General features: G+C 33.4%; 4 protein-coding genes and 1 long non-coding RNA gene across 21 annotated transcripts; 4 read left to right on the forward strand and 1 right to left on the reverse strand.

Moving 5' to 3' along the window:
- Nucleotides 1–4,090: 4,090 nt before the first annotated feature.
- Nucleotides 4,091–6,164, forward strand: LOC120280254. Its single transcript, XR_005542281.1, has 3 exons — nucleotides 4,091–4,271; nucleotides 5,285–5,346; nucleotides 5,904–6,164. It is a non-coding gene; the product is annotated as an uncharacterized LOC120280254 (long non-coding RNA).
- A 276-nt stretch (nucleotides 6,165–6,440) lies between these two features.
- On the forward strand, nucleotides 6,441–7,136 carry LOC120273245 (secreted RxLR effector protein 161-like). Its single transcript, XM_039279875.1, has one exon. It carries the CDS (start codon nucleotides 6,441–6,443, stop codon nucleotides 7,134–7,136), a length of 696 nt encoding a protein of 231 aa, XP_039135809.1.
- A 5,776-nt stretch (nucleotides 7,137–12,912) lies between these two features.
- LOC120280299 (pentatricopeptide repeat-containing protein At4g21065-like) lies at nucleotides 12,913–22,934 on the forward strand. 15 transcript variants are annotated; one of them, XR_005542313.1, is made up of 8 exons: nucleotides 16,496–16,653; nucleotides 17,969–18,029; nucleotides 18,996–19,143; nucleotides 19,422–19,609; nucleotides 20,057–21,684; nucleotides 22,157–22,219; nucleotides 22,321–22,493; nucleotides 22,586–22,934. XR_005542313.1 is itself a non-coding variant. In XM_039287131.1 (5 exons), exons 3-5 carry the CDS (start codon nucleotides 19,093–19,095, stop codon nucleotides 21,582–21,584), a joined length of 1,767 nt encoding a protein of 588 aa, XP_039143065.1. In that variant the 5' UTR covers nucleotides 16,496–16,653; nucleotides 17,969–18,029; nucleotides 18,996–19,092; the 3' UTR covers nucleotides 21,585–21,853. The 15 variants fall into 15 exon arrangements, 5 of the variants coding, with proteins under 5 accessions (XP_039143032.1, XP_039143045.1, XP_039143054.1 ...); XR_005542311.1 differs by having other exon boundaries at nucleotides 22,173–22,219; nucleotides 22,586–22,933; XR_005542309.1 differs by lacking the exons at nucleotides 20,057–21,684; nucleotides 22,157–22,219; nucleotides 22,321–22,493; nucleotides 22,586–22,934 and adding exons at nucleotides 13,075–13,213; nucleotides 13,288–15,188 and having other exon boundaries at nucleotides 16,272–16,653; nucleotides 19,422–19,549.
- Nucleotides 22,935–29,437: 6,503 nt separating this feature from the next.
- Nucleotides 29,438–34,017, forward strand: LOC120269517 (AT-hook motif nuclear-localized protein 20-like). 3 transcript variants are annotated; one of them, XM_039276864.1, is made up of 3 exons: nucleotides 29,438–31,114; nucleotides 33,359–33,472; nucleotides 33,747–34,017. In XM_039276864.1, the coding sequence occupies exon 1, from the start codon at nucleotides 29,871–29,873 to the stop codon at nucleotides 30,726–30,728; it is 858 nt and encodes a 285-aa protein (XP_039132798.1). In that variant the 5' UTR covers nucleotides 29,438–29,870; the 3' UTR covers nucleotides 30,729–31,114; nucleotides 33,359–33,472; nucleotides 33,747–34,017. The 3 variants fall into 3 exon arrangements, with proteins under 3 accessions (XP_039132798.1, XP_039132790.1, XP_039132802.1); XM_039276856.1 differs by having other exon boundaries at nucleotides 33,359–34,017; XM_039276868.1 differs by lacking the exon at nucleotides 33,359–33,472.
- Nucleotides 34,018–60,740: 26,723 nt separating this feature from the next.
- Nucleotides 60,741–64,625, reverse strand: LOC120276030 (ethylene receptor 2-like). The gene is given in 4 exon segments (XM_039282779.1): nucleotides 60,741–61,273; nucleotides 61,275–61,487; nucleotides 61,980–63,832; nucleotides 64,271–64,625. Coding segments are annotated over 3 exon segments (2,268 nt in total). The 5' UTR covers nucleotides 63,714–63,832; nucleotides 64,271–64,625; the 3' UTR covers nucleotides 60,741–60,952.
- Nucleotides 64,626–72,089: the final 7,464 nt, after the last annotated feature.

Below are 72,089 nucleotides of genomic sequence, written 5' to 3' on the forward strand. Positions count from 1 at the left end.
GACTTTTCTCCTTTTGTCTTTGTCATTAGGTAGCTTGGTGTAACATTCGGAACTGTAATGACCAAATTGATGACATCTAAAGCACTCAATCTTAGATTTATCAAATCGTTGATTTCGTCCTCTTCCTTTACTTTGTAAATAACCATCATCAGTATTTCTGTTGCCACTTCTGTAGCCTCTATCTATTCTTCCTCTTTCTCTACTTCCACCTTGACCTCTACCTCGTAATATTGAGAAGTTGTTAGTTGTAGAGGCCTTCAAAGCTTGCTCCAGTAGTTAAAATTATGGTTCATCTTTTGTTCATGAACTAATAAAAAGCTTTGAAGTTCATCAATGGAGATTACATCTATGTCCTTTGATTCTTTAATTGAGCAAACTATATAGTCAAATTTTGCTGTCAAAGATTGCAATATCTTTTCAACAATAGCAACATTTATCCATATTCTCCCCATGAAAATGCATATTATTGGCTAACCCCATGGTTCTTGCAAAATATTTGTTAACAGATTCTCCATCCTTCATTTGTAGATTTTCAAACTCCCTTCTCAAGGCTTGAAGTTGTGCACGCTTCACTCTTGATGAGCCTTGATATTTTCTCTTCATTAACTCCCATATATCCTTGGAGGTTTCTTTGCAAAGAATCGTCTCTAAGATAGATCGATCAATGAATTGAAATAAGTAATTCTTAGCCTTCAAGTTTTTCAACTTTGATGCTTTAAGTTCCTTCCATTGTGCTTCTGTAAGTATCACTCCAACATCCAGGGTTGCGACTCCAAATTCAACAATATTCCAATATTGTTTAGATTTTAAAATTTTTCCATCAACATGCTCCAATGATCGTAGTGACCATCAAAACGTGGAATAGATGGTTGCACAAAAGTTGTCTACAGACATTGTGAACTCCTTCACTACAAAGAACTCTCGTTTTTGTTGAAGACCTGGCCTTTGATACCACTAATAACTTAAAAGAAGAGATGAGAAAACTGCACATTTTATTCACAACCACTGAAGCCTTTATAAAGGCAAAAATCTGAAAAGATAATCTCTACAAAAGATGAGATAACTATAATAACTTATTTTAATTTTAATCAACAAACAACTAATTTAAATATTTAAATCTAAAGATATCATAGTCAAATTAAAACAAACATCATTATCTCAACAAGAACACCCTAAACTAAAAGAAACTACTCCACCCATGGAGCTGAAACTTTTCCCATATCTTTACTCTTATGGATGGCATCTCGTGGAAGAATTATAATGGAGGGCATCTCACTGATGAAACTCCTCTGATGATGTTCCTTCTCTCAGGAACCAACTAGAACGAAGAACCTCTCTTTTCTGAGGAGAAGGTGTGGCCTTCACTTGCTTGCAAACATGGCAGCCTTAGATGAGTTGTCTCCTCTTAATAACATGGTTGCGAATTAATGACATGCTGACTTAATTCTCCACTGGCCACATCCTCAGAGAGGAGGTAGAAACACGCGAGTGACCTGCCTGTGAGACACAACTAAAGTTTGGTAACTGCTTTGATATAATTAAAACTCGGTGACCATTTTGAATAATAAGTCAAAGTTTAGTGACCTACCAAAAAAATTACCCCAAAATTTGATTTTTATCATGTATATGTAAAATCAAAATGTGTAATTACATCAAATCTGTTTAATTTTTGCCATTCTATCTGTGATTTATCCAATTAGTTCCATTATCTTTGTTTTAGTTAGGAAATAGTTCAAATTGATAACAATGGTAAAAAAAATGTATGAGGACATGATTGCAAATAATGCATAAAAACCATGAATCGGTGAAAATGCAATGATTCATTTGAATAATTTGCTTGAAATATAAAAAAATATAAAAAAAGTATGTTTATTTGCAAAAATTATGGAAACAGGTAAACTATGAAATATTCAAGGATGCACATTTAAAATTTCTAGAAAAATTAAAAAAATGGAAATTATTGGATTTATTTGCGAAAATCATGGAAAATGTGAAATGGAAAAAAGAAAAGTTGGGGGAATTGGTAAAAAAAATGAATATATATATATATATATATATATATATATATATAAAGTCTGCTCTGCAAAAGTTGATTTTAAAAAGTTTAAAATACAGAAAAAGAAAAAGGGGATTTATGCACAAGAGGGATATTCTCGTTAGGACTATGTATGGGTTAACTGATGGTTTTCCGACTTAGGAAGATAGCCCAAATAGTTGGGCCACTTAAATATGTAGGCCCCAGTGATTTTGAGGTAGGTTGGGTCACTCAGATTTTGGCCCAAGCCTAACCCAAATAGAATAAATAAGTAATTATATGTGGGTGGCTCTGTGTAGGATAAATTAACTATCATAACGTGAGTCAATTGATGTGATAACGTTATCCTTAGAATAGAAACGGTTAGAAATATATTTTTTTCTATTTTTTTACCTCGAATTCGAGGCTTGGGACAATTTTAATTAGGGTACATATGCGTATGATAATTTTTTTTTTTTCCAAATGGTTGGGTTTGTTTAAATATAAATAATGTAACATATGTCCTAATAAAACCCAAATCCTAAGTTAATTAAAATTTAAAATCATGGATATGTTTGGAATCAAAGTTTGAATGTCCTAATCTTAATCGATTTTGGATTCTCTCTTTAAAATAAATTATTTGGTTGTCTTGGACTAGAATGCAAAACCCGATTCAAATAAAAAAAAAATACAAATTACAAAGTTGCCCTTGAGATCATATCTCGAGGAAAAATATAAATTACAAAATTGCCCCTGAGATCATATCTTGGGGCAAAATGCAAATTACAAAAAAACGCCCCTAAGAACTTATATCGAGCCAAAATGTAAATTACAAGATTGCCCTTGAAAATGCACATCTCGAGGCAATCTCAAATCTTAAGGATAACCCAAATACAAATCACGAGGCGATCCTAAATTTCATATAGCTTGAGAACAAATCTTGAGGCAACCTGAGAAAGTGCAAATCCTGAAGTACCCCAAACACATATCCCGAAAGCAAATTGAATTTTTAAATTAAATTTCAAAAATTTAATTTTTTGAAATTCTAAAATTTAATTAAAAAATTTAAATTTGAATTTTTTAATTTGAATTTTAAATTTGGTCTTATCTTATCCTAACTGAGTCCACGGAAGGTTGTGATTAAGTCGACGGAAGGTTGTGATTTTACGGGGATAAGAACAGTGAAGTTTTAAAAAAGGGGGAAAGGAAGAAGAAAAAAAGAGAAAGAATATAGAGGAAAAAAAAAGAATTGATAAAAAAGTGTTTAGAGAGAAAGGGAAGAAAGAAGAAAGAGAAGATGTTGACATCTCTCTTCCCCCATATATATATATATATATATATATATATATATATATATATATATATATATCTAATATAAAAAAAATCGTTTGTTGTCACTGCCTTTGCTGCCTGGTCACCATCGGCCGCCATTACTACTCGTCAAGGATGCCGTCGTCACTATAACCGCTACTAATCGAAAAGAAGAAGAAGAAGATGGGAAACAAAAGAAGAAGAAAAAAAAAGGAAAAAAAGAAACAGAGAAAAGAAGATCAGAAAAAAAGGAACACGAAGGAGGGGGATGAACTGAAAAAAAGGTCTTTCTCTCCCCTACAAAATGTATATTAAAAAAATAAATAAAAAAAAAGAGAGAATCTCTTGTTGTCGCTGATATCGATGTCGCCGCTTTATGCCGTCCGTCGTCATGCTGCCTCTGTTGCCTGTTGCTCGCCGTCGTCATGTTGCACCCGCACCCGTCCCTACGCTGAGAACTAGGGTTTCACCCAAATCCTCCTGCGTCTCCGGCGATACCCATCCTCCTGCCTCTGTTGCCTCTGTTGCCTCAGATCGATGGCTCATCCACCTTCACTGTCGTGGCAGTCAGCCTTCTCACGGCTTGGTAGCTTTCAACCGGATTACCATGGGGAGGAGTGGTTTGATGATGAGTATAATTGTAACGTTCACCAAAACTTTTGACCATGTTTGACTAACATTGGATGCCAATTAAACCCTACCTCACACTTTTAGAATTTTGACCGGATTTTTATGGATCTTGTCGGCTGGGAGAGGAGCTTTTTCTGAGTTGCATTTCTTTGAGAGTCTTGCTTCCTTTAAAGGTCTTGCTTTGAAGGCCAGTGCATCCTCAAGGCTTCTTCTTCATCCTCCTAATTAGTTGATCACTTTTCCTTTAAGTTCTTGGCATTGACAGCAACTAAGGAGAGTGGAGCATCTAGTTTTGGGTTGTTCATCAAGATTTCAGGTTTTTATTTTGGTGTTCATTGATTGAATTGATGTTTGTCTCTTTTTTGAACTGTCAGTTCTAGCTATTGCTTTTAATTTGAGCCAAACTAAATTCTGAGAATCTTGGCTTTGCTATGCATCTTGAAACCAAAACTTGGGTTGTGTTTGAATCTTGCAAATATAATTTGTATGTTAATGTTTATGTTAATTCTTGTAGACTTGAACCTGTAAGCTTGTCTCTTAATTTTAATTGTTAGATATAAATGTATATATTTACATACATACGTATATTTATATTTTGTAAGCCTGATCTAAAGTGAATTAGTTATGCATGTTTGTAACCTTACTGATATGAACCTGCAGCCTTGTGTGATTCTTTTTATGATAGCAATTATTTTTGTAAGCATAATCATGTAAATCCTTTTTTGTTTACTTTTATATATGTATAAATGGAAGTAAGCATGAGATCTGGATTCATATTATGCATACATCCTTGTAGACTTGGAATCTTGCAAGCATGTTTTCATGAGCTAATTTATTTAGACTTATTTATATACGTATTTATGCAACATGCACTTGAAGATGTTCTAAAGCTTGGTTTAGTTTTCAGTTATTGAATTTTATTAATCATTTGATGCTTAGTAGAAGGTTGGCTGAGACCTTATTAATCAGACCTGATTTTAAATGCTTGTATTATTAGTGGTTATAGTTCTATTTATGCTTATTTATTGGTAGCAATTAAATGTTAAAAAATATGGTAGTTTATTTATATAAGTGTGTTGTTAAATTGTGAATGAGATGTCCGGATGATTTAATTGGCCTAGATGCTCTAAATTTTAATTATCATGTTGTATTTGTTAGGTGAATCCCCATTGTTTAAACTGGGTGTTTAGATGCTTAATCTTTTATTTTAGTTTGTGATTTAACTTAAGGCTGTGTTTGAATGATTGTAAATTCTTCCCCTGGGTCTTAGTTGTAAGTTAAGCCCGGCCCAAGAATTACTTCTGAGTGTAGTTTATTTTGTTGGGTTAGATTATTGTAGCAAGCCTTAGTTCGCGGGACTTGGTGAACCCAACTTTATAGCTCGGAGCCAGGTAAGCTCTCGCACCATACAATTCTATATTTCTGGCATTTGTTATTATTTAATTATTGCATTATTTAGTAATTTCATTCATTTATTTATTTACTTGTTATTTATTTTGTTTATTTATTTATTTTATTCTTGCATGATTTATTCGGTATTTCTTCATGTCTGTATTCTGTATTTCTATGGTTTTAGTACATCTCCATTCCTAGCTTGCCCAGCTAGGAGGAGTAAGTTCTAGCCATGTGCACATGTTTTCTGTAGTAGCGCTACCCCCCGACTACGGTCGAAGATCCTGCTACGGCTGTTGATATTCTAGTATGTTCTATTCCGACTTCACAGTCGATGATCCAGCCTCGTGCTGTTGATTTTTGTTATCAGTCCGGGAGATGTACATGACTGTTTCTGCGTGTTTTTCGTATTTCTGATTATTTTTGTGTTCTGTGCATTTTTTGCATTTCTGTGTGAACTATGATTAATTATTCTGCAACATATGCTTTATCTGTTATTTCTGCGATCCTACTAAGCTCTCGTGGCTCATGTACCCTGTGAATTATGTTCTCGCAGGAGAAGATCAAGTCTAGGATCGGGGTGTCTTGGAGTCGTATTTCCTGCTTTGGTAGTATCTTTGTAGTGCATTCTTTGTGTGAGCAAGACTTGTATCCGTATGTATATTTTGGTCTGTAGGCTGCTTGTATGACTATATTTCTGTAGGGCTACTTAAGCTCATGCATGTATTATTTCAGTTATGTCACCTTATTTGTAGTTCTGTATTACTGTTCATATTCTACTCGTTAGGGTTGACTCTGACCAGGTTAAATCTGAGGCCTTGCACCCAATGGGGTCCAGTCCCTTTGGGAAACTAAGAAATTTCTCTCTGAAAGTTTTGAGATGAAAGATCTTGGTGAAGCATCCTTTGTATTAGGGATCTAGATTCATCGTGATCGTTCACAAGGCTCCTTGAGTTTATCTCAGAAGAGCTATATTGAGAAAATACTTCAAAGGTTTGGCATGCAAAAGTGTAAGCCTCATGACACCCCTGTGTCGAAGGGAGATAAATTTAGTTTAAGACAGTGTCCTAAGGAAGGAATTGAATCCGAATACATGCAGAACTTTTCCTATGCGTCTGCAGTAGGAAGTCTTATGTATGCACAGGTCTGTACCCATCCTGACCTGGCATTTATAATGGGAATGCTTGGAAGATATCAATGTAATCCAGGTAGAGAACATTGGGTTGCAGCCAAAATGGTCTTTAGATATCTTCAGAAGACAAAGGATTACGCGCTCACATACAAGAGGTTGGATAGGCTTGAGATCATTGGGTATTCCGACTCCGACTTTGCTGGATGCTTGGATAGTCGTACGTCGACATCTGGTTACATCTTCACTATAGCTGGTGGTGCTGTTTCATGGAGAAGTGTCAAGCAATCCTTGGTTGCTTCGTCAACCATGGAGGCAGAATTCATCTCATGTTATGAGGCATCTAGTCATGCTATTTGGCTGCGCAATTTCGTTAAAGGATTACGAGTTGTCGAAAGCATAAAGAGACCTTTGGCGTTGTATTGTGATAATAGAGGAACAGTTTTGTTCTCAAACAGCAACAGAAGTTCTTCTAGGTCTAACCATATAGACATTAAGTTCTTAGCTGTTAAAGAAAGGGTTCAGAGTGGCTTTGTTAGTATTGAGCTTATAGAGACAAATTCCATGGTTGCAGATCCGCTTACAAAAGCATTGGCGCCTACAGTTTTTCATGAACATATTGCTAGCATGGGCGTCGTTAATATGAATGCTTCTGATTAGTTGGAGTTTATTTTTCATAGCTTGATATTTATGTTGATGTCATGACACTTTTTGATTAATTTTTAATAAAGTTTATCGTTTATTTTTGCTCTGAACTATGATCTCATAAAGACTTTAAAGTTGGACCAGTTGGAAATAGACAAGCGTAGATCACATTAGCTTGTAATTTCCATGCTACACATCCACACTTTATCTATGTCGTTAGTTAAGTCGGTATGTGTGAGCATGGTGGGTTTAGTTGCATTGTACTGGCGACGACTGCCCCTATGTTCCATGTATAGATGAGGCTGATGGACGAGATTGATTTAGATAATTTTTCAGTTGTAATTACATTTGGTTGTTGATAGTAATTTATACATAATTTTGAATTCCCAAAGGTGCATGATTGTATGGTCCAAGTGGGAGATTGTTGGGTTGTGGACCACACATTATGTAGGGATATAAGGACTTATGTGCATAAGTTGTGTAGATGTACACAACTAATGTTTATAATTGTGTATATCTTATTATATTCAAGTTTTGAATGGACCCAAATTGTGATATGATTCAAGTTTGAATTTGGTCCTAATTATCTAATTTTAAATGTGTGGATATACATATTAATCATATGTTGTGTAGAATTCCTGGGGGCAAAATTGTCAAATCTATGATGGGCAGATTTGTAATTAGCCTCATAAAGAATTTCTTATAAATAGGGTGTGGTCCCTGACTGAGCACGTAACGATCTGAGATCCAGAATTAGGTTTTCTGAATTAGGGTTCCCATCTCCCCTCTCTGCGTGTGATCAGTGAGAAGAACCACAAGACCCAATCACTTTCGTTATAATCAATGGATTCAAGTGAAGGTACGCTTCCGCCACTTTCTTTGTTCCTAAGAAATCTCCAAGCAAGAAGATCCAGGGTTATAAATTAGGGTTTATACCCATTAGATCAATCAAAGATTTCCAAAATCAAGGATCAAACGATTCAAACCTTATCAAAATTTGAATGGTCCCACTTAGCAATGAACTGATCCACACTGTTTGTGAAATTTGATGAGGAGTCTAGTATTGGTGGATGTGGGGCATCACATTCTTAGCTGCCATCATCCCTTTTCTTGCTCCTACAACTCAAGCCAAAGAGCAAGACCAAATATCCATCAACCTGTGGTGAAATTTGTGTTTCTAGTCTCTCTTTCGAGCTTGTTAATTAGCTCTTTTGGCAAAAGTATATAAATATATCTATCAATCTCTTTTAGCTTTCTTTGCAAAATTTTGAAGTACATGCAAAGCCACTAAAAAAGGTCATAAGTTTAGTACCTCACATTGTCCATAGAAGCTTCCATAAATATCATACCTACTGCAAAAACTGTATGACTGTGGCAGGAGAAGAGTAAAAACAAACTTCATCTCCACGTCAGACTCCAGAATATAATTTAGTCAAACCTCAAGAATTTTGCTGCTGTTTTTCAACAATGCCAACACTGCTTTACTTGTAAATTGTGCACATCTTTATGATGAACTCCATGTGCATGGTAATAATTTTTAGGCATCTCTTCCCCCGTTGCGCAGGTGTCTTGAACCAAGCTTGTATTTGTACCTTTCATGATAGTGATCAGCTTCCAGCCAGGTCTTGATCAACTAGTGACCAGCTGCAACAAAAATATAGAGTGAAACTGCCGCCACTTTCATCCTTAGTCCTATAAGGACAAGTATTCTTTGAACAAGAATGTATTTTGATTGAGTTTAGCTTGAGATAGTTGGGAGTTCTCTTGAAAATTCTTTGCACCAAAGAACATTTTCCTAAAATACACGTGCTTCTCTCTGGCTAACATTTTGGTGATGTTGCCACTGCAGGGCAGAGTTCCCTTTCTCAAAGCCTATTGAGAACCACTTCTTGATTGATGAGATGTTTGTTCAAGGCAATCCATATTTACAAAAGGCAACAGTAAGATAATCTCAGACTATGTTCTTGTACACCCAAATTCAGCAAAAGCTCACTTTCACATACAAATTTTTGGCCCATTTTGTTTTGTCCATTACCAGGATGCCTTCAGTTGCTTTCTTTTCACCCAATGTTGGAAAAATTTCAATGTCTTCATGATTTGGATCTGTAAAAGCCCACAGAACGAGTACTCAAGACATCAAAATTAGTCACAGAGCAAGAGAGACAGACAGAAAATGCAAAAGAAAAAAATAAAGCAATGAAGTGCCCTCTATAGGTCTCTTCATTTGTACTTGAGGGGGTTGATTGTTTGATCCATAGATTTGTTATCTATAAACATCCTAGAAGATTGACCATCTTTCTACGTGTATCTCAAGAATAAAAGTAAATATCTGAGGATAGTTTAGTAATTAAAAATGTACTTTTATATTTAAAAACCAAATTGAAATGAAAAATAAAAAAATAAAAAAAGTTAGAAAACTCAATCTTGATGTTTACATGAACTTCCTTGTGCTATCATATATGTTGAGATGTTTTGTGAGTTATATTTTGGGTAATTAATAATATTTTAGGAGTAATCTTATTTAATTTATCAGAGCTGTATATATAGTGATACATTTTTTTAAGTAATAAATATTATATTTTTCTCTCCGAAAAGTACTCATGGTACCATGACTAATGTGTCCATAAAAACATTGTTTTACAGACTTGTTTGCAATTATTTTTTTTAATATAATAATTTTATTATTTATTCATTAGAAAAAAGAAAAAAGAAAAATAACCCACAAGTCCTTAAAACTTCAAACAAATGCATTGACTGATAGGTCATTTTTTTCCACTACATGTTTTTAAGTAATAAATTTTTTAGTGTTTTTCATTGGAGTGTATAAATTTTTATATCATAATCTACACAGATAGAGCAAGAATTTTTTTTAGGGGCTAAATAAAATAGTTAGTAAGTTGTTTAAGTTTTAACTCAAGTTATATGGAACCCGTTAAAAAAAGTCAAAAGGAGATAATAAATTTTTACAAATATTTTTTTAAAAATATTATTTTATAACTATATATATATATATATATTAATTTATTTAAAAAAACTAGGGGACAAAACAATAGATTTTTACTAATACTTTTCAAAAAATCCAATATTTCTATACCATATATATCAATTTTTTTTAAAAATCAAGTATATACCTGTTTATATAGACTTTGAATAAAAAATAATAAAATAAATAATTAATTAATTAAAAAAATCAAATAAAAAGATATATGAGGGCCAAAATAAAAAAAATAAAAAAAAATAAAAAAATTGTCATGCCACAAACTGTCACGTGGGAAATACCAAAGAAAGAATATATATGAAGATTTTTTTTTCAAAAAAAATTCAAAAATTAAAGTTGAAAGAAAAAAGAGTTGATTTAAAATAAAAAAATGAAAAAGTTTTGAAATTAAAAATTAAAAATAATAATAATAATAAATGTTTAAAATTTGAATTACAATTTTGAAAATATAAATCTCCCATCAAGGAGTTGAGGATTCAATGAAACAAAAAGAGTGAGAAGAAAAAACAGAGGTTAAAAAAAAAGACTAAAGGAGGGGAGAAAAGAGAGGTCTTGGTTCTTTTCTTTCAAATTACAATGAAATATCGCTAGAAGGTCATCATAATTTGACAACAAGACATATGATCCTTCAACCATTGTTCAATAAGGTACACCACTCGTTTTTCATGCAAAAATACACAATAAAAAAGAATATATATATATATATATCAAGAGAAAGCCTTTATGCATGTATGATAAGCATATGCCTATTGAAAAAGTTCATGGCATGATTTATATGGGTCACACCTTCTCAGAATGTTTTTTAAAAACTAAATGCATACCATGCACATATGCTACCCATGATAGGAATCAATACTTGTCCGGGTTGTCCCAATGCATACCCATGTTTGGGCATGCATTGGTTGTTTTGATTAGGGGGTGGGGTGGTAGACGGAAGGAGGGCATAAAGGGCATAAAATATCCATTTTACCCACCCCAATATATATATATATATATTAAAATAAGTAATTTATAATAATTAGATAATAATTATATATTAAATAAATATTTATTTCAAATACATGTCATGAAATTAAATATTAAATTATAATATTTACAATGATTAATTCATGAAATACAATGATTAATTTAAATAAATAATGATAATAATTAACTGTAATAACTAATTAAATGAAAATAAATAATGATATTTAAATAATTAAAATAAATAATTTCAATTAAATAATATTTCATGATATTATGAAAAGAAAAAAAATTATTTAATTTAAATAATTAATTATAATAATTTGATTGAATGATATTTACATAATTATAATGCCTATATCTAATTTAAATATTAAAAATAAACACATATTATATAAATATATTTTTAGATTGAGGGTATAATGGTAATCTTTTCATATATTCTTTTCTAACTTTTTGCATTCCAAATAAATTTCCCCTCTAACTAAACAAAGTTTTATTCCTATCCCCCTCTCCAAAGTTTTTATTCCTATACCCCCTTCCTAAATTTTTCATTCTCATTTTCGTCCTCATTCCGCCATCCAAACACTACCAATAGACATGAGAAGCCACCATTTAGGGATGTCTAGAGTAGCTATTGGAGTTGCATCCAACAACTACAATTTATTTATAGCATGGTGTTAAAAAATATACAACATTGTCAAGCAATGGCAAATAAGGATCGTATACGATAACTCTCATATAGTATTGGTATATAATAATAGTCATTAAATAACAATTCAATAGTTGTTAAAAAACATTTCTAATAAATAGTACATTGTGTACTTACGTATTTTCAATATAATATATTTAATTATTGGCATAGCCCCTCATGACTCATGAGTCAAGTGACTTTTCTTTCACTTATAAGAAACTCTTATTTAATTTTGCAATTCTTTCCTATTCAGGGATTAGTGTGAAAATTCACCTATGTATTAATAATATATAATAGATATGATAACCCCAATTTAGGGATATCCCCAATAGCTATTGGAGTTGTATTATAGGACTATGATCTATTGATGCACGGTATCAAAAATACAATAGTGTCAAATAATGTCAAACAGTGATCATATACAATGATTCTCACACAGTATCTATAAAGATAATAACCGTTAAATAATAATTTAATAGTTGTTAACAAACATTAATAATAAACAATACATCTGCACACAACTATAGATGACATATTTTCAATATAATATACTCCCTTAAGTCTTTTTTACTTGTTCTATCTTAGAGGTTTTCTTTAGTCTCTTTTACTTGTCTATTTAGAAAATTTGTAAATCATTAAATATTATTTTTCAAATTTATCCTACTTCTACAACTTCCAAAAAAATTATATTCAACTATATATTTTTTAAAACATATCTTAAATAAAGATAATTTTGAAAAATTAATATAATTTTTTATAAATTTTTAATTATCAACTAATCAATTTACTCAAAATGGATTTTGGAGTGTAGTTCATTTCTAGGGAAGTGAGGAGAAGTGAGAGCAAGTGGTCTAATTTTCTCCATTTCTAGTATTCATTTGTTCTAAAATGGGTGTGGTATTATTTCTCCACTCCTGTCTGAAGTGGATTTTGAACGAAACTCATTTCAACAATTTTTCACTGAAGTAGAAAAGTGAGTCAATCTAAAAACTCACTTTCCCTTATTTGCCAAAATTTTTTATATTTAAATTCTTCAGTTTTATTTTTATTTTATGACAAATAAACACCAAAAAAACAAAAAAAAATACAAGAATTGATATTCCTTATCTACATTTCCCCACTTCAAATCACTTTCCCCAAAAACATGAACGCCTCACTTATGAGTCATGACAGTGGTGGTGCTCAGAGCCTCGGCAGCGATATCTCAACCTCTCCCTCTCTGTCCCAATGAGAGCTCGCACCAAAGCGAACACCTTGCGCGCATGCTCAGAGCCAATCTCCACCTCAACTCCCTCCTCACCTCCTACCTCAAGGCCAACCAGCCTCTCCGCGCGCTCAACCTCTACGCTCATGCTCGCCGCACCGCCGCCTTCGTCGATAACTTCGCCCTGCCTTCGGTCCTCAAGGCGTGCGCGCAACTATCCGCCGTGAAACAAGGTATGGAGGTCCATGGCTTCGCTTTCAAGTCGGGTTTCTATAAGGATATCTTCGTCTACAATGCTTTGATGCAGATGTATTCGGAATGTGGTAGTTTGGGTTGTGCGGAGATGGTGTTTGATGAAATGCCTGAGAGAGATGTTGTCTCGTGGAGCACTATGATCCGAAGCTACGCTCGCGGTAGGTGCTTTGGCGAAGCTGTGGATCTTGTTGAGGAAATGCTTTGGCTGGGAGTGAAGCCTAGTGAGATTGCGATGATAAATATTATCAACTTGTTCGCTGATGTGAGAGATGTTAGAGCTGGAAGAGCAATGCATGCTTGCTTGCTCAAAAATGCTTTTTGTGAGTTGCCAGGGATTAATGCTTCAACTGCGCTGATTGATATGTATGGCAAGTGTGGGTGTGTTAAGGTTGCACGGAAGGTTTTTGATCAAATGAGTGAGAGGAGCACTGCATCATGGTCTGCGATGATTGCTGGATATATTCGCTGTGAAAAATTAGGAGATGCAATGCAGCTTTTCAGGCAAATGTTGGATGAGAAGTTTTATCCAAACGAGATCACTATGCTGAGTTTGGTGCTGGAGTACGGGCTAAGAGGGGTGTTGAAGATGGGAAAATGGCTTCATTGCTATGTGCTTAGAAATGGATTCAAGATATCAAACAGTTTGGGCACAGCACTTGTGGATATGTATGGGAAATGTGGGGATACTAGAAGTGCGAGAGTGTTGTTTGATCAATTGAACAGCAGGGACACCATGTCCTGGATTGCTATCATATCAGGATACACACAGGCTGGTCTGCTTGACAAATCATTTGATATATTTCATCAAATGAAAGAAGCAAGAGCAGAGCTGAATGAGGTGATACTGGTTAATCTTGTATCCTTATGTGCAGAGAATGGAGCTCTAGATCGTGGTAAGCTGGTCCATGCTTACATTGAAAAGCTAGGAATAGGATCTGGTGTTGTGCTTGTGACAGCACTGGTGGACATGTATGCAAAATGTGGGGAAATTGATGAAGCTTACACCTTGTTCAGTGACACTACTAAGAGAGACGTGTGCATGTGGAATGCAATGCTGAGTGGGCTTGCAATGCATGGGCACGGAAATGAAGTGATTGAACTCTTTAGCCAGATGCAGGAAGAGGGAGTGAAACCTAATGATGTCACATTGATCGCTCTCCTTCATGCATGCAGCCATTCAGGTTTGGTGGAGAAGGGCAAAGAGTTTTTTGATAGAATGGAGAGAGAATTTAGACTAGTCCCGAAGGTTGAGCATTATGGATGCATGGTAGATCTACTCGGTCGGGCTGGGCAGCTTAATGAGGCATATGAAATGGTATTGAAAATGCCAGTTGCGCCAAATATTGTCGTATGGGGAGCACTTCTTGCTGCATGTAAGATTCACAAAAACCCAAAGTTGGTTGATGAAGTCTCAAGAGAGGTTCGTAAGCTGGATCCAAGTAGTAGTGGCTACAATGTACTGCTTTCAAACATCTATGCTATCCAGAACAGGTGGAATGATGTGGCAGAAGTGAGAAAGGCTATGAGGGATACCAGGGTAAAGAAAACCCCGGGGCTTAGTTCAGTTGAATTGAATGGATTGGTCCATGAATTTGTTATGGGAGATGATTCACATCCGCAAAGCAAGGATATTAAGGTGATGTTGGCGGAGATGCAAAAGATGCTGAAACAGGCAGGGCATAGGGTTGACACCTCGGTTGTGCTATTGAACATTGATGAGGAGGAGAAAGAAACATCACTTGCCTATCATAGTGAGAAATTGGCGTTGGCTTTTAGTCTTATAAACACAGCCCCAGGTACCCCAATAAGGATAGTGAAGAACCTTCGAGTTTGTGATGATTGCCATGCTGCTACCAAGATTCTCTCCAAGATATATGATAGAGTAATCATTATGAGGGATAGAAATCGTTTTCATCGTTTCAGTGAAGGAGCTTGTTCTTGCCAAGATTATTGGTAACAAATCATAATTTTTTTAAGAAAAAAATAATATATCTGCAACACATAGGAAGCCTTATTGTTTCAATTGGATTAATGGTTTCTGTGTATATTACACACTATTAACTATGAATCCATCAGTGGTTAATTACAAAGCCATCTGTCCATTAGAAAATTGTGTTCTGTCCTAATGGATTGTTTGATACTTGTCTTTCAATTTTGATAATGTGCATAATAACTGTTGGTTTTGCCAGCTATGCTTAGGGCTGTAAGCAGGATGAACTTGATTGAGCTGGGGCTCAGGTCTAGCTTGGTTCAAAAGTAGTTAGTTTGAGCTTGAGTTTGAATATGTTTTCTCAAGCATGACTTGATTTTAATTTCTAGGAATTGAGTTGGTTTGATTTAGTCCAAAATTAGAATCATATTTGGTTGGATGCTAACCAGCGGGATAGAGCTTCAAGCCACCAGGGTTGTGTAGTGAAGCTAACCAGAGGTGAGCACAGCCCTAGGGAGAGAGTTTTAGTGGAGGCGTGAAGCTCAACAAAGCTTGGAGGTGGGGAGCTTGAAGGTGGTCCTCAATGGAGACATGAAGGTGGAGCTTGACGAAGCTTGGAGATAGAGTGATAGAGCTAGAGCAATCCCATGACCAGTTGGACTGAAACTTCAAATGTATGGTTTTTAGATAATATGATATGGGCCATTGGATAGGAAGCCTTGTGTTTGTTATTTATATGGTAATATGTTCTATAAAATATTGAATGATATATTATTTATTATATTATATTTTTGAGTTATCAAGCCAAGCTCAATCCAACAGGTTCTTGCTTGAGCTTGCTTTGATTGCTTGAAATTTTGAGCCAATCATAAGCTTCTCACGAACAACTTGACCAATTGGCCATCCTAGCTTTATGCTGTTCAAACCTGATAGTATGCTTGAGCAAGTGCAGATAATATGCACTCAAATGGCATGAATAATGAAACCTTGAATAAGACTTTTTAGTAGAAGAATGACTATTTAATAACCTGTCTGTTGTTTATTCTATGCAATGCCATGGCCATAACCTCTAATATAAATGCATAATTGATTTTTTTTTTCTCCAGTTGTTCTGATGAGTACTTTGTCATTGGAATATGTGCAGTAAAGAGCAACTGGACGCAGCCTTATTCTTTGATCCTAATTGATTGTGGTGCAACTGTGAGTTTTTTCCAGTCCGTCTACTAACTCTATTTGAGCTGCAGGTGGAGTGTAGAATGTGCTACAGGGAAAAAAGGGGGAAGAAAATTTTCACCAGGGCTAACAAAGTCCTTCAGGATATTATCTCTATGATGGGGAAAGAAGTCAATGGCGAGATTGCTGACTGCAGAGAAAGCCTATATTCTTCGCGGTCATTATTTTCGTCTCTCTCAATATCAAGAATGCAGACTTTGCTTACTCAGAAATCCAAAGAAGTGTAGGTGAAATAAAAGCTTATGAGAATATCTGGTACTTCCATCGTTTTACCTTAATTTGTTGGAAAAACTATATTCATATTGTGGGAAATTAGGAGGTAGAATATTTGTAAAATAACTTTCAGATTGGAAAGTCTTTGCAATCAGTTTGTGGAAATGTTTAGTTGAACTACAGTTGTTGGTCATTCTTGTATGGCATACAGCAGCAATGTTAAGTCTAAGTTCTCTTACCCTAATTCCCATTGAGGATGAAATTCAGAACTCAATGGTGAGTTGAGGACATATGAAACCTTCGGTGCCTAACAGCTTTCTTGCATATGCCATAGAAGTGGCTGAAGTTCATAGGAGACCAACTAACCTTTGAAATTTGACAATTCTGTAGAATATGAATCATTTCAGGACCATCAGATCTTTGAAATTCAACAATTCTGTTGAACCATAGTGATGATGATGTGTGTATTGACTCTTTGGTTACTGCTTTTTCTTGTTCTGCAGTAATGATTTAGACCTACGGGACCGTGTCATTTCAATTATGCATCAGCTCTAAACCCTTTCGCTATTTGCCTCAAAATCCATCCTATTAAAATATATATCAGAAAAACAAGATTATGTTCAGCTCATAAGTTTCCGTTAAGAAAGGTGGTCCTTGCATGGGAGTTTAAGCTTACTTTACAAATTACCTTGAAATCAAAGTTTTATAATGGACTTTTGGGACTCGGAGTTTGACAATGAGATTGTGGGACATCTTTTATTGGCCAGATTTCATTGCCTTGTTATTGGAGTTATGACCAAATAGGTTACTTGGTATTGAAGAAATTAGATAATGTTGCCTCTGGTTCTTATTTTTCTTCTGCGATGTTATTTGGTAAATCCATTTCGTTCTTCACACCTTTGTTAATTGGGGAAATTTGAGTGATATTGATAAACCTTCAAGATCAGTTGTATTCTGTGAAGAGAAGTGGTTTCCTCACCGTCATACTTTGAAATTTTTAATATCCCCCCAAATGTTTGTTCATTTGGGATGTCCTCTGTATGAATATAAAATGAATAATTCTCATTTTACAATTTTACTTTCAGCATTTTGATTTCTAGGAAATATTTCCTGGAGTGATAAGATTTTTCTACTTCAATTCATGTTCTCTTTTGTATCATTAGCTCCATGATAGAGAAAGCTCACTCTTCAATTTAAGTCTTTTCTTTTGTTTTAACCAAATTGATTATAAATCTATTACTGAATCTACCTTAATCTAATCCTTAACTGTTATGAAATAAAAAAAATGACCTTTTTGTAGAACCAGGAAATTTGTATGCATTTACTGATGAATTACTTATTTTTGATGGTGAAGCAGGTCATGGACATATCAGAAGAATTCCATACTCTGCTGCAGAGAAAGTTGGAGTTAATCAAAGGTATAACACTAATTTTTATTAACTTTTCGAAATAAAAGAACAATTGTCTACCATCACTCTGAAGTTTTTTTTTTAATCAATGGTTACAAATATTCCAGGTTACAAGAAATTTTAACAAAATCATAGCATCTATTTTAAATAAAAATCACCGAAGTGCACCGATCTCCTTGTTTAGCACACAGTTGACCAGGCTGTGATTATATTTGATTGTTTAATATACTTATAATTTTTTAATTTCAGTTAGCTTATGTGTTTATTTGTATGTCTTTTTTAATAACTTCTCTAGTTTCATTTCTTACCGTTTCTTATTTTTTTATTTTATTTTATTTTATTTGTAGATTACTTCATATTTCTGTGTCTGTAAATCTGTTGGTTAACTCAGTTGCCTGGCATTGTAGTCCAATTAATATATTTTTAAAAATGTAATGGTAATTATGAAAATTTTCAAAGTTTCTATTTTTTTTTTCACTTATATATCCTCAAATTACATGTAATATTTAGTTGTTTTATCAATGTTTATGTAACTCTGAATTAATTATATTTAATTTTTTGGTGCATTATACAGTATTTTTTTTAATCATTTTGTCGTTTGTGGTTTATCCCTAACTATTGTTTGATCAAGAAAAACATGCAGTGACAATGTCACATTTAGCGTCCAAGTAAACAATTTATTTATTTATTTGTTTCATGTCATTCAAGAGATGACAGCAATCACTGTTTGAGATTAGCTGATCTGAACTGAACCTTCTTCTCTTTGGCAGTAAGTAACCAATTCTCAATTAGAGCATGACATCTCATCTATAAGAGTAATGTAGTTATTCTTTTGATAGTATGTTCTCACACAGCATTTAGGGTTTTAAAGATGATTTTTTAAAGCTTTCCAAGGTTTTCTCAGAGCCAAGCATTCCCTTCTTTAAAGACAACCAACATCACCATTTCACCAACCCCATTCTCTTTTGACATCAGACCAAACCTGAGCAGTCAAAAAGATAGAAGAAGCCTCTTACTTCAGACAAAAAGAAGCAATGGGGACAAAGAAACCAAACATTAAGAAAGACAAAGCATGAATGGACAAAGTGTGGATGTAATGGGAGCTTTTACCAAGTTGGAGCAGGTTGTGTCCCTAACCATTGCACCTGCTCTCAATTTCTCTCTTTTCACTCTTGGAGATATAAAAAAAGTTACAACAAAGTTCATGAAAAGTTTTGCATTAAAATCATTCCCACATATTCATTTCATTGTGGCTTCTTTGCATCAAAATCATTCCACATAATTCATGGCAGACATGTTTTGATATTAAAAATAATAATAAAGAAATATGAATGCTTTGTGATTTTATTTAGTATCTTGACTTTTGTGAATCATTTCTCATTAACAATTCCATTGTTGCAGCAGCAATGTGAGCAGCAGAAGTGGAACAGCTCCTTAACCAAAAAAAATCAACAGATATTGAAGACCATCAATGGAGTTGTACAACCAGCCCACAAAAAGTCAAGCAGCGATCAGAAGGTCCACTCTTCCAGAAAAATCAAAAATTGGAAAAACAACAGAAAAGTAGAGAAAAAGATCCCACACCCAAGGTCAGCTCACTGCCAACCTATCCAAATTCCTCTCTGTCTCTCTCTTTGTGTCTCTGTCTCTGTCTCTCTCTCTCCATTTAAAGTCTCTTGTCCACAGCTGGAACTCCAAAGATACATTCATGGAGCTTTCCAACAAGGTTCAATCTTTCCTTTCACTTTTCTTCTCACAGAGCTTCTCATCCTTCCTGATAAATTGCAGATCTCTTCTTTTTGCAACTCCATTTCTTGAATCTCTCAACAAAGTTCCTGTTTTTCACTCCTAATCCCAACCAATCCACTAGAAAAATCTTTCATTTTTGATTTTCTCAGCAAAAAAATCTCAGATCTCTCCTCTTTCAGGCTTCATTCTTTGAATTTCTCAACAAAGTTTCAATCTTTCACTTCTAATTTTAACCAATTCGAGAGAAAAATCCAGTCTTTGATGGTTGCGGAGAGTTTGATGCACAGGATGCGGAGGAGGAGCTCGAGCTCGCCGGCGCTGGCGGCGGCCGAGAAGAAGAACCTTACCGTCGGCATCCTCTCCTTCGAGGTGGCGAGCGCCATGTCGCGCGCCGTGCTTCTCTACCGCTCCCTCTCCGACGCCGAGATCTCTCGTCTCCGCTCCGACACTCTCGCTTCCCACGCCATCCGCTCCCTTGTCTCCTCCGACGAGCACTACCTCCTGTCCCTCTCTCTCGCCGAGAAGCTCGACTCTCTCAACCGCATCGCAGCCGTCGCCGCCCGTCTCGGCCGCCGCTGCTCCCACCCCTCTCTCTCTGGCTTCGAGCACGTCTACTCCGACCTCCTCTGTGCCCGTCTCGACCCCGCCCGCCTCGGCTTCCTTACCAAAGACATTGACGGCGCTGTCCGCAAGATGGAGCGCCTCGTCGCCTCCACCACCGCTCTTTACGCCGAGCTCGAGGCCTTGAACGATCTCGAGCAATCCGCGAAGAAGCTCGCACTCCCCACTGACGAGTCTCGCCGTGCTCTCGACCAGAAGATCCAATGGCAGCGCCACGACGTGCGCCATCTCCGTGACTCCTCTCTCTGGAACCAGACCTTTGATAAAGTTGTCCTTCTCTTAGCTCGCTCAGTGTGCACCATCCACGCCAAGCTTCGCGTTGTGTTCGGCCTGGACAGCATTGAATTTAGTGAAAGCCGCCAACTTTGCCACCGGCCCGGAGTTTCAGGACCTATTCGTTCAGAGAACAGGGATTTCCAGTCTGAAAACCTTCGTCTTCATTGTGGAACCAGTCCCCGGAGACTTCTCCTTGAATGCCTTAGCTTGAGTAGCTCTGCTCCATTGAAGGATGAGTTCACTGAAGAGCATTTTGAAAGTGAGAGCTATTACTTCACTGGTTCTCTTGTTCCTTATAGTGGTGTTCCATTCAGTGGAGAGCAGAAATGTGGGAAGAATGGGAAGTCTTGGTTTGGTCCGAAGAGTAGTTTGACAATGCTTGCCCCGGGATCATCTGTTGGTGGTTCTGCTCTTGGTTTGCATTATGCTAATGTTATTATCATTATAGAGAAGTTGTTGCGGTATCCGCATCTTGTTGGGGAGGAAGCAAGGGATGATTTGTATCAGATGTTGCCTTCAAGCTTGAGGATGGCTTTGAAGAAGAGTTTGAAGTCGTATGTTAAGAATCTTGCGATATATGATGCTCATATGGCACATGATTGGAAGGAGGCAATGGAAAAGATTTTGAGCTGGTTGGCGCCGATGGCTCATAACATGATCAGGTGGCAGACGGAGAGGAACTTTGAGCAGCAGCAGATTGTTTTGAGGTCTAATGTTCTTCTTATTGAGACTTTGTATTTTGCGGATAGAATGAAAATGGAAGCAGCAATTTGCGAGCTTTTGATTGGACTGAATTATATTTGCCGATATGAGCAGCAGCAGAACGCTTTGTTGGATTGTACAAGTAGTTTGGACTTTGATGATTGTATGGATTGGAAGATGCAAATACTGAACTTACCTTCTATCGTTCTTATTTAAAGCAGCAGAGAGATGTGAAGTTTTGGTGTTGGATTTCTTTTTCCTCATCAAAGATTCCCCTCAGCGGGGCACAGAAGTTGATTGTGTTTTTGTTTTGAAGGTATGGAATCCTGACTCTTAGTGTATATATTGTACTTCCAATTCAGATGTTTATCATATCAATGGCAAAATTTGACAATTCATTCAATCGATAAACGTTGTTTGTTCTTGTGGAGATTTTGATATCGTCCATATCCATATGTGTTGACACTCATTTTTTTTTTCTTTCATTCTCATCAGAAAACATGATTCTAATTGGTAAATGTGATTATTTGTCTAATGTCTGATATGGATTGCTTGAATGAAGTTATAGTAACATGTTTCTTCCTGTTTTACTATATTTCATTGAAGAATAATGTTCGTTCTCCGATATTATGGTGTTTAATCTCACAACATGGTGTTTGAAGTGTAACATTTATTTGTTATTGGAAAGATACTCTGTTACTCTTATATTACATGCATGAAACAACACATTCCTTTATGCTGCGAGAAAAATACCATTGATATATTTTGATGGCACTAATCGTTATTAGGCTACATTATGCTCAGCTTATGTTCCTGCAGCCTTTTGAACAAAGTTTGCCGAAACTCTCAAGGTACGGCTTGCTACTGATGCAAATGCTTTAACTTATATGCATTCTCACCGTTTATACTGTCGCAATTTTGGTGTTTCTCATTTCTCATCGATGTTTCTTAGACCGTGTAAAGGACTTCTCCGCAAAAGCAAGGTTCAACCTGATGAAATTAATCTGACATCTCTGACATACAATGTTCGATCTGATACCGCTCTTTCATTGCTGATCAAAGGACTACATACAATACAACCGAATGCCATCAATTGTTCGATATCCCCCAACCGCATGAATTTAAGTTAATAATGTGAAGGAATACTACCCCGGAAAATTGAATTTCTTTTCGATTTTTCTTTTTTGGCATTTCTGACTGATTTTTCTTTCTGGCAGGGAACCTGCTGAAGCTGACTCAATTCTGTCTGAAGCCTTTAAGTAGAAGAATGAATGCACCATATTGAAAGATGGTGATGACTGATGAATCTTTATGAAAGATGAGATCTATCATGTGATAGCTTTTATATGCTGAGGATTTAATGGCACATTCATATCTCTACTTTGTCAAACTGTCCCTGCATTTCTTGATTGCATGCTGTTTAATTCATTTGGATCACAAAATGGTTTAATTTGGTAAATAGTCAACAGGATACTGAGCTGATTTTTCGGCATTGCCGATGAAATAAATTTTACTTATTTATTTTTTAACTTGAGGAAATGGTCCCTGGTTTGTGAAAATGTTAATTGTGCTGGTTCATTGTAAAGATAATGAATGTTCTTATATTTTATTGTATGTTTTATAGATTTTTTTTATATATATATTTTGACTAGAAAGGTTTTTTTTTTCCTTAATTGTCCAACAATTTTGCTGCTCATTATTATTCTTATTTAAATACGTTTTATAAATCAACTTGAAATGTAAATTTTTGAAAAAGAGTGAAGGATTTTTTTTTTTAAAATGATTAACATTAGATATAAATTAAACATATTATTTGGGTATGATTCAATTGTAAAAACTTAAGATTTATATTTATGGTTTGATTTAACTTAAAAAACTTGAGCTGATAAGATTAAAAAAAAAAAAACTAAGTATGTATATTTAAATTGATATCAATGTGGAACTAGTATTTTAATATTTGAGAATTCTGAAATGTTTGCTACAGCAAATCATTTAACAAAACAATTTGTTCATGCAAATTAATAATAAAATCATAAACAATTATGATCAAGGTTGCTAATTCTTTTTGATAAAGTTGCATTAAGAAAACACATAGCTCATAAGGAAAAGTATCTGATGATAAGATGAAAGACAGGAAGTAAAGGGAGACATATTTATTGGTCATACATGTATGATATAATTCCAAAATGAAATTTCTATTTATACTTCACCATTTCAGGAATAATTTTTTGAATTTGTATGTCTAATTAACATGTATGATATAGATGAGGTTTTTTTTAAGATGAGTAATTTTTCTGTTTCTTTAGAAAAATGAGATATTTTGGTGATCTTGCTTATTATTATGATTTTTAATAATAATAATAATAATAATAATTTTAAAAGCGCATGATTGATATGCATCACGAGATGAATAACAAAAATATAAAGCTGACTACCATGATAGTTTAAAGGGTTAACCCGGTCTAAATTGCAAGTTTTTTTTTAATTAGTAACTTGTGCTTGCTATACATGACAAATTAAAAGTTTTTTTTTTAAATATAGAGAAAAAATTAGCCTCTTGCATGATTAATGAAAAACATAAGTTTAGCCTCATCAAGACCTATAAAAATCAAAATGAGTACTTGTTGGATCAGTTAAGAATATATAGCCTCACTGTTGAGATTGTTAATACATATGGAATGCAATTTGATGGATGGTTTTCAAAAGCTTATGATTTATTTGGTGATCTTTTCAATCATGGGCTCATTGAAAGTAGATCACTGAACAGTGTATCCACAGCATGTGTTTTTGAATTGTTTAATTGCACACTTAGGCTTATATATATATGGAAATTTTAAAACTTTTTTATTTATTTAAAACAAATTTATTCATTATTCTTTATTGTGATGAAACTTTTAATCACCACTATATTTTATTAATATGAAAATAATTCTCATTTAAAAGAAATAGTCATTAAGTATTTAATTGTTCTCAATGTACCTTTGACCGGGATTGTGAATTTTTTTAATGAGTACGATAAAGGATAGATTAATATCAATTTATAGTTAACTTGATATGTCTATCAAATGCCCCTAAAATCAACAAATCAACAAACAAAGACTTTGATCGTATTACTAGTATTATTATTAATTTATTTAATTCTTAATTAATTGGCTTAAATAAGATAGGAGATGATAAATCTTTTTATATGTTAATAATTATTTTACTTAATTTCATTGGTATCCATCCAATAATTGAAGCATATAAGAGGATTTCATGACATACATCACCACTTACTTTTTTAATGAGTGAAACTGATATGTATGAAAGAAAAATTTAAATGGGTAGAATACGAATTAAAAAATTAATTATGGTGTTTTCATTTTGATTTTGGGCCCATAATTTTTAGGTTATAGCCTTAAAAATAAACTAATTGTTGTTAGTGAGTCTTAATCTCTTCCACTAATACTATAGTTTAAAAATTAATGATAGATTAATTTATAGTTATATAGTTATCTCAATCAAATCCAAAACTGTATAGAGCTCAATGCTGACTTGAATGAAGTGATGTTGTTTGGTATTCATTTAATTAATGTACTTGATTTTAGATAGCCATCAAGACTTGTATATTTTTTTTTAATTATTTTTCATTAAAAAATGTGGGAAATAAATATAATGTTTTGTTGACCATAGGAAAAAATTAAAACATGGATTTTGAAAGTTTAGAATATCAACTCATGCCAATTCAAAATATATAAGATAAAAACTATTTTTTATTTTTTATTTTTTTGAATAATGTGGACACACAATATTAATGGAGTGCATATACGTGAAATTAATATCTAAACGCACATATTCTCTTATCCTGCATGAGCTAAAATTCAACTCATCTTTTTTCAATCGAACACAAATACCCTAAATAAGAGATCCGATATTAATATATGATATCTCAAACTATCATTGGCTAATTTTTTACTAATCATTCACATGGCAATATTCTTAAAAAAAATTACATCATTTTTCTTTATTCTCAATAAAACTAAGAGAACAAATTTTCTTTTTCATCTTATTTTTCTCCCTTGATCTATTCATCTTCATTTCCAAACCTATATTTTATTTGAGAGACAAAATAAAGTAGTATAAAATTGATTGAACTAACAGCTAGTCAAGATGCACAACTTTTGGAGTCCTTTAATTGGTTTGGTTGTTGAATTATGTGAGCTTTGATTAATGCTCTGATAGGCTTAAATTCTGGTATAGATAATTCAATGTACATTGCATGGACTATGACCCACAAGTCTTGTATTATGCTCAATGGTATGAATTATTAGATGGTCCACAAGTGCTAGAGTCCAAGAATTAATACAAAATCCCACATGCATGTGCTATATTAAATCATGTACTTGGCTCTAAGTACATTGTTAGATTAATTGTGGTCTTTTGATTGAGTACCCAATATTATCCCTAATTAACTTGTAAGAACTACCAAAGTAATTTATTTTCACTAATTAGCTTATCTCTACTTACTTTTATGTAGAAAGGGGCAAACCCTTTTTATTTATTATTATTTTATCTATGTATGTTTATTTTAATATATTTTCAAAATTTTGGTTAATGAAGCCCTCTAATTTTTTTTTTCAAGTTTTTTTTCATTATTCATGGAAGAAGTGATGCGTGTGTTATCAATTTAAGCTATATTAATATAATTTATATAAATATATATATATATATATATATATATATATTTATATTTTTGATAATGACATGAAAGAACTTGTTAAGTTAGATAAACTATGTCATATTGAGTCATTTTTAGTTTCCATTTTGATTGAAAAACTGAATAAAACAATTTTGTAGGAGTATTACAGATATATGACATGTGACAGTCACAAATATAATGCTTAAAAAAACATATAAGGATTATATTGAATATTTTGAAAATATAATGATAAAAAAGTTAGTGAAAAAGTATCGATACCAAAATAGTAAAAAATATATGACTCCCATACGGTTAAGACACTTGACTCTCATGCAGAAGATCAAGGGTTTGATTCTCTCCCAATGTATGTATGATTAATATATAATAATAAAAAGTACATGTTTGGGTGGCTTGTCCACATTATAAAAAAAATCCCAAAATTATTTGGATTATTTTAATATAAATTTAAATATACATATGTAATCTGAGAAAAAAAATCTATGTTAAAATTTATCTCTCTCATATTTTTTAACAAGGGTGCATTACCATTTACCAAACTCCAAATCAACTACTGATATTTACTTATTTTATTATAATTATATTAAAAAAACATCTTTTTTTTATAAAAAGCAAACTTTTAGATTCAATGATATTATATGACAAAAGATACATGTTGGCAAAAGAGAAAGAAACATGCATATATATATATATATATAAAACATATTCTTTGGTGGTTTGCTTAATAAATTAAATAGTCTATAATGCACCAAATGGTGACAAGTGATGACATGGTTTTTCTCTGTTCTTACTTCATAATAGAATAATAATGGAAGTTGAATGCTTGTGTTATTTGAAAATAATTAGGATTAGACAAATGGAGGCTTCATTGGTAAACAAGTTTTGTTGGCTGACTTAAACATAATAAATATTCAGTTATAGATTATCTTCTAAAATATGGATTTCTTTATGCTATAAACTAATATTGATAGAGTTGGTAAAGTAATCTATAATTTGTTGAATTGAATAAGATGAGGATGCATACAAAAAAGGGGATGAGTTGTGGGTGGACTTGAATATATTTTGATAAATTCAAATGGATTTGTAAAGAATAATATTTATGAGTTATAATTTAGTACAATGTCATTAGGTGAAAACCTAAGAAGCAGGGTAAGACGAATCATTAAACTTTGACTTGTTCTTCTTGTTTTTAGTGAATGTTGGTCTTTGATATATATATATATACACACACACACATATTCAAAGGAAAAGAACCGTAAACAAGTTACTTTCCTCTTTATATATTTATATATACATATACATGAAAGGTTCTATAAATCATAATTTATTATAAAAAAAAATAATAATAACAAAAACATCTAACATACAAGAACAATAAATAAAAACAAAATAAAACCCTAAAACAATCCACCGGTAGAAGAATACAACCAAATAGGATAGAAGGATTTATATATTCGCCAAAAAAGACCAAGTAGCATTTGTGTTAGCAAAATAAGATAGATTGATATGAGAGTGGTCTCTAGATTAGCAATGTGGGGGTGATTTTTAGAGTTAATTAGTAGCCCATGATAGCACAAAGTTGATGTTACACTTAATTAATGTCGGCATGAACTTCTCTAGTCTTGTTTTTTGCCTTATAGCGCTGCAAACATTAAGTAAAACGTGAGCGATTAACGTTGACAATAATCGAATAACATGGTAATATAGTGCATGTGAAGATATGAGTGTTACGTTCTATATATAATTAGATAAACCAACAAATAGCCCTAATAATGCGGTTCTAGAGGCTACGGAGTCTACTTTCACATTATCTCTAAAAAGAGGGGCTCTAGAGGCTATAGAGTCTTCTGTCCCAATATCTCTTACAAAAAAAGAGTTGGACGGGCTTGTAATGGTCCCAAACTAGGGCTGCTAATGGGCAATTGAGAAGAATGTAGTTGATAGTTTCTTCGTTTACATTAAACATGTTGTTAATGAAAATTCTGTTGCACTCTCGTTTTGTTAGATTGTTCAAAATAAATGTAATATTGTCCCAGATTAATTAGTTAAAAATAATGATTTTCCATCGTCATTGTCTCTCTCATGAGGTCTTATTTAGAGGGCATTTAAGACCTTTGCAATAGTAGAACGATTTGAGGGTGATCAAGGTCCAGTAACCTCTTTTCATCGGAAAATCAATATTGCGAAAAAAATTAATTACAAAAGTTATGTACACAATGACACACACTTGACAGGGAAATTAATATTTACACAAAGATCAACAGTGATTTCAATTGAGATTTAATGTATAACAGTCTAAGGCATAAATACAGGCATGACTTCATCGTGTGCACTTTCCTCATGAGCAGTTGCAAAATGAAATGTGCATATAAACTCAAATAAGAAGTCAAATACACACATAACCTTCAAATCAATATGCACATGCAGCTGGATATAAAGTAATTGCCAAAGAAGTTATTTAGCTATATATATATACATATATATCAATTCACACAGCAGAAACACAAATACTGTACACAACCCATGGTCACATATTCATGCACTAGCAAATTACCAAATAATCGGAGGTAGATGTTATATATATATATATAGACACACAAAACAGAAACATACGCACAAGAGCTACACACACAACAACAACAACAACAACAACACACACACACACACACACACAAGTTGAAAATGGTGAGGTGCATAGGAGTAGGATGTAAGAAGGCATCCAATTAAGTGTATTGAAGACTTGCAGCTAGTCTAGACTATATATATATTGAGTATAGAGAAGAGAAGCAACAAGAGCGGTGTGGTTTCTTCTGTAGTTGAATGTGGGGGTGGGGTTGGATGTTGGGGCTTGAGAAAGGGATGTTCTCCCCACCTGCCCACGCGCACGCGACCCTACATATCAGCCTTCTTTTCAACTCTCTCTCTCTCTCTCTCTCTCTCTCTCTCACTTCTTATGCTCTCTCACCTTTCCAAATTATATAAGTATTCTTTCATACAAGGACTAGAGAAGGTTTTATTGTTCCTTTTTTTATTATTTCTTATGTTGAGTTGTATAATTCTTCACTTGCATCTAACTTGCTAGCTCTTGATTAGGTACTCTTTGTAGTTGATTTCTTGTTCAAGAATAAGATCAAGTAAGGTGAGCTTTCTCTCTTACCCCTCTTCTTCTTTCTTTTCTCCTCCTCCTTCTTAATTTTGTTCTCCTTTGTACTATTAGTTTTTGCTACCTCTAAGAGCAACCATATTAACCTTTTCCTTTCTCCTCCTCCTCCTCTTCTTCTCCTTTGATTTATTTAGTTCTTCTTTGTAGAGAAATATCAACGAAATTAACCTCCTTTCCTTCTTCTCCTTCCTTGATCTGTAGTACTTTTCTAGACAAATCAGTCTCCTTCCTCTTCTTCTTATTCTCTTCTCATCTCTAGCTACCTAGTTCTTCTTTCAAGAGAAAGATCACCAAGCTAGGTATATAACCTTCTTTCTCCTCCTCCTCCTCTCTTCTTCTTATTTGATCTCTAGTATATACTTCTTAATTTGAAGACATAGCACAACCAAACTAATTAACCTTCTTTCTCTTTCCTTTTCCTTTGATCTTTAGTACTTCCTCAATCAACCTCTTTTTCATCTTTACATCCAACCACAACTATCAAAACATCAATATATATATATATCTATATCTATATATAGTAAAGTAGAAGAGTGCAAAGATATGCAACTCCTCCTCTTCCTCTTCTTCTCCTTCTCACCATTCACACTCACATAACTCCTTCTAATTAAATCTCTCCACATCAAAGCAAACAAGAAGAAGAATGGCAAACAGATGGTGGGCAGGACCATTAGGTCTCACCGGAGGTTCACCATCATCAGCCTCCGGCGGCTCTTCCTCCAAGAAACTCGATCATGACCTCATGCCCTCCTCCAAAGACCCCATCCCCAACGATGACATCCTCGATGAAGAAGAACGCGACTCCGGCGAACCCCACGAAGGCGCCGTCGATATCGGCTCTCGCCGCCCTCGTGGCCGCCCTCCCGGCTCCAAGAACAAACCCAAACCCCCCATCATCGTCACCCGTGACAGCCCCAACGCTCTCCGCAGCCACGTCATGGAGGTCGCCAGCGGCGCCGACGTCGCCGACTCCATCGCCAACTTCGCCCGCCGCCGCCAACGCGGCGTTTGCGTCCTCAGCGGCGCCGGCTCCGTCGCCAACGTTACTCTCCGCCAACCCGCCGCTCCGGGCTCCGTCGCTGCTCTCCAAGGCCGTTTCGAGATCCTCTCCCTCACCGGTGCCTTCCTCCCCGGCCCTTCCCCTCCTGGCGTCACCGGTCTCACTGTCTACCTCGCCGGAGGCCCTGGTCAAGTCATCGGCGGCAGCGTAGTCGGCTCTCTCATCGCTGCAGGTCCAGTTATGGTTGTTGCTGCCACCTTCTCCAATGCAACCTATGAAAGACTACCTTTAGAAGATGATGAAGACGATGATGCTCCGGCAAGCAGTGCAGGCCAAGGACACATCCCCGGTGGCTCTCCTACTGCTCTCGGTGGCCCTTCCGGCATTCCTGGCCCTTCTTCCATGCCTATCTTCAACCTGCCTCCGAATCTCATCCCAAATGGCATGCAATTGGCTCATGATGGTTTCCCTTGGCCTCATGCAAGACCACCACCTTTCTAGTTTCCAAGTTATGATCAAGATAAGAAGCCATTTATCTAGCTCTTAATTAGTTTATATATCTATATATCTATATTATATCAATGGTGCAATGTGTTTGCTTTCCTAACATACATGAAGATTAGTTAGGATCGAGTTTTTATATATATATATATATACAATAATTGCTTTGGAAGACAGCATTGGGAGTTGGGTGTTTGATTAATGCTGTCAAAATGCTTTGTTTTCAGACCTTTTTATTATGTTTTAATAATGTTATGTGTGATTGTTGTTATTATATATGTATCTCTTTGTTATAAGACACAAAATTTAATGCAGAGTTGGAGACTGAAGGGTGTGGAAATGATCAAGCTCTTATTGATTGATTGATTGATTGATTGAGCGATCAGGTATGTAAAGTTCTTCTGGTTTTTCAGATGCTCATGATGATCAAAGTCAGTGTGTGAAGTATGATTAAGTTTGTTTTTATTGGTAATGATGCAACTTTGTTACAAAATGTTAGTTTGTCATATTTTTGAAGATCTTAGTACTGAATATTAATTGATGCTAATGAGAGGATTCATCATGGTGTTAAGATTACAGGATTGATGTTATACTTTCATTAACTTAATATTCAGAAAGAAACTAGCTAACTTGATCATAATCTGAAATAAGAAAGATTTCTAGCCGGGGTATATATCTTATGTTCTTATATATAATGAGTACTATATACCAAGGATAAATCTAGTTTAATATACTTATACATTAGATTATTTTTCAGAGAAAACCTTATGAGTGGCCTTTAATGGAAACAAATGCAAGTCAGATCTAAGGAGGCATGCATAAAAAAAGAAAAATTAGTATCTTGTCATCAACTTAGACAAATTTGTATATAGTTTTGCTTTCATTAGATGGTGCTTATTTTATTTATGTTGGTATGCTTGATTAGGCTTTAGAATTAATAATCTTGTTTCATCCAAGAATAATGTTTTATGTTACTAAATCAACATGTTCTTGGGATATGTAATGCATTATATTGTTCAGCACTTATGCGTTTGTGTTTCTTAGGAGATCATGAAAGAATGAAAGAAATGTTTCTTTGAGCATTTCTACTTCATGTCATGGTATTCACATCCTCATATTGTTCAAATATTACATGATTTTTTTAAGCTATGCTTGGTGCATGTCATTAATTAATTACCTTGATGTTTATTGTTTTTGTAATTTCAAATTGTTGTTTCATATGTATATGGTTCGCATTTCACTTTTACAATGATTTAGGTTTTCATTCAACATAAGATCTTGACAATTAAATATTTTATTTATTTCTCAGATTCAAAATATTTTGTTAGTTTCAAAATAATTTATGAGTTTTTTTTTCCTTAAATTATATCAGTTTAACAAATTATGTCACTATTCACTTTTGACTTAAATTTTACTGTTAAAAGTAGATACAATTATCATAGGTCTCTGATTGAATATCAAGTGATAGTTGATGTGACTTTTAGAGATAAAAATGAACGAAAAGAGAATTGCAAAGATAATATTAGACATTTAAAAAAATAATAGTAAATGTTTAAGTACAGTACAAGAATCATCTATGTTTTTTTTTCTTGCTATCATTTTTGTCTTTTTTTTTTCTCTTGGTGTTGTGAACTAGTTCAATACCCTTGCTTTCTCATGCTTTGAGAAACACACACACACACACACACACACAGTTTATGTATATAAGTGCTTTGTAAGTTAAAATATATGCAACAAATTAAATGAGGCATATATGCTTTACCTTGTCCCTATATATGCCTTATATATACTTAGACTAAGTGCTTTTCTAGTTTATACATCATTCAGAGAGGGTTTCACAGTAAATGGTCAAATTGAATGGTTATGGTGTCCACTTGATAAAGCATGCACACCTTCATTCTCTCCTTTTCTAAAGTTCTGAGACGTTTTTGTTAACCATCCTTTGTGCTAATTAAGAATTAAAGAGGACAAAATCGCTAAGATCAAAACAATGGATAGGGACATGGTCTAATGATGCCTAGATGCCCTCACTATTCATTCACAACATAAAATAATTAAAACCTAATGCCAGTGCAGGCTCAAGTTTCAATTTGTGATTTGACTTATTAATTGATTCTTTAAGTACTTTGGTTTGGTTAGAGTGTTTCAAAGTTCAAACTCCAACTTTGATCATCTTGTTACATATATATAAGAGCTAGAGATTTCTTCATTAAGGATAACCCTCTTGGACAAATGATGATCATGTATTGTTAATTTCAACTTTTGTTATTTAGGAACAAGATCAAAGACTCATGTCTATATGCTTTCCTAAAACACAACAAAGTTATACAATTAATCCACTTTTACCAAACTATTAATTGGAGAGGTGCCTGATTAACATGACTAATTATCTATTATATGCAAAAGAATCCAAAGATATAGACCCATCCTCAAATCAACTCCATGTGAAGTGCTTGTCTAGATTAATTTTTTAATTAACAAAGGTAGCAACTTGCATCAACATTCCACTTGTAAAGCCTAAGTTCTATGAACTAACCTATTAGTGATATTATTGTTGCATCCACTAAGATAATCAATATAGCTCTAATGATTCTCTCTTTTGTGTCATCACATGATATAACTCTAATTAGCTCAAGCTCATCAACATTTGCTGCCATACTTTGCACCTCCAAGCCAATCAAATTAGAGGCTAAACAAGAACCATTTCCAATAAAAAAATGGTAACATTTGAACAAGTGGAACAGGTATATAGGACCACTACTTTGTTGATTAGTTTAGTGTATTTGATGCTATTTGATTGGTTTTGATATTAATTTATTAATTTAATCACATGTTAGCAAGGAATCCAAGACCCATTTGATAAAGTTATGGTATAGTTCTTCGCATATCCAATAGTAATTAGACACTCTCTATTCAAGACATGAAGTTAAGCTTAATTAATTATATCATTTGTTTAAGTTAATCACAAAGATTAGTGATGAGGGCTTCTTAATTGTTACTCACTTTTCAATAAAACAGGGTATAAAAGAAATAAAGAAAGAATGGCATCCTTCTTGGAATGGCTGCATGCATGCATGCATACCAAGATTACAAAATGCGCGGGAAAACGAAAAGGATCTGCAGAGGTAAACGTGTCACCTCTGCATTTCACTGTCTCCTATGATTGCGCTAGTCTTGGCATTATGTTGTCTGCCACGTCAGCAGACAATTTTAAGATTCAATCTAGGTAGCTTATTATGTATTTTTCATTGTTACAATATTACTTGAAATTTGGAAAAAAAAAATTATCAATGGGTTGTTCTAGTGTTGGAATATGTGACTATCATATTTCTTCTAAATTTGATTTTATATTAATTTTATATGGCCATTTGAATTGGTTGGGGGAGATCACTTTGGTGTAAAAACACACACAAAAAAAAGAATGATTTTGGTGGAATGCTTCCCACATCGAAGGAATGACCAAAATTATTATTCACTTTAATTATAATATTGGGGAACAATCTTTTAGATTAATAAAATTATCCCTTTTTATTTAAAATAAGAATCATTAATTATAATAAGTAATGTAAATTATTTAATTTAAATATAATAATTATGATAAATAATGATATTCAAAATATTTTATAAATAAAAAATTTATTTATCATTAAACATAACTAAAATGCCATTTACATGCCGTTAAAGCCATAATAGTAAATTTACTTTATTTCCTAACATTTTTCTTTTTTCCTAACATTTTTTTTCTAATAAAATATTGTTTCAACCAAACATTATTTTGATTTTAAGTACCATTCTTTCATTCATATTCACAATCTCATTATGTAAACTAAACCTATTCCCAACCTCAATATGAGCTAACCTTCATTTTATTCATTTTCTCTTCAACTTAATTTTTTTTAATAAAGTGTGGACAAGACACTTGTCAGGGGTGAGTGCAAAAACACTGAGTTAATATTTTAACACAAATATTTTCATTTTATGTGAACTAATATTCAAACCCATCTCTTTGCAGGATATAAATACCCTACGCAGGAGATCTGGTGCTATTAGATCAAAAGATGGTGAGCTCTAATTTAATATATATATATATATATACACATTAAATCATTTTATGCAGTTTTAATTTTGATGGATTTTATCATATTTAGTATTTAAAGATTGATTAGGAATGAATCAATTTAGCTATTTTTGTAGGCATAGTTATTGATAATTAGTGAGAATGAGATAATGGCTTCTGTTCATGAATTGGCGTATTTGCTTCTTTTAAAAAAGGCTGCAGGCGCATGGGTGTTAGGGAGTCATGTCTGTTCTCTAATGGCCATACAAATTGTCTGCTAAAAGATGAAAGAAGGCTAATTAGGTACATGTATTGGGATATCATCAATCAAGGGTCATAACTTGTCTTTTCTTTAACAAAAATATATAAATATATCGATAAAACTCGTATTTATCATGTGATGTTACTTTATGTATTTTTATAATGTTAATTAAATGTTTGCTTTATACGGTTATATTTTATGAAAGAGGTATTCTTTTTAATTCTACAAATACAAGCAGCACTCTTTAATATATATATACACAATATTAATTTTATTTAACAGTATTTTAACTTCTTTCCTTCTGCCATTTGCTTTCTTGTGATTGGTCTTTTTTTAATGATGTGGGTCCCACTCCATAAAATTAAAAATTCTTTTATTCTTCCATCAGTCTCACTGTATGTATGATATATTATATATAATATGTATAATATATTCATTATATATAATAACAATATATAATATAATATAAAACAACCTTTATGGGTTTAAATAATATATGGTGATATTCGTTATAAATTTGTTTATGCTATATTAATAGTATTCATTATCTATTTAGTATGTATATATCAATTTTATACTTTACAGTATTATGTTAAACTATGAATAGTAGATATACTATATATGTTATATAATAATATAATTGTTATATATATTATTTAATATATATAGTAAAACATTATCAATCAATTATGATATAATTTATTAATTATATTATAAAATATGTATTTAGTTATATTATTATAGTTTCCTTAGTATTTCTTAATTAGTATACAAATAAATTGGGGTTGTCAATTTATGTATAACTTTTTAAGCCATAATCTCAATAATATGGAAAAAAATATTTTCTGTAGACCTCAATAGACATTTATAAAAAACTAAAAAGATAAGTGAGAGAAATTGAAAATAAAAGATATTGAGTGAAAGAAAAGAGAAGAGTGTTAGGATAGGGTCCCTATATATATATATATAGTATTTGTTTATTTATTAATTTATTTTTTTTTAATTTTTAGAGTTTTTTAAAAATTATATATATATATATATATTGGGGTGTTTGTTTGTGAATAATAATATACCATTAGTTTTTGGTTTTTTTTTGTGGCTTTTTAAGGGGTTTTTTAAAAGTGGTATGCTATATATTTAGTATATATAATATAATATTATATATGGTATATAACTATTGTATTTGTAATATATACAATATATATTTAAAGTTTATTTACTATATATATATATATATATAATATTAGTGTTTGGTTATTTTTTTTAATTTTTTAATCAATTTTATTTTTTAAATTTTTTTTTAACCAATTTGTATCCCTATGCCGTAAGCACCAGCTTCCATCCTAGTGCAGTGTATGTATATACAGTATATATATAACCTTTTATATATTTAGTACTTTACTCTCTTAGACATTAAAGCGGTTCATATTTTAAATTTTTTTTAATATGTTACTAGAGTTATTGTTTTCCATTTTCTTGATATATGCCAAATTATTTGTAGATAGATTAGTTTTATTCAAATTATCACCGAAGTAATTATGACATGGTTGTTCAGTGCTTTGATTGAAGATCTTGTTCTTGATTAACAAATGACCTTTATTAGTGGTAGAATATTAATCCTTAATCCTATTATTGTTGAAAAACTTATTTTTGAGATGAAAGAGGCATCTTAACTTGGGGTTAGCATTAAAGTCAAACTAAATCAATGATTAAAGTTCATAATTTGATAGTCAAAAATTTGATTAAAGTTCTAAAAATGAAGTGATTTAGTTCACCGAGCCAAAGAATAGTTGACAACCACAAGAGAGAGTACACCCTCCTATGTGTCATCACTTTAAAAAATCTTTTCTATTAACTCATGAAGAAAATTAATTGCTATCTCACCAAAATTTTTAAAATAATGTGACGATCTATAGATAAATATATTTAATAATTAATTTTAAAAAGTAGAACTGTAATAAATATCATTAATTATAAAAATAAATATTGAGTTTTTATTAGCACTAATCAAAATTTAATCAACTTTGGGTTAATGTTTTTTATGTAATGAATTTAAAAATTATTTATTTTACCAAGGGACTTTTGGTTTAGTGATATTGATCCCACTGCAAAAAAAAAAAAAAGGTTTATGGGGACTTTTATATATTGTTCAGGGTCAAAATATACCGGATACGGTGATATCAAAAAAGAATCCTCAGTTGTGAGAGCGGATTTGCAGCCTAATCTCCTAGTCCACCAGTTGAGTGTATACAAACATGATGATCAACTTTTCGGTGGTGTGCATGTCTTTAATATATGACTTGTTTATTTTTGTAAAACAATTAAAATAAAAAACTTTTTGAAGTCTTGAACTAAGCACGTCCCATACATACATACATACATATAAGTGTGTTTTGGTTAATTTAATTACATTAATTAGCTTTATATATCAGGTAAGGAGTCGAATGAAGTTGGAAATATTAGAGAAAAAAAAAATTAAAATTCAACAAAGAGAAGAAGAACAAAAGTCGTTTTCTTCCGTGACTCATCTTAGAACTATAAATTAGGATGTAAGGGCTAGCTTTTTTGTATTTTTTCTTCATCGCATTCAAAACTTTGAAGTCTGAGTTATTCACTTTGTCCAAGTTAGAGCTTGTTATTATTAATTCATGATGTGGCTTATATTCATAAAGTATATATTTATATTGGCCTAACTCTAGTGAACTCTAAATTCTATGTGTCACACCTGAACTGCATATTGTTCATGAGCACATGACAACTACTGCATTATCCTGGAGTCCCGGAGTAGATGACACATATATCTACATCACTCTAAGACACTGCAATGCGTATTGATACCCTGCTTGAAGTTATTTCGAAAGTCTTTCAATACTTTATATAAAATCAAAATTTATAGGAAGGCACATAACGGGTAAGAAAGAGATAAATAATGAAGTTGTACAAAATACATATTCAAATATTAATGGATCCGCCTTAAGACATGCCTAAACATGGAGGGTGCAACACTTTGACACAAAATATAGGATGGGTCCCCACAAACTACAGTGTCTAACACAACGGTACTAAGAATAATGACTTGGAAAATATAGAGGAATGTGATGAGTAACATAGTTACACATGAAGAAGTTAAGAAAACATTGCCAAAATCAGTAAAAATAGAGAAGAGCAAAAGAGACGGTCTAAAATATGTATAATTTCAAAATCTCATATTCTGAATTAAACACGTATCATGTAGTTGTTAATTAAATTAACTCACACTCATGTTTAAGATATAGTAAAATAAACCCCATATGGATAAAGTATAGAAAATGAGACAAAAACAAAATATAATTAGATTCAACTCAAGGCTTGCATATTGAAATCAAGTTATTGGACTTGCCAAAAAACCATCCTGACATAGTTGTGGCTACAACATGTTTTGGAGTCCGCTGTTGCTACATTATGTATATCAAAAATAAAAATATGGTTAAGCCCACTTTGGCATTGGTCTGAGATCACATGTGCGGTAATGCAATGTGTCTAAGAATCCTTGAGAGGTGTCCTAACACTCTTTATTAGTCTCCCACACATTCTTATCAATAGATCGAATTGTAGAGACCACTACTGTCACGGCCCGACCCGCAAGCTAGGCACGCGACAACCGTTGCGACAATTCCAAAGAAGGATACACTTCATCTAACTCTTGAATTGCCGCAAGGCTTACAAGAGAGAAAAATGCTCATACTTGTTCACTATCATTAAAGAAAAATAATAGATCACACAAATAATTCCAGAAAGGCTCAATTAACAAATACAAAAGAGATGAAATGTATACCGGAAAGAAAACAACGATAACTCAACGGTAAAATGCAAGAATAGAAAATAATAGATAATAAATAACAAGTCAAACTCTATAACAGCCTAATGGATCCACTAAACATGCTAAACAAAACAATAAGGCCCAAACTGACCATTACTGGATGCAGATTGCCCTACACAACTCCTAACACACCACCACTATTCTAAGCTAGACTTGGGAAAAGAGGTGAGTGGGTGAGTAACAACGTTACTCAGTGAGTGACAAATGCACAACACATTAGAGTAATAAAGTCATATGAGAAATAGCAACATCAATGCTCAATATCCAAGTAATAGCGATAATAACAATAATAATAACAGTGATCACAATAACAAAAACAACAACAACAACAATAATAATAATAAGAAAAAGAAAATAAATAATAAGAATAATAAATTAAAGTAATTTGATAAAAAGGTAGACATCTCCATTTTCTATGCAACAATAAAACTTCCAAAATACTGATATGTGAAAATATAAGAATATTCCAAGATAACCCAACCAAGTTTAATTACAAAAAAAAATATTTTTAAAGCACACAAAACATTTTAACAAAAGCTGACCAGACCAACATTGACCATCAACTCTCTGCATGGTCCTGCCAAGGGTTTTATCAATTAATAAAAAGTCCTCCACTTGGCGTTAGTCTCCGGCGTTCCGGATTGTAAAACATGAAGCTGGCCAAAACATATCTAACTTGGTATGTGGCCACAACTAGGTCCCACAAAGGGTTTTCATACGTTTTTTAACAAAAGCTCTACCTTGGCGTTGGCCACTGAGATCCCCATGCGGTGACCCAGGTTTCTCACATATATGAACCTTGTCAATGGCTCTACGCATATCTTAACTATGTTCGTAGTTACCATCAACGTCAAATACAACAATGTAATTCTTTTCAATTTCCAATTCAAGGAATTTATCACACAAATGCCCAATTAAATAAATACACATCAAACCATATTATCTTGGAATGTAGATACGTACACATACTAACATACTTCCTTCAAAATAAATATACTTTGAAAAGTAATTTACACATAACTAGCAAAAATAAAAATAAACATATAGTTAATCATGAAACTTAGTATATACCCGAACATAATACGAGTTTCAAATTCCAAGCATTTATAAATAAAGTAATAATCCACATTTGACCTTTCAACAAACCAAAAATACCAGTGAAACCTGCAAAACCTTATTAGAAAGGATGATAGCATCATGACCATATTATATTGATAAAGAGCATACATGAATTCATGAATGAACTTTAAAAACCCCTGATATTACTATGCAAATACTATTATCCACTCAAAGACAAACGCTCCCAAATAGTCATTTCCACTCCTCCGCGAGCTTCTCGCCATACTCGAAGGTTGTTCCACCAAGCAATCAAGAATTTAATCATAAATTCTTCTATTGTAGCGAAATAGAAGAATTTATGATTAATATACTTGTGTTATGAATTGAAAGATCAACATAGTATAGATAAGCAGCAATTGAAGGGGATCATGAGTCCACCTAGAAATAGGGCACTTTAGAGTTGAGATTTCTCCTCTTGTGATCCTTCCAAGTGAGTTAGCATAGGATTCCATGTGTAATGCAATCGTAGGGAGTAGCTTCAAAAAGAGATTCCGATTTACTTCATGTGGGATTAGGGGCAGTTACTTCGAGAGAACCTTTTGTCTAAATCTTTGAATTTGTGTTTTCTCTAAAAGAAGTTCATACAGTGTATTGCCGTCATAGGGTAGTCTGTATCAACACCGTATGAGACCAATTACTATTCACCTTGAGAAAGAATGTATTATGTATTATGAACTCTCTTTAGGTTCAACTACTATAACATATTAGTCCATCCCGGCGTTTTTCTTTACCTTTGGCGGCATTTATAAATGCCACCAGATCGCTTCATGGCGCTTTCGAAAAACACCGGGGAAAGTGCCAATGAATTTGACATCGCTGACGGGGTGGCATTTTATGGACAAACGTTGGCATTTAGCGGCATTTTTGTTACAAAACGCCAGTAAATACAGCTGCGTTTAAAATAAAAAATGCCGCAATTATTGCTGGAGATTTTCAGAGAAACAACCTGATTTATCGGTGTTTAGAAGACAAACGCCACCCTATTGCCGACGTTCTAGTTTATTAATGCCGGTTAATGAGCTGCGTTTCCTATAATAATTTGGGCTTTGTTGGCGGCGTTTTCAAAGAAAAATGGCAGCAATGGGGTGGTGTTTTCTTCACAAAATGCCACCAATATAGCCGGTGTTTTCATCTAAAATGCAGAGGATAAATTAGGATAATCCTATCGAGAATGCCGGCGTTTTTTATAAAGAAATGTTGGTAAATTAAGGTAATCATGTAATCACATTATTTACATATTTTTCACCTAATCCCTGGAATAAACTTGAATATTACCTAAAATCCAAATTAAACCAGAAGGTTCTCCATTTGTTGATTAAAGGAAATATAAAAACAATATATAATGTATCATTCATGTATTTAGATGCCATACACATGTATATAAATCAATTTAGAGATCATGAATCTCAGTAACAATCATAAGTATTTAACCAAATATGATAGGTGAAATTGTGAGAAAATCTCATACAGACACCAAGACCATTTAAAGTTCACATACAAACACAACATAAAAAGGGAAAAAAATATCAAACTTCACCAATGTTGACCATCGAAACTCCAAAGAGTGCATCACTATTCTCCAAAAGCCTGATTCCGGAAGAATAATTTAGAGTATTAGATGGTATTCATAAACACACCATTATATATTTAATGTACAATTACCTAAACATGCACACCAAACCTACTGTCTTAGCCACAGATATCTGAGATCTAATGTATTGATTCTGCAATAATTACAATTATATGTTTAAAATATAGAAATAAAAATAATAATATATTTTACAAGTTTGAAATACCTGCGATTGAGAAGTTGATCCACCTATGCTAGGCAGGAGGATAGTAGCTCCAGGGAATTCCTGTTGCAAGAAAGTAAAAGAGCCTTGTAATTAGCATGTTCTCACCCAAGCTCATCTTCCATCTAATGGAACTTTTCATCCATCTGTTGGCAAAGATCTCTACACTAAGTTGAATAGCCACCACATGTTGTGAGACCACGACTACTTGAATGGTCGTAATAGTTTGTAGGTGTATGACCCAATCCAAGCCCTCTTACTCAGCCATGTCACTCTTTTCCAATCACTTGAGTCAAAATTTCTGTTTCAATCATTCCCTCATCCCCATCTATTGATTCATATTTAGCTAGCTTTACATTTGCCTTTTCCTACATTTAGGTAAAAATTTTTTTAACAAATGTTATTTGAAAAGAAAGTAATAAAAGGAAGAATAATGGTGAAAGACATATTACCATAATTTCTTTTGTCTCATTATTCAAATAAGATCCATCTTTTTTAGTATGGGTCGCTTTGAAAAACTCAAGATGCCCTATTTTCCTTCCACTTCTAAGCTCCTAAATCAAGAAAATATAGACTAGTAATATTTAACAGTAAAGCATACTCCTGGAAAAAAATCATATGCAACCAAATATTGAATCTTGTAAGACTTAACAATTTTTTATCATTTCTTTTTCTTTCTTATGAAACTTTTTAAACCAGAGGTGTGCATGTACTCTTGTTGCATTCTAGAGGCAACCCCAACATGTTTTGATTCTTGCATAATAACATGTACATTAAATGACATAAGTAAGATACCAAGATTATTACATGTAAAGGAAAAATTTTATTCCATCCTCCCCTTTTTCTCGAGTACTAAAAGTCAACTAACTCTTCCCATTTCCAGCTAATGCTCCCTTCTAGATGCTTCTCTTTATTTGCCTGTAGTCCATCCTCTCTTTTGAAATATCTTTTTCTTCAAATCATGTTTGTAGTCCCTCCATTTCTTTCCCAAAGACTTAAGCACATAGTCTTTTAGTATTTCAAGAAAAAAGCGCATCTATGTGACAATAAAAAATAATTTCAACCAAATATTATGACCTTAATAACTTTGTTTTGTAACTAACAAATCTAATTGCCATAAGCAAGATCTCCTCTGTAAATAAAGAGCACCTTATGCATTACACAAATTTAAGTATAAAGGCATACCTCAATGAAGTTTAATAGTTCATCCTTCAATGTTTTCGGCACTTTATGCCAACTCTCATATTGAAGACCAATCTTCTGGCAAAATCTAGCGAGCATACCTAAAAATGAAGAGAACAATTGTGCCTCAAGCCCAATTGGTTGACCCAACCGGTTTGCACTAACCAAATACTTTTTTTTATGGAGGCAGTGCCCACAACTCCTTCAAAGTTGTTCATCCTCTTCCTTTGTGCCGGCCCGCATTGTCAACTACAAAAATTAATGTGACAATTCGTCAAGACTAAATAGTTTCATCCATTATTCAAAAGGTTGGAGTCAGAAATCAATTGCATAAAATAGCTGTGTTTAAATTAACCACTCCAGTGGCCATTGTTGCATTTTCGAATATGTTACCATTCTCTTGGTTTTCATCATCCCTATTGCAATTTGAATCATTATCTAATGAATGAGTTGAGGTGTGAGGTTGAGCATTAGGCAGTGGAGTAGATTTGCTCCCAACTTCATTTGATGTATCAACATTGGTATTTGTTTCAGATTAGATTAATTGCATAGCCTTCAATTTTAATTTTGGCATCTTAATGTTGTCAACATGACATCATAATGATAGGTATATATCAAACAAGAAAAAAATATTTATGAAACAATTAAATTTATAGAAGAAATATCAATCAATCAATTAATTCATTATTTTCAAAGTGGCAACCTATACAATAGGTTATTAGCTTATTATTATAGTAACATAATAATAACTATCAATCTCAACCATTTGATCACACAGTTAAATTCTTTGATTCACATTCAAACTAGGGATTAGAGAGGAGCATGTCTGTCATTTTTGGAGTAGACTTCACTTTCATGCCATTCTTCTATTCACATCAAATTGTTTATTTATTGGAAGTTTCAATAGGAAAAGTAAATTGTTGATTGTTTCTATGTGTCTAGTAGGAGACATTTTTGAAATCCATGATTTTATTGGCCCAAAATTGACTTTGTATATTGCAAGCACTCTGTAATTCGTGCCCTAAGTGCACATGATTTTCCCTAGGGTTTCATATTAAATTGAGAATTCTACATGATGTGCCCTAGGGTTTCATGTTATTGAAAAAGCATATTTCATAACAATTCCAATTTGCAAACTCAATAGATATTAAGACCAATAAAAAAAAAAGAAACACCAATCGAATATTGTTACAAATTGACATAACCAAACGAAATTATATGACAAGAAGTTGGCAAATTGTAACTCATGATACCTATTGGAGATGTTGCGACCGGTCTTTATCGAGAGAGATGAACAATTGAATTTAACAAGGTGTGACAGTGAATAAATGAATTCAAGATGTGTACCTAGTCAGTGTTAGAAGAGGCATTATTTAGTTGAGTGGAGGGAGCACTTCAAATTTATGTAACTAATATTGTTATTATCAGCATCAAAATCCAGCGTAATTTCGATTTAACTTAATTAATGACTTAGAGGTCTGTGTTTACCAATAGAATCTTATGAACCAATAAATTAGGTGACAAAAGATAGTATAAACAAAGATGAACAGAAAAATTAACATATATTTTGCCAAAAGTTCAGTACAAACAAAGATGAACCAATAAATTGCATAGTTCAATTGGGTTACTACCATTCTGCCAAAAGTCTTCTAGGTACCAAAATGGAGTAATTTACTCAGTAAGATGCATGCACATTGATAAGTGCTTGAAAGTGCATAATTTTCATATCATTTACACTACATTTAGTATAATATTTTACATGTTTAGCACCTAATTAGTATAGAATTTCATTCATTTGTTCACCACGGCATTTTATTCTGCTTTAAGGCCAAAAAAGTGAATTCGGGGGCGTTTCGAGGTAAAATAGACTAAGTTACTGAATCAGAGCTTCACCACGGCTCACAACAGCCGTGGTGACAACTCACCATGGTTGTTGTCCACCCTTAACATTGTCGTTATCAAGCCGTGACAGTGTGGACTCATTGGGAGCATCACAAAAGCCACAACGGCTTCACCATGACTGTTGTAAATCTATCACGGTCGTGATCCACCCACACAACTCCTGAGAAGCCATACCAAGACACGACTTGAAGCCCACACAATAAATTACTCACCACAGGCATCATAATACCCATGGTGAGGCCATGGTGGACTGACACTATATAAACCCTAGGATTTTCTGATCTAGGGAGAGGTTCTTATGGCGAATAAGGTAGGGACGGCCGGAGTTCTGGAGATCCGAGGGACGGGAGACAACTTTCATCACTATTTCAGTGGGTTTTCCAAGGGATATATAACGTACATCATTAGAGGAGGAGGAGGAGGAGGGGGGCGTGAAGAGATTCGGCGTCGTCTTGTCAATTTTTGAATGCTCTCGACCTCAACCTTTGGAGATCTATTAAATGGAGTTAGCTTAGGAATTTTTTATAGATTATTCCTTGTTCTTATGGATTTATCTCTATTCATATATTTATTCTAGATCCATAGAACCCCAATTCAAAGGAAATTGTATGTCAAGCTATTTTGATGATTGGTTATGAACCTTGATTCATTATTCATTAAATCAATCTAGTATTTTGTGGTTCATTGTATATTTTTTGAATTATTATCCTGTTAATGTGGTGAGGAAGATATGCTACTATATTAGAACACACATGCCATGTTAGATCTATATATGCGTTAAGAGATTAGGCATAGTTAGGTTTCTAGATTAGGGATCGATTGCCCCTTAGGCTTAGGGTTTGTTTATCCTTTCTAGAGGAATTCTTGTACTTAAGGAAAACATAGGAGGATGGGCCGGATAGGAAGAGATTTTATCTTAAGTTCCTAGTGATTTAGACCTCGTTGCTAAGAGATTGGGACCAGTAGGCCTTTGAATTCCCCGATCCAATACTAGAATACGATTATCATACTCAATGCTTAGCATAAGTAACAATCAAGAAAACTGTCATACAACTACCCAACTCCTTCCAATTGTGCTTAATGATCCTCCATTTTAGTGTTTAGTAAATTATATAAGTAAAATAAAAAAATAACGTAAACATTTAGACTATTGATTAAGTGAAAAGGGAAGTAATAGGGGCCTCTCACCGTTCCTAAGAAAATACAACTCTCATGTTTACCCATGAGGTATTACTTGATGACCCATACACACACTCATTAATCGTCCATAACACATCCTCATTGACATCTTCACGAAACCATTGCTCATCATCATTAGAAGATAAAATCCTTTCATTATTACGAGGAAAACAATCAGTTTGAGGACCATTTTATGTCGCTTCATCACCCATGTCATGCACTTGCATAGCTTGATTACGTATCACAACATACTATCCAGCTTCTGCGAGATCTTTATAGTAGAATACTTGCTTCACTTGTGATGAAAATACATAAGGCTCATCAATGACATGAGCACCCGTGTGGATTAATCTAGAAAAATTCATCATGGTAAATCCATATTTATCTTTCTTGATACTTCGCCTATTACCAACATCAGCCAAATCACATCGAAACAACACAACTTTGAATTTTTGAAAATAGTCTAGCTCAATAATATCATTCAAAAAAATCCCTAAATAGTCAACTATTCCTTACATGGGGTTAGCATCACTTGCACTAGCATAACTCATTGTTGAAGAATTAACAAGGCATCCAGAATTTTGAGTTTTCTTTAATCTCTCGTGGGATTTGGTATTGAAGCAAAATCCATTATTGATATATCCTTTGTATCGCTTAACAATTCGGTTTGGTCCTTGTGAAAGAAACCTAACTTCTTCAGTCACAATTCTTCCATAAGAAACCTAGGAAAATTATGTCAATATATGTTTGGAAATAAAACTTTAGAAATTTATAGAGAATTCTGCTTCTAATTTTCAGCACTTACAATTTCCTCTAATAATTCATGAAAAGTCTTTGTAAATTGCATATCAACATCACGAACTTTTGAACGTCAACCACGCATTTGTTGTCTCAAGAAATTCTTATACTCACTATAATTAATTGCAATAAATATTATTAACTTATGGCATACAAAGTAAAAGAAGTGAAAATGCTTCACTTATGATTGCAGTGTGTCAATAGCTTCACTTAAGACATATCAATGTGCTTGTGCCAATGATTTAGCATCTAATTCTGCTATTTCAACTTTGCCTATTGGTTCTCCATGACTACGAAATAAGTAAGATATTACGATTACAGTGTGTTAGAAGCGCCATGCTAATTACCTATTGGTTCTCACGGTGTCAGTAGTCTATTGGTTCTTTTAATGTCCTTCAAAACTTGACAAAACACATCCTTCTCCTCTATGGTCATTGAATAAACAACATGTGGCAACCTTGTTCTCCCATTAGAAACATATTCAAGATGAAGACCATGATGAATTCCCATATCTACCAAATCAAGTTTGGCTTTCAAGTTATCCTTTGATTTGCCATCAACATTAAGAATTGTTCCAATAATAGTTTCACAAACATTATTCTTGATGTGCATCACATCTAGCTTATGCCGTAAAAGGCTATGCTCCCAATATGGTAAATCAAAAAAATATACTTCTCTTTTTCCACAATTTTGCCTCATGTGATTCATCTTCTTCCTTATCCATGTCACTATCTTCTTGAAAATTGGATTCTTACCTTTGTCTTTTCCTTGAGCCTATGTAAATCTTTAATTTTCTTCAGCTTTGTTTCATTCCTTTCCTATAAATTTATTGCACACCATTTAACATTAACAAGATGTCAAACCCACTAGTAGATAAAGGAGCCTCGTAATACTCTAAGGTACCATCAAATAGATGTTTTTGGAGCCTATATGGATGATCTTTTGCTAACCGCCGCCAATGTCCCATGTAACAAAACTTTTGTCCATTGGATAACCATCTTGATGAAGTTTGTGCAACACAACAAGGGCAAGTGTACTTCCCCTTCATGCTCCAACCAAATAAAATTGCATAACCAGGAAAATCATTTATTGTCCATATTAGAGCAACTCGCAAATTGAAATTATGTTTCTTTGATGTGTTATACGTCTAAACGCTAACCCACAGTTGTTTCAGCTCTTTGATTAGAGGCTATAAGTAGATGTCAATGTCATTTCCTAGACCATTACCTCCAGGGACGATCATGGATAAGAGAAAAGAAGATTGTCTCATCCCTTTCCATGGTGGCAAATTGTAAGGGATCAACACCACTGACCAAGTACTATAAGAAGTACTTAGTAACTTGAATGGGTTAAAACCATCATAGGAAAGTCCGAGCCTAATATTTAAGGATCAGAAGCGAAGTCTGGGTATCTTATGTTAAACGCTTTCCATGCCTCAGTGTCAGCGAGATGCTCCAAACACCCATCTTCTATACGACCATCAGCATGCCAAGTTACATCACCAAAAGTCCTTAAGAACATTAATATTCTTTGTAATCTTGGGATGATGGAAAAATCACGCAAAACCTTCGCTACTCTTTTGTGAACTATTTCATCATCATCATTGAAAGAGTGGTTAGATTCAGTGGACAACCAACGAGAACTGCCACACACAAGATAAGCTTGTTGATTTCATGTAATCATTAGGGCAAGCATGAATTATTTCATAACCAAGTCCTAAGTCTATGATAACCTTCTTAGAATCATGACTATTTGTAGGAATATTAGTGGCTGGGAAAGATTCTTTCAAAAATTCAATTAGATAATCGAGCGCTTTTCCAGTCATCCCACACATGCATTTCAGATGGAAGAGGCAAATGCAAAAATACAACCTGGAATGCTTTGATCCATCATAAAGTTTTTCATTCATATCTTCTAGTAACTTGTAGAACTTTGCAGCTTCCATAGAAGATTGTTCCTCGCCTACCCCATCATGGCCTTAGCCTTCATCCTTTAGAACATTGCCACTATTAGATTCAATGCCCCCATGAACATCATGATGAATGTTAAAAGTGTCACATAACAATTCTCCCATGGCACTGTGGCTACTAGGAAATGTTGATGTAGGATGAGTGGAGTTCAGAGGAACTGTGACTGTGTCATCCAAATTAGATGTTGAAGAAGGAACACGCTCCCCATGGAAGAACCAATAAGTGTAACCCCGTAGAATTCTAACACATATTAAATGTTCTTCCACTACTTTACACATATGTCAATGAACATTCACACACTTTACACAAGGACAAACAATCACATTGTCTTGACTTGAGTTATCAAATGAAAAATCAAGAAATGCCTCCACTCCTTCTACATACTCGTCAGACAATCTTGACTTATGCATCCAACTCTTATCCACCATTGTATAGTATAAATGAAGTTAATAAAATGCTTAAAAACTATAATGTGTTTTCCATTTCAGTTGGTCACAAATACATTGTAAAATTAAAGTTGGATTTAATAAAAATATATCTTAGGGCACTTCGTGGATGCACACCATTATCACTCTACTGAACCCAAAAAAATTCTATCAAAAATTGAATAACATATCTAGAATCTCAACATCAAACAACATTCTCAAAATCAACAGGTTATCACAAAGATACATACAAAAAATAAACAAATCATTCCAAGATTAGGACAGACAGAAACAACTTCATAAAGAAAAAAATAAAAAGATCAATTCCAAAATCAAGTCAGATGAATTTATTTCCTTTAGGATTTCAACAAAGCAACAACCAGTAAAACCAAACAAAAAATTTAACAAAGTTTCTTATTGACTAACACGCAGTGTTTCATTATTGGACCTGATCTTGATTGAATAAAGACTTAAACTTCCGTTTCAAATTTATAGGCAAAGTTAAGTACACACACACACACACACACACACCATTTCCCATTCTTACTGGCATCAAATTTTAAAAGATGAAATAAAGTATTGTTTAATAATAAATTAGTTTGATGAGTGTGCCAAACATCCAAAAGCACACGGATTGTGTACCTTGATTCGGAAGCCAGGTACAAAATGGTAGAACTTGCACAAATGGTCCCAATTTTTGTCTCTCGAAATGTAATTCAACTAGATATCTGCCACCATTAAACCTAATATGTAAATATGAACTTGTAAAGGAATCACCTTCAAAGATTATTCAAAATTTTACATAAATGCACAACTCACAAACATGCAACTCAGTAAGTACCAAACCAGAAAATAAACTATGAATTAAAATAATATGCTATAAATGACAATTAGCAAACGGCTTCATTAATTTGCATACCCGAAGATGATGTGAAGGTGTTCAAAATGTTAGGCTAAAGTGCTTGAGTTATATCTTACTAATGGATGAAATATTTGTGGTATTTATTGTCATGACAAGGTGAAACCCTCTCTAGGATGATATAAAATAAAAATTGGGAATGGCTTTGAGCTTCCTGCTCCAACTGAAATATTACCCTCTCACCATTCTTAACACGTCGATTTTCCGATCAAGAATCAAATAAATGGGTCTTCACAAACCATAAATAGTAACTCACCTAGACCAAATGGCACAAATATGCCCAAAGTTTCAAGTAATAGCCAACCATATAAGAAACAGATATATCTCATGCAACATTGAATCAATCGTCTTGAATTTCAATGGGAAAAAATCAATCATTGAAGAAGAATCAAAGCTCAATCCCACATTGAATTTAACAAAGAAACCCAACTAGCAAATGGGAGAAATGCAACAACCAACAAAAGATATAAAAAAAACAGGCAAATGAAATATATCAAACCCCAGTTGGATGTTTGATATGCAAGAAAGATAGAGTTAGTAGAAAGATTACTAGAGATCTGACAAAAGAATGGAGAATGAATGGAGAGAATGGGGAAAGTTGCCTGAAGCTTGCAACCAAAAGATAAACCTAAAAAAAAACCCAAACGATTAAATCCTAAAAAAACACTAAAATGAACAAATTGAAGAACTATCTCTAACCAGAAATCAGAGATTGAAGACCAAACAACCTCTATCTATAACCTTGGTAAAGAAAAGCCAACGAATCTTGGTAGCTGAGAAAGAGAGCGTGCGGAGTGATGGTGTAGGGCTCATGGGGCCGGATCATAATGTTGTAAGTTTTGAGCTCGGATATGCCGAGTAGGGAGGCAAGGATCGGGGACCAGCTCTAGCAAAACGGTGCGAGCGGGGATCTCACGACCATCCTTCAAAATCACCCCGGTGACGCGACCATGGATGACCTTGATGAGCGTTACCTCGCCAATAAGGACATCAGCGAAGGAGGCAGAGATTAGGGTTTGGGTGAAGAGATGAGGGTGGAGCTGTGCAGTGGTATCTGGGGTGTCGATGGTGCAGGGTAATCCATAGTTGGAGAAGTCGATCCAAGGACGATGACTTTAAAAAACCTTCACCGGCGTTTCCAAACCAAACGACACCAAATCAAGGGTTGTGTTTTTATAAAAATTATTACATAGCATTTTTTTGGCATTTTTAAGATAAACCCCGCTAATAACCCCAAATTCCCGGTGTTTACTAACTCAAACGTCGTGCAAACAAAAGCATTTACTGGCATTTCTCTTGGCGCTTTACAGAAAGCCCCACTGATATCCTAAAATTATCCACGCCAACCTTTCCAGTTACCGCACACATGGATATTCCCGGCGTTTATATATAAAATGCCACCAATGTCCAAGACTTCCCTCCCACAATGGCTTTCATGGCTTTTTACATTAAAAACACAGTAAACCCGGCAACGTTTATGGAAAACACCGCAAATATAATGCCGCTAAAACCCTATAATGTTGTAGTGATTGCAAGATATTGTGCAACCATTGTCTAGGACCTAACAAACCCTAGGGGAAGTGTTTGCCCGGACACCCTTCCTTTATGCCTTTTTCATTGTATATCTATTTGTGTTTCTGATTCTTAGTTTTACTTCATATTTACACTCCACTACTTTGATTAAGTTAATTATCAGGTTTAGAGTTAGTAATAGTATTCTCTAGTTTACTGTGGGTCAATAACCCTACTTCATAACACTCTATATCACTTGACCACCACGTACACTTGCATACAGTAGGTAACTACAATCCCTATCAATAATTCCATCTCAAGAATACATATGTGTGTGCACACGCGTGTGTGTAGATTTCTAATTATTTTCGTATTCATAAACCTCTTATCATTTCCTTCTTTTATCTCAAGCTTTTTCGAAGTAGATCAAACCAGGGGAAACAAGAGATAAACATGAGAAGAACAAGTAGATGAACTAATCATTAATTTTCTCAAAGCTACAGTAAAAAGTTACATTATCAATAATCTAAAATTATTCTTTAGCCTACGAGAAGATATAAAATTTTTTAACCCTAACTTCTAATCTCATCACTTTCGTCAATATCTATGAAGATATAAACAAAGCAACAATATGTCAAGCTTACCAATCATTTACCATACATATGCAAATATGAGTATATATACAAATACATACTTAACACATGCCAACCTTCAGCGGCCACATTCCATCAACCATATTTTCCTTCCATCTTTTAACCCATAAACTAACACTAAGATTACACGTTAAGGTATAAGCATTCACCCATACAGATATATATTTCATATAACCTCGCCTACATCTTTAGGCTTTAAATCAAGCATATTTATTGCCATATTATAAGCAATCTATCCAAATGCCCAAATTTGAAATTCACAATTGACACATGCTACTAACTAATATATAACAATAGTAATTTCCATAACAAACTTTCATTAATATCAAAATTTCCACCACATTCGCCTTCAATTTTTACATTTACTCTTCACAAGAATTCATCCGGCACATGCCATTCAATGTTCACAACCATTAGATTAACTCCAATTCTCATGCCAAGAGTGACATTACACGCAAGCCATTAACACTAATTTATCCAATATCATTAGTAATATCAACCTCCTAATTCTAAGTATATTGTAGACCCCGTTCTCTTAATTAATTTTAAATTACTTTTAGTTAAATATATTTATTTATTTATATTTTAAAGAAAAATCATTATCTTATCCCAACCTCTCGAATCTGATTTATGGTTCCGTAACGCCCGAGCGAAGATCCTCACGCGATATCTTGTTTTGGTTTTTAAATAAAAGAAGAGTAGAAAACCGGAGGAAACCCTATTTCCTCTCGTGTCGCGTGGTGACCTTGGCGGCAGGCTCTCGATATCTTCTCTGTTGAATTTTGTTGACGAAAATTTAAGGTAGATGCTTGAAATTTTTATTTTGGTTGTGAGATCTTGCTTAATTATCCTCATCCTTAATTTCCACTCCATTGACTACCATAAGGAATTTGATACGTATTCATCAGCCCCTTTTTGTTTATTCATTCATTTATTTATCTTATTTAGTTTATTGTCTACATCAGCATGTTTCCTAATTATGTATAGAGATTTTCTGATTACTTAGCCTTTTCTCATGAATACCAATGCTTTTTCATTCATTCAATTTCACCTGTCTTACATTGTTGACTTGGGACAAGAATGAATCTTCTCATGGAATCTGCTATCACTTGGCTTTTCCTTATATTTTCTAGGTATTTGTCTGACCAAAATTTGGTAGAATTTGATGAGCTAGCTTCGATCATTAAATAATCTTCATGGTTTCTGATAATTGTTTTGGATTGATTTTAAGCTTCTATATACCTTGGCCTTTAGGATGTAATTTTTAGATGACCATTTTAGTCATTTGCATTGTTAGGTATTTTCTTAAAGCCCTTTGGTATGGTCATGTACATCCTAGTATGCCTCTCTCACAAAATCTATGAGCTTATAATTTGGGGTTTTGTTGTTTATGCACATGCTTAATGTTTGTTAGGGTTTCCTTCAGGTGCTTGATTTTGGTAATCTGATTTAGAGTCTTGGAATTGGGAGACATCTAGGTAAGTAACCACATATAAATTATATTATGTATATACATCCTTTGACACTAGCTAAATTTGTGGATTTAATCATTTTAATTATTTATTTTGTAAAATTAGATTACTGTTACTCAATCTAACTTTATCCCCTTAAGTATTATTAATATTGGATTTATCATTTAATTATTTTAAAAAAATTTGAATTAAAGATGTTTTTAAATTAAAAGTTATTGAACTATTTAAATGTTGATATACTTAAATTCTGAATTTTTATATACTTTATTTAAATTCCGATCTATCTTATCAAGTTCTTTTTAAAACTTTCAATTTTCAGATATTTTATCAATTTCTGATTATTTGCATTCTGTATCTTATTTGAAATTTTTATATCATTAGTTTTCTGATTAATGATATTTTTGAATTATCGATTAAGGTTAAATAATTGATTATTTTGATATTATGAAAAATAGGATCACACGACTGTTGAAAATGTTGCTTGGTGAATTACTTTGTATTTTGCTCAATCTGAATTTTGATAGCTTGCTGTTTTGTGAACAGAAAGTATTTTGACATAGAAACTAGTCCCTAATTAACTATGCAATAACACTGCCACTGGGGGTTATACACTGACCGTGTCGACACGTATTTTGATCTAAAAACTATAGTTTCCCACCGCTTTCCGTCGGTGAAAAATAACGGCCTCTGATAATTTTGGCTTGGGTCACCAAGGGTAAAAATATGACTTCTCTGAAATTTTATCTCGGATCACCGATGGTAAACATATGAATTCTGTGATTTAGTTTTGGCAATAGTTGTTTGGGGGATCTATATGCTCAGTGTTTGACATTGGTGTTTGCTTGAAAGAAATTTCATTTATTATTTTGCTTTTTTATAAATTATGATTTTGAGTGAATGATCCCTATATTTTCAGTGGTGCTTACTGGGTTGTCAAACTCATAAAATATTGTTGATATTTTTTTTTCAGATGAGGAGTAGAGGTGAGTGGTGGATAGCTTAGCAAGGATCGTTGGGCCATCGCCAATTTAATTAGCATGTAATAAGTCCCAGTTGTGTGGGCATAGATTTTATTTGAATAAACTTCTATTGACTGTGCAAAACACTTAGTTTTGTTTCTTTTAGTGTTGAACTCTGTTCTTGTTTCTAGTTTTCACTTTTCTATTAGATTTTGTGATTTTGAGAATAGGTTTTGAGGCCTTGCATGCTTACTAGGTCTCGGCTTGGTTGGTGTGTGGCCGTTTGTCAGTGCATTGGGCTTAGCGAGCTGGGTTTGGGGCATGACATATATATATATACATGCAAGCTTAGTAATATACGTATCATTACCAATCCAAACTTAGGGCTTGTTTGGATGGAGGTATTTGGAAGTAAGGTAAGGGAAGGATTTTTAAAAACCCATACTTGGGTAGGAGGTTAGGGGAAGGTAAGGGTTGAGAGGGATTGATGGAGGTTTTAAAACCTCCATTTTTCTCTCATTCCTAAATCCTCCAAATTGGAGGGTTAGGGAGGTTTTGGGTGCCAATGTTTTTTTATTGACAAAAATGCACATACTCATTTATAAAAATTCCAAGATATTTGATTAATTAATAATATTATATTATTAATATCATTATTAATTAATATAATAATTAATGGAGAGATTTATGTAAACAATGAAGAGAATCATGTATAAGTTTCATGTTTGCAAATAAAGTTACAACTTTTGTCTTTCATCATAGGGATAATTTAGTAATATTAATATATAACCTTACCTCAAATTATCTTCAAACCAAACATAACAAGGTTTCAAAACCTCCATTTAACTTTGTCCCAAACAAAAAAGAGTTTAAAACTTCATTCACCTTCCATTACCATACTTTACTTTACTTAATGAAACTTTCTTATACCTCCATCCAAGCAACCCTTTAAAGTTTTACCTTTGAATATATGAAACACATAAATTCAATTGAGATTTCATTGGAAGAAACCAAATCAACCCATAAACTACTCAAATGAATTTTTTTTCTTTTGAGTTTTTGGGCTGTTGGCTTCAAATGAGGCTTGGTGTGAAAGTTGCGGGCTGTGGGCTTAGTTGGCTCAGCCCGGTCCAAGCCAGCTCAGTCCAAGTTGGTAGGTGGCTCACCTCACCTCCACCAACCATTATTATTATTATTATTATTATTGTTTAAATTATTTTTCATTATATATAGTGGAAATTGCCAAAAACCCTTTTAAGTTTGTAAAATTGCCAAAAACACCCGTTAGTTTTTTCAATCCCCAAAAATCCCCTCCTTTTTAAACTCTATGTTTTTCAAACCCCCAAACCCTCAGAACGGATGTGAACGGAGTGAGTTTCAAATTTTTTTGGACGAAAAATGCCCTTGCATGGGGAGTCGTGGGCTGCAGACCATCTCGGCGATTTGAGAGGAAGTGGGCGGTTTTCCGTGAGGGTAATCCCGAGAGACGAATTTATTGGAGCCTTTTTACTTGCTTTTTTTCTCAACTCACGCCTTCGCTTTTTCCATTTCCAGTCGTCTCCGAGTTGTCTCTCACTGCGAAGCCTCCGTAATTGGCATTTCATCGCCTTTTTCCCTTTCCACGGTATCTCGAAGGAGAAGTCCCCGCAGAACTAGTTGGCATTTCATCGCTTTGAAATCTAAGGTATTGAGTATGGTTTTATGTTAAGCTGCTCATTACAAAGAAAGATTTTTTTCGGTTTTTGTTTTGTGCTCCCTGCTTTTTGTTGGAAGATATTGAAGTCTCAGGGGGATTTCTCATTGGGGTTTTGTTAGTCTGCAGAGAGATTTCTACTGGGGTTTTGTTTTTGTTTTTGCATTTTCAGTATGTATACACTATCGAAATAGTTTTTTTCGATTGTTATGATTTAGTGTAATATTTATAATGTACATTTCCCTTTCGCTTTAATATGGTTGCGCTTTACAAAAGAGGTCGACGCTTTAAGAAATGAGATGTTACAGCTTTAAAAATTTGTTGTCTCTGCTTAAGTATTCTCGTCTCTGCTTTAAAAAAATGGGTCTCTGCTTAACATTTTATATCATCGCTTTAATAACCCAGAGTTTACCGCTTAAAACATTATATTTCCGCTTAAACTTTTGTCAATACCGCATGTTGAATGTGTTGTTATTGTCAGCAGCTTGTGATTACGGCGGTCAACCTAGTTAATGGGCGATGCTATTTGACACCGTTGATGGAGACCTTAGTCGAATTGAAAGATAACATGACCCCTCGACACTCGGGAGATTATTCGAAGGACACCGCTTATGCGGCTCATCGAGTCGGAAGCTATATACCAAGAGAGGGCCTTTCTTGATTCTCTTTTGCAAAAGGTAGCGATGGTCGCACCAATAAATTCGTGGATCGGGAAAGCTTGCTCGAGTTTCGCACCTCAAGATGTGGCCCTCGTTCTTAGTCTCGTATGCGATGGCGACGCAGTTGGTCTTCGTAAGAAGAAAACCGGTCGCCGTCAAGGGCGGTATCTATCAAAGACCTACGAGAGACACAGAGACTCCATCAAGAGCACTCTAGTGCAACTTGTTCGACGGAGGGAGAAGAAGATAATTTTGTCAAACTCCTGATGGTGTACCTCATGGGGACAGTCCCTCTTCCCAAATACATCATGCTCGGGTTCGAATCGGATCGCTGATTACGCCGATGATCTACCGACCCATGGGGCGATACATACGGGCGCAGTAACGCACAAGTGGCTTGTGGAGGATATTCCACAAGCGACCGTCCCGAGTGCAAGATAGATGCTACGGGAAGAAGACCAACATGTGGTACATTAAGGGTTGCTCTGGTCGCTTAACGCTCCTGGTTTTACGAAATGACCTGAACGGGGAAAAAAGTCCGCTTCTGGCAAGATCCCAAGGATGTCATGCTACGGTGAAAGTACTTACCGAAGCAAGCGACTTTGTAGAAAACGAGCTTGTCATCGCTCGATGGAAAAGAGGTAATAAATCATGGACAATGTTTAACATAAGTCTTTAATGTTTCAACATTTTATTTAGCGCTTTAACTTTAGTATTTACTGCTTAAAAACTTATTCATACTGGGTTTAAATATTTTTGTTCTCCGCTTAATTATATTCTATAACGTTTAAATATATAAACACTCTGCTTTAAATATAGTTTTTATAGTTTAAAATGAATGATTTCACTGAAATTGTTTGGTTTACATATGTTAGTTTCTCGAAATGGTTCCCGTGAATCGTCGAAGAAGAAATATTTGTTGGGGGCCAACCGAGCGGATGGATGCCATTGCTCCGAACCACTTGCTCGAGGCGGGATGAGAGGCAGCCTCTATCGCATGCTAGCTGGACGCCTGCTTCTCCTACTTCCAGCCCACATTGTTTAACTTGAGTATTGTTTAACTTTTTCTATTGTTTACAATGACATTCTTTTGTTTCCCACATTGTTTTTACTAGGTCTCTGTTTAAATTTCAGAAGTTCACAGTCAAATAAGCTTGTTTCGTTTTATTTATAAAAGATTTACAACATTTACAACATTTACAACGTCCGCTCGGACTTTGGACACTCACGACTCGACCCTCGTATAACGAAACAAGTGTCTATACATTCGAATGCTCACAGCGGTTGCATAACATGCGCATCAACTTGAACCTGCACAACGTACAACATTAAAAAAAGGTTAAACAACACACATTCATGAAAATGACTAATAATCAATGTGTCATGGTCGGACTTAAACGAAGATCCTGATAGTTAAACACAGAACGTAATAGTTGTACACTGAAGTCATTTTCTTAAACGGTAACAGAAAGTCTCAAGTGGTAAATGTCAACCCCGTCTTAAAGGATGTTTCTTGATCTCCCTCCTCTAGAGAATCCTCCGCAATCACGCAATACGTGAAAACTTTCTTTTATTACCCAAGTCGAAATGCTCCCTTAATTGCTTTCACGTCATCCACCGCTGGGGAATCCTCTGCATTCAGGCAATTATGAGAGCATTTCGCCTTGAGTGAGAAAAAGATAGTTTAACTAGTTCGGTGATTACGGCTAATTGATTCTCAAGATAAGGAAAAAGGCTCACGAAACATCCTTTCAGATAGAGTGGTTGTCTATGGGAAGAGGAGGAAGAGGAGGAGGAGGAGGATGATGATCGGACGACTGAGGAGTGGTTGTCCATGGGAAGGGTTCTTCCCCGTTATTTATGGTGTGAAGTCCATAGCGGTGACTCTTCATATCCGAGAAAAAAGTTAAACGCACAGTGGACCCACATTGACTGATGACAACGAACGGGTGTTCGGATATTTGAGGTCGCGTACAGAATTAATGCCATCATTAATTCTTACGACGGATACTCATAACCTGCTACTCCGCCACGTGGCAACCCGCCAACAATTCGGATCAAACGAAAAAGATCACCGCTTTTACGCAGAGACTTTTGAGAATTTACATCGTTAATATGATTAGTTATACATATAAAGATAATGTTAAACGGAGATGACAAGTATTAAACGGATACTGACAATTATTAAACATATTAGTAATATATTTAAACGGATAATAGCAAAATATTTAAACATTATTTAAAATATACAAATAGATAACAATAAACGAGAAGAACTTTACAACGAAATGAACTCGTTTTCAAACGGAGACGACTAATGGCACATGCTCGCACCGACAATAAAATTGACTACGACTTTCATTTGAAGATGAAGTGCGACTTGACCAATCCGATGGAAATCAACTTCATTTTACATTGGAGAAACCGATTTATATATTTCGGGTATGATAACCTTCACCCGGACTACCACAAATGAAATGCCATAATAAACACTGCGGAATGGTCAAACTGATAGAACGAAGAGATTCTCACCAGTATTCGAAACCAAGCAGAATCAAGTCGAACAAATCAAATGAGGAGAAATGAGGGATAACAACAAGATGTAATGCAACTCCTAGGCATTGTCTAAGCAAAAACCCTCGAAAAGGTTGAGCATGATGTGATTTTAGGCTATCCTTTCCCCACCATTTTCAAGCCAAAAATGAGATTTCACAACACTGGACCCTTTCAAGTGAAATCGGTGAGGGAGAAAGAGAAGTTAAACACTAACGGAAGGCATGTCCGAGGTGTGTAAAAGTAGGAGGGGGTTTTTGAGAAGTTTTGAATATTACGAGGGGTAAACAGTAATTTTCCCTTATATATATAATGAAATTTAGGTTTTTTTTATTTACAAAAAAAAAATCAAGAAAGCTCTTGTCTCAATCCGAGAAAACACTCCAAGGGGTCTATGGTCCAAAACCAACGATCTTTAGATTTTTTTTTTTTTAATAAAAAAGCATTCAAGTGGTCTACGACTCTTACATATGTATATATATACTTTTAAAATAAAAACTTTTTATTTTTTTAAATTATTTTTCTTTGTTCTGTAGTCCTCAAAAATGCACATGTGATTTTGTATGTGTATTATTATCCTCGTAAGCATGGACTATAATTTTAAAATTAATATTATATTTTATATTTTTTTGATATATTACAAGGTACTGGTCTTATTTTTGTCTTCTTTGGAAATTTTATTTTAATTAATTTATTATTTATTTTTGGGCATTAAGTTAATGAAATCATACTAACAACATCAACACTAAACAACAATAATAACAACTGCTACTATTCCATGTATTCATTTTAAATCTCCCAAAGTTATACAACACTGCGCTTGTGTTTTTCTTAATTCTCATCTATTGAGTGTGTTACAGACTAGAAAATTAATAAATTGTTTTGTTTACAAAATAACATAATAAAAATTCTGATACTTTCTAAACCCAACAAAAATCAATTTCCTACTTTAATACACTCAAATAATTTTTTAAAATAAAAAAATTTCATATTTCTCAAGCCCAAAAGTCCACTTAACAAACCAAAGAAGTTCATCAAACATGAAGTTGCCAGCTTGTTCATCCTGCAGAGAAAAGTTCATTCAATGTTGCCAAAACTATCAAAAATAAATTTTCTGATTTCTGTATACTAACTCTTTTTCAATGTCCAACAAGTTGTATGACAATGCCAGAAATGGATGAAATTTGAACCTTCAATCACTCTGTGATGATGATGATGACGATAATGACCACGACATTACACATGAGTTTCACTCTCTTTACCTGTTTTGCAAGACCCGTCGGAGTTCCTCGGCCATGGCTTGGACAATCACCGGTTTACGGATGAGACTGTTGATGCCAGAGCGCAAACAACGTTCCCAAACTTCTTCCTTTGAGCTTGTTGTCAGCGCGACAATTATAGGCCAAGATGTTGTCTTGAGCTCATTGATCTTAGCAGCCACTTCAAAGCCGTCCATTTTGGACATCTGAAGGTCCAGAATGACAAGCGGGAAAGGCGTACTGAAGGTGGCAAGGGAGTTTAGGCACTGGATCCCGGAGGAGACTGAAGTGACCCTGCAGCCGAGTTTTTCGAGGAGCTTTCCTTGTTACAGCTCTGTTGGTGTCATCGTCATCGGCTAATAGAACCTTGAGTCCTTTGAATCGAGGGGTGGAAGATGGATGCTGTTGCCGCTCGAAAGATCCTTCAAGCTCGGTGATTGAGTCAGACGGTTGAGGTTGGAATCTAAGAACTAGGGTCATGCATTCTGTATAACCATGAGAATTCGGTACTGCTGATATATTTCCCTGCATCATCTGCAAATTGAATATGGACTGATAAGAATGAAAACTCACAAGCCATGGTTCTTTGAACTTGAGACAATGATTGATATCTAGCAATGAATTGTCACATCTCTGCATTTGAGGGTTATAAAAGCATTAACATTTGTATCATAGAATGTGGTCCAAACGGAGAATAACATAGTAAACTAATATTAGATTCAACAAAAAATGATAAATCCCTCAACTAAACACCTTTTGATCAATTTGGTCCATAAACTTGAAAGTTGGTAAATTTGATCCATGGACTAAGAGATCTGTGGAAAAGGACAATAAAAAGTGACCACTTTTGAGAGTGATCCTTAAGAGGATGGGCCACTGCTACACGTAACTATGCAAAAGGAGCATAAAAAGTTTGAAACTTCTTTTCGAAGAAAATGAATGATCTGAAACATTAAGCAAACATTTATAAATTATATTTGTGGTAACACATAATGTTGAAAGGCTTAGGACATCTGGTTAGTATACCTGCACAAGTTTCCGACACATGCTGAAGCTGAGGCTTGTTTCAATCCCTCCGCTATCAGGTCTCCGTGCAAACTGAGGCGTCAAACCAGAGTCATCACTTTGTAATCTTCTAACTTCAATCTCAAACTTCACACAAGAAAAACTACCAGAAGTGTTTGATCCCCAGGACCTCCACATTTGATCCTCTTGATCATCCACACTCAGATTAAGTATTCGAAACATCAAAAGCCCCTCGTTGAAAACATTCAACAGATTACCAACCATATGTAATATCACAAGAAATATTCGCCTTTCATCACCAACAACTCGATCGGGCACTCTCTCTCCGACCTGAATCTCGAAACCAAAACCCCTGCTGTCACAAAGACACCTTGCCGCACTTGCAGCTTCCTTGATCATAGAATGCAAATGAAATGGTTTCATTTCTAGCATTAAGCGCTGACTATTGATTGTCGAGACTTCAGTGACATCATTGATCAATGATGACACAACTGTACTTGTTTTCACCATTGTATCAATTGCAAGTTTCTGTTCAGGGCCTAAATTTTCTTGTTGCATCATTGACAAGAGACCTAAGATAGAATGGATCGGCCTTCCCATTGCGTGACCCATAGCCCTCTGAAATGAGGTTCTTGCCTCACTGGCCATCACTGCCTTTTGCTTAGCCTGCAGTAAATCCCTGTTCTGCTCCGCTAATTTGTCTCTCATTGACTGGGATTCCTCCAAAACTGCAGCATGAGAAAGGGCCACAGCTACCTGATCCGCAATGACTTCAATGATCTCTAGTTCATTCGTGTTCCAAACCCTGGAATCATCCCCAGGGAGTACAAGAACCAGTATGGCATAACATGTTTGGACTAGTTGAGGTGTCCCGCCTTTGAAATTGGACACCTTCAACATTGGCATCCGAATCGCAGCTACCGCACCAGGAATGTCCCCTGCTCTGCTGCTCCCAGTCCCTAGCAATGAATCTGGCTTGAGCACCCTCGCATCCTTGGTTCCCACAATCTCCACCACATCTGGATCATCAATTGGTATCGGACAGAAAACATCAGAAGGAACCCTTTGCCTCAACTCATGAGTCAAATGCATCTCCTTCTTCTCCTCATCAGGCATCCACACCGCACAATTCTTCAGCCCCAATGTCTCTGAAAGCTCAACCAAAGTAGTGTACAAGATAGTATGTCTGTCAAGAGATTTCCGAATCTCTCGTGTGAGCATTCGCACATGCCAACTGGTTTCCTCCTGCCTCTTCATCATCCCAACTTCCCGATCAAGCTCACGAGCTTTAATTCTCAATAAATTCTCTCTCACCTTCACCCTCAAAAGCTGAGGGATCAATGTCAGCAAGGTTATCGATGTTGCAAAGGAGACAAGTGCGGTAAGAAACTTCGATACCGAGAGTGCCAACATAAGTAGAAAGGAATGCTGTTCGTAGGTGAAGACATTGAGGAAATGAGTGAGGCCACAGAGAACAATGAAAGCACCAAACTGGAAGAGAATCCATTTGAAAGGGAAGACCTGTGAGCAGGTCAGGAAGTAGAAGAGTTCAAGGGGGATGGAGAAGTAGGCAGCAGCGATCAAGAAGTCGCCAACTTTCTGGCATTGTAGAATGCGCTCAGTGCTCCAGAATCCTTCAAGATCACAGTTACAGCGAGAATATCCAGCCTCATAGGCAGATGCAGTGATCAATATGGACAAAACCAGAGATCCATAGCACAATGCTCTTAACATTTGTGCTAGAAAGCATCATTCAACTAGTCATGAACATCACATAGAAAAGCCTCAAACTTCAGCAAGATTTTGAGGACCTAAACCCTGATGTCTTAATCTCAAATCCCCTCACAGCCCCCCTAATCACAAATAAAAATCAGCAAAAACATCAAAGAAAATGATCCAAAATAGATGCAGACACATAACTAATATCTCCTACACATCAGATAAATCCATTAAAAGCATCTGCTCGATACATCAAAATCGAAATCAAAACCAAAATCAAAATCAAAAGGCAAACATTGATACCATTTCCAATGTCCACAAATGTGTGAAAAAGACACAATCTCCAATTCAAAAGAACAAATTTTGTTGACAAACTCAGCAAACCCAAACCCCAAAGATTCAAGATCTTCATGCCATCAAAACAACCACCACCGCAATAAAAACCCGAAGAATAAACAAAAACACCTAAACATCAGGCAAGTAAACCAAAACACAACCACCAAAGATCCAATCTTTACACAAAGAAACACCCACAATCCAACAAGAGAAGCAAAGATTCAGAACCAACGTACCTAAAAAAGTCCACCATTTGGAAGAGACATCAGGGGCACTTAAAATAGAAGACAAAGAAAACAAGGAAAACACCGCAAGCAAGGCTTCTATTTCCGACAACAAGATGCAAACCCAGAGCTGCGCCCATAGCCCAGAACCAAGAATCAAGAGCAGTGGCAAGCAAAGATGGTTGAAAGATCTTGAAGAAGGGCTTCATCTCCTCAGCTTGATCTTCTTCTCTCTTTCCTTTTCCCCCATTTCAACGTTCAAAGTCTCTTTTTGAGAGCTTTGGGCTGTCATGTTGGAAACTATGAGAAAGAGAGAGAGAGAGAGAGAGAGAGAGAGAGAGAGAGGAGAGGGCAAGGAGGAGGAGAAACAAAAGAGGAAGGCTGCGTTGCTATTTTCACCCCCACTTCTTTTAAATACCACTCACTCACTCTTTTTTTAATTAATTAATTAATTAATTTATTTATTTATTTATTTATTTATTATTATTATTATTATATTTTCAGTTAGACCCTTGAATTCCTCTATATTTTCGGTTTCTGTCACTTATAACCCTGTTAAAGGGTTTTATTGGATTAAATCCTTTTTGGAGTTTTTAAATTACCTTAATGCCCTTGAAAATTTCTAATATTTATACTGATCTCCCAAAATTGTTAATTTTTGACTTTTTATTATCAAGCGAGAATTTTTTTCACCTAATAATATATTTATACATATTGAGACTAGTCCAACTCTTAGGACGTCCCTTTAAATTTATATCTAACAAGTACTATCCATACGTGTATAGTATCTAATAGCAGTTCACAGTAATCTATAGTGTCTAATAGATGCTATCAAATGTCTCTAGATTTTGAAAAGCTAGGTATGTACCCGGAAAACATGTATATATACATATATTGATCCTAATTTATGATATTGTTATAATAACTTTACTAGATTAAGTCAATAATGTTGTCATTTCTCCTTGTGTTAATCTTGATGTTTTTTTACATGATATAACTTTTTATTTACAAATTTATATAATATTAAAATATCTATGAGTACATTTTATTTCTTTTTAAATCTAAATTATGATTATTCATCCAAACATTCATCTATCATAGATTCCTACTAAAATTTTCTCAATTTTTAAAAAAATTTATATTATTTTCTTTTATAAATAAGAATAAGTTATGAGATCTAACAAAGTTAAGAGAGAATTAAAATATACTAACTCTCTTCTTGCATGATTGATTATAATTTTCTTAGTTGAAATAAAAGTGAAATACCAAGCCTTTGCTGAATCGATAGTTAATATTATAATAAATTGTTCTCATTTACCCACAATCGAAACACAAGTTCAAACAATCTTATTATGTTCCTTGACTAGTGATATTTGAAACATATTGTAACAATGAGATCTATGTCAACCAAGACAAGATCTAGCATTCTAGTTTGGCTTGCCAACAAGCAAATTTATCCCAATAAAATGCTTCATAATTGCAATACAAGTCCCTATTTGACATGAAACATTAAGCCTATGTTGGATATGCCTTCTCTTTCATTCTATTGGCATGTTGTCTCATCAAAATTAAAATGTTGGATCTTGCCTTTCGGTGGGAACCCACTTCTTAATTAATTTATTTATTAATTAGTTAATTCCCATCTCATTATATTTGTTTTTTTAAAAGAAAATAGATAAACCACACTATATACATACTATAAATGATACAAGTGAGGTGCAGAACAACCAAAGAAAACAAAAGGAATAAAACAAATAATAAGACATTAATAAAGGTCCACTGGATGTGGAGACAATATGTAATACTAAATAGATTACAAATATAAGAAGAAAAACTAGATATGATAAGGTGACAGAGAGAACGAAGCATGTCATAAATAAAATTAAACAGTCCCCTTAAAGAAAGAGGCTCAAGAAGTTAATTAAGCAGGTTTCACAGTGCATTGTTGTCGGCGGCCCCTCAGAATTATTTGCATTAGGATATATCTTATCATATTTGTTAATCTTAGTTTTATTATTATTTAATAAATAAATAGATAAAGACAAAGTACAATGTTTTAATATATTTTCCTGTGATCAAAATGATTATTAAGGACAAACTTAGCTTAATTTATCATTTATTTTCTAGCTTTTTTCCTTCTTTATTCAACACTACCACACATAAGCAGCCATTGTTTACTTTCACAAATCTATGTTTCTTGTTTACATTTAATCTAGCGAGAGACATGTGAAAAATATGTCCAAAATAAAGTAATGAATCTTCATCAATGTTTCATTTCAAATGTGTGCAATAACTTTATTCAAAATGAGGACCACAAATTAATACCCATATCTCCCTCTTAATTTTGATACCCTCATCGAAATTGACACTATTTATTTGTCCCTATAATATTTTAACAATATATACACACAAGTTTTTTTTATCCTTGGTCATGGTAAATTATTGATAATTACTAATGTACTTCAATTTTAGATTAGATTGTAATTGTTCCATATTTCTAATCAATTATATATGTTATTTGTAGTGGGTTAATGAATTATTAGCATTTTGAATTCAATGTACATGGAAAGATATGTTTTGATTTTTTTTTTTCTGTCTAAAAGAGTAGATGATTAAATCGGTTTAATATGTAAGTGGGCTATGTAGTAGCAAATGAAAAGAGAATTAATAATTTAGAATTAGAATAACAAAAGAAAAATAAAATATTATAGCTCTAATCTTTGTTTATATTTAAAAAAATTAATTAGAAGAATTTAGAATTAGAATAACATTAAAAAATTAAAATATTACAGCTCTAATCTTTATTTATACAAAAAAAAACTAATTAGAAGAATTTAGAATTAGAATAACACAAAAAAATTAAAATATTACAGCTCTAATCTTTGTTCATACAAAAAAAACTAATTAGAAGAGTTTAGAATGAGAATAACACCAAAAAAAAAATTAAAATATTACAATTCTAATTTTTATTTATAAAAAAAAATACTAATTAGAAAAATTTAGAATTAGAAAAACACCAAATTTTTTTTTAAAAAAAAATATTACAACTCTAATCTTTGTATATATATATAAAAAAAAAACTAATTAGAAGTTTGTTGTTTTACACGACTTCCGGTGCCACACTTTGTTTTGTAGGTCAACGACTGAAAAAATTAGAATATTTATTTTTTAAAATTAAAATAAAATTAAAAGGACCGTAATATCTATTTAAAATATAAATTCAGGTTATTAAACAAAAAATATATTTAAGTTCAGGTTGGTATGGTACTCAATGTCAAACAGAAGAAAAAAAACCCCTCATTTAATACAAATTTATTTTTTATAGAAGTTTGAATTCATTAACAAAACTTTTTTTTTTTTTTTGTTTATCCACCATTTCTAGAAAAAAACATTTTGTCTCAAATTAAAGTACAAATAATAAAATTTCAATTTGATGCACTTTGGTACTTCAATAACGTACAATAAAATAAAATAATCCTTTGTCCCCGAATTAAGACATATCATTTAAGTTTTTTTTATATTTAAAATTTTAAAGAGAATATATTATTATTTGCATTTGACTTGATAAAAAAAGATGACATTGTCATAACTGATAATCTATATTAAGGATTTGTGTCCTGAATGTCACTAAAATCTTCTGTGTGTTTATTGTTTAGTTGTTGTTTGGCTACATTTTCACAATCTTTGAAATTTATGGTTTGCTTTTGTATTTGATTGTAATTGTATATTGTACTTTTAATTTTTTTTATTTAATAAATTTGTGATTTATTTATTTTTATAAAAAAAATTAAATTTACTTGATGTATTTGCTTACTCAAAATATGATAGACAAAAACATATTTTATTCTCTATATAAAAAATTTTGAATAAAATTCTAGTGAATTCGATTCCGTGCATGGATCATTTTTAGTCATGAATTTATAAGTTTTGGTGTTTGTATACTATATATATAATTTAATGATAAATTGATAATCATCTGAAAAGATTACTATTTGGAATCATTAACTACCATGGAACCGTATCAGCAGGATCATCTCTTCATAAATTTTTACCATATAAATCGTTCTTTTATAATTTCAAAATTTAAAAGAAATTAAATTAATGTTTTATAAAAAAATAAAAGAAAAAATAAAGAAAAACGAGGGTGGTAATAGAATTGAAGAAGTAAACCAAAGAAAGAAAAAAGGGTCTAAAATGGAAAATTGGACAGTGAGTGAGGGCCCACACACACACAAACACAGAATTGCACACGTTAATTGGTGACAATAATAAATAAAAATAATAAACAAAATAATAATAATGATAATAATAATAAAATAATAGAATAAATAAATAATAATAGTAAAATACTTCTCATCTTCCTGCCCATTTCTTTCATTGTTTATGTTCCAAGGGAGCTGAACCTGGACTTTGCATCTCCCCCCCCATAATTCTTAACTAATAATATCTCTTCTCTCTCTCTTCCTTTTCTCATACTTTTTCAAAATAATCTATTATATTCTTTTAAATAAAATTCATTATTAAAATTATATATTTTCTTTCCATAAAATTAAATATTTTAATTTTTATTTGTTTTGCTTTTTTGAAATGATGTAATTAACCAGTGTAATATATAAATATATATATAGAAAGAGAGAAAGAAGGTACATTCTTTAGATGCCTCACAATACTGTTGGATTTGCATCTAAATTAAATAGTTAAATAATATCAAATAATAATTATGCACAAAAATAATAGTAATTTTATATAATTCTTTATATAAATAATAACTATTAAATAATAATTTAATAACTATCATCAAACATTATTCAATGTGAAAGATACTATATCAAATTCCAAATGTATCCACACAACCACGAGCAATAAACATGGATGGATGTAAATAATAATAACTTATAAAGATCACTTTAAATACTTTAAAAATAATATAAATATTAGAGAAAAAGATAAAAATTAAAATTTTTTTATAGATCATCGGTTTGTTAGAAAATTACAGATTCTAAATTAATTCGTGTGAGGAATTAAAAGTTATATAAAGATATAAATCTCTATTAACAAGTAAATGGAGAAAAGCGCAATGGCAGGAGCACTAGAGACGAAACGTGTGGGGAGCTCGCCGCTACCGAGCAGATGCCTCACCGTCGCGAGATGATGATCGACTCGGGGGCCGCGCTCGACACTCGCAGGCGACCCACTTTTCTGTGAGGGAGCCGATCTGTAGATAAACCGAATGGTGGAGTTTGGCGATAAGTAGAATTTACTATACATAGCAAAATTTAAACTAAAAAAACATTTATTTAATAGACACAAACCTCTATCACTTGAATTAGCTTTTTTTATTAAAAAACAAAAAACAAAGTGAACAAGCTAAATAAAGATATGCACAATAAAAAATTAATATCTCAATTTATTTGTATCCTTATTGTGTATGAGTTCAGATTTAAATTTATTTTCTCAACAAGAACATAAATACCATATACAGTGAATCCGGTGCTAATTGACCAAAAACTCATTGACAACTAATTTTTATTTATGATAGAGTAGTTTAATTCAATTAGTAAATTCTCATATTGTTTGTTTTTAATATGATTTTAATAATAAAAACTCTACTAATTACGGAACTTTGAAAATTCTTTTTTCATCATCTATTTGGGACAAACTAATTAAAGACCAAATATATAGAATTAAATGAGAGTCGATGTTTAGGCGTCCATTTAAAAAAGAACAACAACAATAATAATAATAATAATAATAATAATAATAATGATGATGATGATGATGATAGTAAATAAATAAATAAATAAATAAATAGAGAAAGAACATCGTATAGAACAAGAGATAGTGATTAGTGATAAGACATGAAAGAGGTAGGCATCACGTAACTGCCACGTTTGCTTTTTAGCCCACTGGATTGCAGGTATTGCATTTCAACCCTGAAAACCTCTTCTTTAACTGTTTTCAAACCATTTCTCTCTTTTTCTTTCTTTCTTTTTGTTTTTTTGGATTTCTTTATTTGTTTGTTTATTTATTTATTTATTTTCTTTTTTAATAAATATTTTTATTTAAGTATTGGAATTCACCGTCCCTATATTTTGTTTCCTTTTCAACTCAAAGTTGAGGGGCTGATTCTTCAAATTTTTCCATATTTATAAAAAAAAATATTAAAATTTATTTAGCATTTAGATATAGTCAAGGAGTCTAGCATTAATATATAGTTATATATTTTCTACATTATATAATATTCTTACTAAAAATTATATTTTTAAAACTATCATAAATGAAGTTTTTAATTTGATGGTCAATATAATTGTTACTGGTTGACATACCATCTCAAACATATTATTATACAACATAGGTTTTGCCACATTCATATTTTATCATTTATGTTAAAACTCAATATATATATTTTGAACTTAAAAAAAAAAACATAATCATATATATATATATATATGTGTGTGTGTGCGCGCGCGTGTGTATTAGATCATGTTAATTAGTCACCATGATGAATATTGTGAAAAGTACAAAATCAAAATAAGGTAGCAAAGTAGATTCACCGAAAACATGTACACTTATACTCCATGGTTAATTATTTTGTCTTACAATTTATTTTATCTCATTTGTTATTTTTTTTTAATTCAATGATTAAAGCCTCAAGTAAATAAGGAAATTCTTTTATTGTCCACATAAAATTTTATCAGGTCAATCAATAATTAATCAAGTATTTTTGTGAGTAAAATTATCGGTGATATATTTAGCAATTATGTAAGGCAACCTTTGGTCTTAGAGATTTTTGCTTCAACAAATATTTAAGTACATTGAACTCATCATGCCCTATATATATACATACAACATACATATGTTGGGATGTGAATTACACATTTTACAAAGATTTAGTAAAATATATACATTAGGTTGTGCAGACGCATATGAATTGCATTAATAATTATATGTGTATTATTATTTTTGATTTAAATGACCTAATTGTAGTGAGTTAAAATTTGAATTGTATAGAGAATTTCTGGGGCAAAATTATCAAGTCTATGATGAGTAGGCAGATAATTAATCCCATAATTGTTTTTTATAAATATGGTATGGTAATGACTTAGGCATTATCAAAATTCAAATTCATAATTACAGTTTAGGGTTATCATCTTCTTTTTTTTGTGTATGGTCAGTTAGAAGAGGTTGTACGTTTCCGCTATCTTTTTTTATTTTCAAACAAATTTTAAAAATAAAAAAAATAGATTTTAGAAGAATTATTTTCATCAAATTCCATCAACATATCCATATAGCAATAGACATAACCACTTTCTATGGACTTTTAAGTCAAGGAATAAGCCCCTTTGTCAAGAGACCACAACAAGCCAAGGGTCCTACATGACGTAGATACATGCATTTGTTCATTATGCGCATGTTTTTGAAATTAACTATCAATCTATTTAATGTATCTATAAACTTCGATAAATACTGATTATTTATAAGCTTTAAGTAATTATCCACATTTGACAAAGTTATATCTATTATTTGTAACTTCGCTATCTCCTACCATGTATAATATAAATATCTAACTTTTTTTTTCTTAATGTCAAGTAATATTACTACAATGACAACCTCCTAATAATGGAAACATGTATGATCCTCACGTAAGCACTAAACCCCTTGATAAATAATGAGAGAGAGAATCATATTCGTATAACTCTAACTTAATATGATGTCTTTTTAATTTTTGTTTGAATTTAAAGGATCAAATTGCAATTTGACTAAATTAATTATGTCACTTTGGTAATTTGATTTGGTATATGCTTTTAAAATGGGTTATTTAAGTCTTCAA

The sequence above is a fragment of the Dioscorea cayenensis genome, chromosome 2 (genome assembly GCF_009730915.1).
Source record: "Dioscorea cayenensis subsp. rotundata cultivar TDr96_F1 chromosome 2, TDr96_F1_v2_PseudoChromosome.rev07_lg8_w22 25.fasta, whole genome shotgun sequence".
In the NCBI taxonomy this organism is placed as follows: Eukaryota; Viridiplantae; Streptophyta; class Magnoliopsida; order Dioscoreales; family Dioscoreaceae; genus Dioscorea; species Dioscorea cayenensis.

Excerpts from the sequence above, each read along its gene's own strand:
- LOC120273245 (XM_039279875.1), top strand. The coding sequence starts at position 6,441 with ATGCAGAACTTTTCCTATGCGTCTGCAGTAGGAAGTCTTATGTATGCA.
- LOC120280299 (XM_039287098.1), top strand. The coding sequence starts at position 12,943 with ATGACAGTGGTGGTGCTCAGAGCCTCGGCAGCGATATCTCAACCTCTC. Across the intron at positions 15,189-16,271 it reads TGTTCTTGCCAAGATTATTG|TTGTTCTGATGAGTACTTTG; the intron begins GTAACAAATCAT and ends TTTTTTCTCCAG.
- LOC120269517 (XM_039276856.1), top strand. The coding sequence starts at position 29,871 with ATGGCAAACAGATGGTGGGCAGGACCATTAGGTCTCACCGGAGGTTCA.